Source organism: Pelobates fuscus, chromosome 7 (genome assembly GCF_036172605.1).
Source record: "Pelobates fuscus isolate aPelFus1 chromosome 7, aPelFus1.pri, whole genome shotgun sequence".
Lineage (NCBI taxonomy): Eukaryota > Metazoa > Chordata > Amphibia > Anura > Pelobatidae > Pelobates > Pelobates fuscus.
Window position 1 is genome coordinate 26863964 of NC_086323.1, and position 60948 is coordinate 26924911.

At 44.3% G+C, this 60948-nt stretch overlaps 1 protein-coding gene across 1 annotated transcript; it reads right to left on the reverse strand.

Annotated features, from left to right (window-relative positions):
• Positions 1-24567: 24567 nt before the first annotated feature.
• On the reverse strand, positions 24568-60209 carry NRDC (nardilysin convertase). The gene is made up of 31 exons (XM_063427811.1): positions 59953-60209; positions 56848-57124; positions 55595-55676; positions 54211-54364; positions 53086-53159; positions 52905-53000; positions 52006-52128; positions 51838-51895; positions 50892-50965; positions 50664-50733; positions 50344-50421; positions 49932-50052; positions 48300-48358; positions 48161-48215; positions 45959-46063; positions 45733-45856; positions 45551-45637; positions 38027-38146; positions 37226-37277; positions 36278-36428; positions 35688-35815; positions 35441-35603; positions 34827-34858; positions 32572-32710; positions 30851-30898; positions 30488-30540; positions 29423-29506; positions 28275-28365; positions 27951-28067; positions 27378-27467; positions 24568-26102 (listed from the first exon to the last, which is right to left on the reverse strand). Exons 1-31 carry the CDS (start codon positions 60108-60110, stop codon positions 25905-25907), a joined length of 3261 nt encoding a protein of 1086 aa, XP_063283881.1. The 5' UTR covers positions 60111-60209; the 3' UTR covers positions 24568-25904.
• Positions 60210-60948: the final 739 nt, after the last annotated feature.

Genomic DNA, 60948 nt, shown 5'->3' on the forward strand with positions numbered 1-60948 from the left:
TGCGTTCATCATGGATGGTGGTGAGCATTTGGACATCCTTCTTGTCCCTAAATTTTAGTGCAAGCACCTCAGCTTTCCGAAGTGCTTTACATTCGCCTTTTTTTAATTTTGCATCTATGAGAGATCGTGGAAAATCTTTGGAATTTTTTCTGGCAGTGCCGCAGGCCAGTGTCTGTAAAGCATAAAGGGTTTTAAATAGACGGACACTACTATAAAAATTATCCACATAAAGGTGGTAACCTTTATTAAACAAGGGGTTTAGTAGGTCCCATACAAGTTTCCCACTTGTCCCCAGGGAGTCAGGACAGTCAGGAGGGTCCAGTTGACCATCTTTCCCCTCATATACACGAAAGGCAAATGTGTATCCGCTTTCGCTCTCACACAGTTTGTACAGTTTAATGCCATACCTAGAGCGCTTTGAGGGGATGTATTGTCTGAACCCTAATCTCCCTTTGTATTTCATTAGAGATTCATCTATGGATAAATTTTGTTGGGGGGTATAAACATCCGAAAATTTGTCCTGAAAATGGTCTAGCAGTGGGCGTATTTTATAAAGCCTATCGTATTGGGGGTGATCTCTAGGGTGACAGAGGGTATTGTCACTGAAATGTAAAAATCTCAGCAGTAACTCGTATCTGGCTCTAGGCATGGTTTGGGAGAATACTGGACTCGACATTATTGGGTTGGTGCTCCAGTATGAGCGAATCGATGGCTTTTTTATAATCCCCATGAGCGATGTGAGAGCCCAGAATTTTTTAAGCTCTGGGACATCTGTGGGATGCCAGTCATGCTCCCTGGCTGTATAGCTACCTGGATTGTTGTCAATAAATTGGGTAGCATACAAGTTAGTCTGGGAAGCAATCTCCTCCCAGATGGTATCCCCTAAAAATAGTTCTACATACTGCATTGGGGAGAAGCCATCCACATTAACATTAATGCCTGCGTTGGCACTAAAAGGGGGGACGTTGGGCTCGGCTAACTGTGGAGGTACCCAGTCCTCCTCCACATTTGGCATAGCAGAGGAAGCACAGCTTCTTTCTTCAGCCGGCTCACACACAGATGACATGTCGTCTTGACTAGACATGTCAGAAAACTGACCTGGGTCAAAATCTGACGCAGTGTCAGTGGCGTCAGAGTCTGACGCCAAGAAGGCATATGCCTCCTGCAAGTTATACATACGCTGCATGTTTTACACACGACTAAAACAAATTACAAACACACAAATTTTTTTTTATACTTTTTTTTTTTTTTTTTTTTTTACTAAAACAGACTAAACAGCAATCCCTAAACTAACTCCTGTCACAAAAATCTAATGGAGATTTGGGGGAAGGAAACTTACTGACTACGACAGACTACGACAGACTACGACAGACTACGACAGACTAAGACAAATATTTTTAAAACAAATTTAACCCTGTAAGGGCAAAAAAAAAAAAGACAGACAGTACAAATGCACTGCTGAAACAGATCTGGCAGGGAAGGGGTTAAAATGGATTTTGAATTCACTGCTGATACTTTTTACAACTCTCTGGAACACTCTGCTGCAACAAACTATCACGATCTCTGTCTCTCTCGCCTCACAAAACGCTACAGAGGAGAGAGGGGCAGAGATCACTGTCAAAGTGAGTGTTTGTAACACCCACTTTGACAGCAGCCAATTGTGAGCGATCGCGGATCGCTCACACACCGTAATTGGATGTTACTATCTGCCTGGGATGTCTGGCAGATAGTTACATCATAGTACGGGCAAGAGCGATCTTTGATCGCTTCCTGCAGCCCGTTTTCCGCTATGATGGTTCAGGACCGTCAGCGGTCCAAACGCACGTTTTACCGCTGACGGTCCTGAACCGTCCGCGGTCGTGAAAGGGTTAATACTAAATGGAGGGATGCAGCAGGAGACTACACTATAGCCAATTCAACGAGTTAAAAAAGTTACAATGGGGGGCAGAGCCTGGCAGCCATGCCGAGCAGTCGCATGCAACATGGGCTCCGAGGCAAAAATCAAAAAACTGACAAAATATGCGAGACAAAGCCCTCAATTCTGCTCTCACGACAGCCCCAGCCTAAAGGGCACACCAAAGCGACGATACCAGCCACAAATTTTCACTGCCAGCGGCGGTCTCTTACCGGAGATCGACCTGAGGCCTACGGGAGGCAAAAGCAGGCGACGCGAGGGAAGCGGCCGATCCCTCTGCAGCAGCAGCCTCCTTGGACGAAGGTCTCCCCGGAGGACTCTGCCTCTCCCCCCCCCCCCCATGCCGGTGGGGGATATCCCGGCAAGCGCAAACGACGACCCAGCACCAGAGAATCACCTAGCGACACCCGAGGTGGCCGCCACGTGTGAGACCCGACCCAAAATGGCGCCTATCACACAGCCAGCAACGACGACGAACGAACGGCAAGAACCTGTCCTGCGCTCTGTAGATCGCTTGTTGCAGAATCTAAACGATCACTTCCACCAGCTATGGGTCGCACTGGAAACTTACGTACCCTATATGGCGCCGGCCCCTCGAGATGGCGGACGGGGTGGCAAGAACCGGAGGGTGAGGAGGACTCTCTCGGACCTAAAGCACTCAGACAAGCCTGCATCACACACTACTGGCCCACCTGGGCCGAGGGCCACCAAGGGTAAAACCCGGAAGCATCACCCACATGGACGGAGGGACGGCCGCCACAGAGGGCGGCAAAACATCAGCTCCCCCCGTTACTCCCTACAAGGGAAGGACCCAGCCCGAAGTGCAGGGGTCCGTGGAGTAAGGATGTTGGCCTTCATCCCGGCCCGGGGCTGGAGAGAGGACGCACCTCGCCCCCAACAACCTGCCACCTATGTACCCACACCTACTGCACGAGCAACCTGTACCGCTCAAGGGATAGTGCGGGACAGCAGCTCATATGGAACCCGCTACCAGCTCACCTTCTGGACTCTCCACGGCAGCAAAGGTGTCTCACGCCATTCCCTCCACGCCACTGCTGCAAAGCGAGAAGCCACTAAACTGCTCACTTCACGGCATGCAGAGGGAGCCGACTCCCGGTCTAGAAGCGCACCTGTGATGGACACCACGGACAAGACACAATTAGCAGCAAAGGGCATCGGCTAAAATAGGACTACCTTGGTTCCTCATGAGCGGGCACACCTCTATGGGGACAGTATGCATCCATCAGTGTGACCTGCCAGTTTCCGATCTGAGGGACACTTCGGTACTTTTACTTTTCTGACCATGCCTTTATGCCTATTTTACTGTCGTATCTAGCTACTCTCATTTCTCACATGCACACACTACTAGTTATAATACATACATCGACTTTTCAAACGGAAGTAAGTTACCAAATACACCTATATATTCACACAAATTCCACTACCGTGGATATCGGCAAAAGCAATAAGTAACCGTGCCATGCCTTGTTATAATGACAGGCTTACTGAATACACACGTGACAACAAATGAAGCGATTACAGTCGCGCACAAGCTAGCATATATCTAAACAAGATTTAATTGTTTACCATAACCAGTCAAGCAATGACAAGCATAGCTGGAGGTTGGTTTTTCGTATGTTTTAATTCTGTTCTGCTCCCGTCTACTCAATTTTACAATTGCTATTTTATACGTGTTAGTACCTTCTTGAAGACAGCTTGTTTAACATAAAATTAGGCTACCATTCTTAGGTGATGTACTGCTGTGTTAACGTCTATTGTGAATCCTGTGTTTTACCCGACCATGCGTCACCTGACGCCTGACTAACTTGACTTAGCGAGTTATCAATCCGGATCTTTTGATCCTTAGCTTGTAATTTCAAACTGAAGTTTAACTACAATATATATAAAAAATGAGGCATAGAAAATCTGGAAATGTAATCTAACTTTGCGTATTGATGTGCAAACCCTATACTGTAAATCGTTTAAACGTTTCCTCCAATTTCTCTTCTGTATCCCATACTATATGCCTTTAATAAAAGAAAGATTGACAAAAAAAAAAAAAAAAGTTACAATGTGTACTGTGTCAGTTAAAAGGAACACTCGAACGGTAGAAATACAAACATGTATTCCTATCGTTAGAGCATTTTCCTAAAGATTTAGATTATCAAGCCCTCCTAAATAGAAATAAAATATACTTACCTTATATCCCCAGTGTGCAGATCTCGCTGCGACTGCCACGCCTACGATGATTAATATCAGTAGTCATAGCTAATAGTGATGTTGCGAACATAAAATTTTCGGGCAAACCGCCATAGACTTCAATGGGCAGGCGAATTTTAAAACCCACAGGGACACTTTCTGGCCACAATAGTGATGGAAAAGTTGTTTCAAGGGGACTAACACCTAGACTGTGGCATGCCGGAGGGGGATCCATGGCAAAACTCCCATGGAAAATTACATAGTTGATGCAGAGTCTGGTTTTAATCCATAAAGGGCATAAATCACCTAACATTCCTAAATTATTTGGAATAACGTGCTTTAAAACATCACGTATGATGTTGTATCGATCAGGTAGTGTAAGGGTTACGCCCGCTTCACAGTGACAGACCAAACTCCCCGTTTAACGCACCGCAACAACTGCAAACAGTCCATTTGCACAACCGCAAACTCCCCATTTGCACAAGGTTGGATACCAAGCTAGCCATGTCCCGTTCCTTGTCCTCACTGATGTCATTGAAGGTCTCTCTTCCTCCACCCAGGAAGCGGGAGATGGAAAAAGATGCTTGGTCGGTGTAACGGTATGCGGTATAACCGTCCACGACATCCGTTGGTATCTTCAGGAAATCCACAGTCAGAGTAGGAAGCAAGGCAATATTCCCAATCCTCCCAATAACCGGACGAAACACAGTTTGGGAGTCAACTAACTCGGTTTATTCACAAGCAGCGTATTTATACAGTTCCCCATGCAAGGGGTTTCCACACAGATCATCTAGGGGATTTCTCCCAACATGCATTGTGACTTTCCCAACAGGCATTGCGACACGAGAGGGATACTCCCACTAAAATGGACGATTAAGTGGATTATCCCCTCGTGTAGCAAAACCGACAATTGACTCTAAAATCCATAATTCACATAATATTCGGTACTTTGGAATAATCGAACGTTCGGTAGATAGCTGGGGTCGGAGCGCACACTTTGTGAGAATACCGCTCTGATCCCAGCTGAATTGACCGAACGCCGCACATAATACATTTAAACATGAAAGTTGGTTTAAAAGTACCGAATAAGTACGGGACATATAATGTACCGAACGCGGAACTCCCGAACGCTCTGGAAACCCAGCGGGACTCGGATCATCGAGTAGCCGTTTTCAAGTCCAGGCTCTCGACGACCGAACACCGCTGCAGAGACAAAGGATCCAAGATGGCCGACCGCCGCATGGTCGGTAGTGGATCGACGGCCACCTAGGAGAGCCCTTAATTACCGATTGCAACAATGTTGCAATCGGTTACTTGGTACCACACGACTTGGGAGTGTGTGGTCGACCTGGGGAGCCCGTATTCGTACGGCGAATGGCCAGGATAGCCGTGTTTTCGTCGTATGAATGCTGGTACGCTGGCAGCGTACGGCTGCCAGCGTGCGAACGGCCATAGCACAATACATACACATTTAACGGAACACATCATACAGTCAGCCTACGGACAACCTATACTGCATATAGTCCAGAAGTGGCTAGATTTGCCACAATGCTCCCCCAGAACCAAGCCGGCATACACAGTCTGATCCCAACGGATCGGCTTGGGGATGTCCGGGAGAGTACTCACAGATCACTTTTCGAGTTCAGTCTGTCTGGATAACCCGTCAGCGTTACCGTTTTGTTTTCCGGGCCGATAGTGAATGGTAAAGTCAAAGGGCTGCAGCGCCAAACTCCAGCGCAGCAGCCGGGCATTGTCCCCAGATACACGGTTCAGCCACACTAACGGGTTGTGATCTGTGAGTAAGGAAAAAGGTTGTCCGTACAAATATGGCTGTAACTTTTTGAGGGCCCACACCACGGCCAGGCATTCTTTCTCGATGGCAGCATAGCTCACTTCACGCGGTAGTAACTTGCGGCTTAGGTAAGCTACGGGGTGTTCTCCGCCATCGGCTCCCACTTGGCTCAGTACTGCTCCCAATCCAAACATTGAAGCGTCTGTGTGAACAAGAAATCTTTTAGTTGGATCAGGAGCAGTCAACACAGGGGCATTAGTTAGAGCCGTTTTGAGTTGCTGGAATGCCTGCTCACACTCTGGGGCCCAGACAACCTGTCGGGGAAGGTTCTTTTTAGTCAAGTCCGTCAGGGGTTTGGCCAGGGTGCTATAGTCTGGAACAAACTTCCGGTAGTAGCCGGCCGTCCCTAAAAACGCCAGCACCTGAGTCTTAGTCCTGGGGGTAGGCCACTTTGCTACGGCCTCAATCTTGGCTGGCTCGGGTCTCTGCTGCCCACACCCTACTCGGTGTCCCAGATACTGCACCTCGGCCATACCTATGTGGCACTTGCTAGGCTTTAACGTTAACCCAGCCTCCCCAATACGATCTAGGATCGCCCCTATGTGGTGTAGGTGGTCCTCCCAGGTCTGGCTAAAGATGGCTATGTCATCTAGATAGGCACAGGCATACTCTTGGAACCCGTCCAGTAACCGATCTACCATCCGCTGAAAGGTAGCCGGAGCGTTTTTCATTCCGAAGGGCATGACCTTGAAATGGTACAGGCCAAACGGAGTGACAAACGCCGACTTGGGGACGGCGTCATCGGCTAGTGGAATTTGCCAGTATCCCTTACACAAATCAATGGTAGTGAGATACTGGCCCCGTGCCATCTTATCTAACAGCTCGTCTATCCGGGGCATCGGGTAGGCATCAGACACCGTTTTGTCATTTAGCCTCCGGTAGTCGACACAGAACCGAGTGGTGCCATCCTTTTTCGGTACTAGGACTACCGGCGATGCCCAGGGGCTATCGGAGGGTTCGATAACCCCTAGCTGTAACATCTCATCTAGCTCGGCTTTCATATGGGTACGGACGGATTCCGGAACCCTATATGGAGCCTGTCTCATAGGTAGCTGTCCCAGGGTGTCTACTCGGTGAGTGGCTAGCGGAGTGTAACCAGGTAAATTGGAGAAGGTAGCCCCTTTGGCTTCGATCAGCGCTTGTACCTGGGCACGCTCATGGGCGCTTAGCCGCTCCCCCAGCTGAACTCCCTGGGAGGGCTCTATCGGTGCCTCGGGTTCTAGTAGGTCAGGTAAGGGCAGGTTCTCCTGATCCTCTAAGGAGGAGGCGCAGATGGCCGCCACATCCTCGATCCTCTCGTGGTAGGGTTTGAGCAGGTTCACGTGGAGCATGCGTCTCTTCCCTACCCCTGAGCAGGGGCCGATCACATAGGTAGTGTCGCATCGCTGCTCCACTACCTGGTATGGGCCTTGCCAGATGGCCTGCAGCTTGTCTGTGCGGACAGGTTTTAAAATTAAAACCTTCTGTCCCACCTGAAAGCTGCGGTCTCGGGCTCCTCTATCGTACCAGCGTCGCTGTCGTTGCTGGGCCGCCTGGAGGTTGGTGTGTACAGCCTGAGTGAGCGCCTCCAGACGGTCCCTGAATTCCAGGACGTATGATATGATAGGGGTCTCGTTGGTAGTACTCTCTCCCTCCCAATGTTCCCTAATTAAGTTCAAGGGTCCCCGCACTCTCCTCCCAAATAGTAATTCAAACGGGGAGAATCCGGTCGACTCCTGGGGAACCTCTCTATAAGCAAAGAGTAGGTGAGGTAGAAACCTCTCCCAGTCTTTGTGGGTCTCCCCGAACGTCCGAAGCATCTGCTTCAGTGTCCCGTTGAACCTCTCACATAACCCATTGGACTGGGGGTGGTAGGCGGAATTAACTATTGGCTTAATGCCACATACCTTCCACATATGTTGAGTAACTTCGGCCGTAAACTGGGTACCTCGGTCCGAGATTATCTCTTGGGGGAACCCTACCCGGGAAAACACTTTCATTAATGCCTCCGCTACGGTCTCGGCATGTATATTAGTGAGGGCCACAGCTTCGGGGTACCTGGTGGCGTAATCCACTACAGTCAGAATGTACCTTTTGCCAGAGGGACTGGGTTTTGGCAGGGGCCCTACGATATCTACCGCTACGCGGCTGAAGGGCTCTGCGATAATGGGTAGGGGACATAGCTTGGCCTTGTGGCGATCCCCTCGTTTACCTACTCTCTGACATACGTCGCAAGAGGTGCAATACTGGCGCACATCCTGCGAGATGCCGGGCCAGAAGAAGGCATGCGTTAAGCGGTACCGGGTACGGGTCATCCCTAGGTGTCCTGACAAGGGAATGTCATGAGCAATTCTAAGCAGCTCCTGTCTATACTTTTGCGGTACCACTAGCTGCTTGTTAGTCAGGGTGACAGACCCCCCCACATCTTTAGTCGTGACACGGTATAACAACTCCTTCTCCCAGATGTACCGCTCCCCCTCTAGCCCGGTTTGGTCTGTTTGTGCCCGGTCCCTATATACTTGGAGGGTGGGATCGGTCTGGACTTCGGTCGCAAAGGTAGTCGGGGTATCCCAGGACATGGGGGTCGGTTGGGGAGCATGGTCTCTTACCTGAGCCTCAGAGTGTATCGGTGTAGCCGTGGTGCGAGCCTGTTGCCGGGTGGTTACGGGGTGTGCCTCCTGATAGGGAGTCTGGGGAATAAAAGCGGAAGTCATTTGGCCTAAGTCATTCCCCAGCACAACATCTGCAGGTAAATTTTGCATAAGTCCTACTTCCACAGTCCCCTCTCCCACACCCCAATCCAAGTGTACTTTGGCAGTCGGTAGCCGGTATACTGCTCCCCCGGCCACCCGTACTGCCACTGACCCGCCAGTGTGGGTTGCGCCCGGGACCAAATGTGGTGCAACCAAAGTCAAAGTGGCTCCCGAATCTCTGAGCCCTTGTACCTCCTTGCCCTCTAGGGTTACTAGCTGCCGATGATGTTGTCGGTTGTCGGTGGCTCGGACCGACATTACTTCGTGGAGCACCCCTAGCGGCTCCTCAACTTGAGCGCTCAGCAATTCTTGGGTGACGGGGGCTACCTGGTAATGGTGTGCAGCAGCCCTGGGTGCCAAATTTTGTCGCACCTGATTCCAAGCCTGCCGGCTCCGGTTTTGGGTGCACTCCCGAGAAATGTGTCCCCACTGCTTGCAGGTGTGACACTGAATGTTAGCCCGGCCGTTGTATCGGGAGGGGGGCGGTGGAGTATTCAGTGCTGGCCTGTGCAGGGGTACGGTGGGGCCGGCAGGAGTAAAATTATGGGGTGGCCCGGTAATCCGAGGGAGGGCCTTATTCTGTGATCCGTGATGCCTCCGGGCATCAAAATGCTGATCCGCCAATCTAGCGGCTTCGGGTAGGGTGAGGGGTTTACGGTCTCTCACCCATTCTTGTGCGTCTGGGGACAAGCCATTAAAAAACTGCTCCAGTAGCATAAGCTGTCGTAACTCCTCCATATTAGTGGCGTTGCTGGCCTGTATCCATCCTTGCGATGCTTGATCCAGCTTGTGCGCCCACTCTGCGTGAGAATCTTTCTCCGGTTTGCGCAAGCCCCTGAACTTGCGCCGGTATGCTTCTGGGGTAATAGCATACCTCTCCAAGATCGCCCTCTTTACTTTAGGGTAATCTTTGCTGTCCTCTCGAGGTACAGCACGGTAGGCTTCAGCTGCCCTACCCGATAATTTACCGGCCAGCAGCGGTACCCATACTGCGGGTTCCAGATCGTGCAAATCGCACAGCCGCTCAAAATCCTGTAAGTACCCATCGATTTCGTCCTTTTCTTCACAAAACGCTTTAAAGGCGTGATGTGGGACTTTGGGCTTTATTTGTCCATAGGTGGAGGCAGTAACAGACTCTGCCCTAGGTGGGGTTGCTGGTGGGTTGGTTGCCAGCAGATAGTCCTGTACATCCGATATCATCACGGTCAGCATTTCCAACGATACTGGTTGCGGCAGAAACTCCAACCTGGTTCGTAGCTCTTTTTGGAATGGGGTCTCTTCCTTGGCTGGTGGAGGTGTAGCGCTGCGGGCTCTGTCTCCCTCCATTAGTTCAGCGATCAGCACAGCCTTAGATTTGTTGCTGGCTATCTTGCCCCTGGCTTCCAGTAGCTCTTTTAAAGTCTGTCGTTTCAGTATGGTGTAGTCAATCTCCATACGAATTGCCCTTGCTTTCCTTGTTCGGTAGTTCCAGTTTACACGAACGCTGCTTTTTCGGCTGTAAGGTTCGGATCCCGTCGCTTGCCACCAATTGTAACGGTATGCGGTATAACCGTCCACGACATCCGTTGGTATCTTCAGGAAATCCACAGTCAGAGTAGGAAGCAAGGCAATATTCCCAATCCTCCCAATAACCGGACGAAACACAGTTTGGGAGTCAACTAACTCGGTTTATTCACAAGCAGCGTATTTATACAGTTCCCCATGCAAGGGGTTTCCACACAGATCATCTAGGGGATTTCTCCCAACATGCATTGTGACTTTCCCAACAGGCATTGCGACACGAGAGGGATACTCCCACTAAAATGGACGATTAAGTGGATTAGCCCCTCGTGTAGCAAAACCGACAATTGACTCTAAAATCCATAATTCACATAATATTCGGTACTTTGGAATAATCGAACGTTCGGTAGATAGCTGGGGTCGGAGCGCACACTTTGTGAGAATACCGCTCTGATCCCAGCTGAATTGACCGAACGCCGCACATAATACATTTAAACATGAAAGTTGGTTTAAAAGTACCGAATAAGTACGGGACATATAATGTACCGAACGCGGAACTCCCGAACGCTCTGGAAACCCAGCGGGACTCGGATCATCGAGTAGCCGTTTTCAAGTCCAGGCTCTCGACGACCGAACACCGCTGCAGAGACAAAGGATCCAAGATGGCCGACCGCCGCATGGTCGGTAGTGGATCGACGGCCACCTAGGAGAGCCCTTAATTACCGATTGCAACAATGTTGCAATCGGTTACTTGGTACCACACGACTTGGGAGTGTGTGGTCGACCTGGGGAGCCCGTATTCGTACGGCGAATGGCCAGGATAGCCGTGTTTTCGTCGTATGAATGCTGGTACGCTGGCAGCGTACGGCTGCCAGCGTGCGAACGGCCATAGCACAATACATACACATTTAACGGAACACATCATACAGTCAGCCTACGGACAACCTATACTGCATATAGTCCAGAAGTGGCTAGATTTGCCACAGTCGGTCCTCCTACTTCAAATTTGGGGCACTGCGCGTGCAATCTAATGTGCAACCAGATAGGAGTGGTGTGTTAAGTAGTACTATTCCTATCAGTTTAATCCCTGTTACATCCCCTATCAGGGGACGTGTATATAAGGCATCGATTCTAGGAAGCGGGAGATGGAAAAAGATGCTTGGTCGGTCCTCCTACTTAAAATTTGGGGCACTACGCGTGCAATCTAATGTGCCACCAGATAGGAATAGTACTACTTAACACACCACTCCTATCTGGTGGCACATTAGATTGCACGTGCAGTGCCCCAAATTTGAAGTAGGAGGACCAACCAAGCATCTTTTTCCATCTCCCGCTTCCTAAAATCGATGCCTTATATACACGTCCCCTGATAGGGGACGTAACAGGGATTAAACTGATAGGAATAGTACTATTTAACACACCACTCCTATCAGTTTAATCCCTGTTACGTCCCCTATCAGGGGACGTGTATATAAGGCATCGATTTTAGGAAGCAGGAGATGGAAAAAGATGCTTGGTCGGTCCTCCTACTTCAAATTTGGGGCACTGCGCGTGCAATCTAATGTGCCACCAGATAGGAGTGGTGTGTTAAGTAGTCCCCCTCATCAGGCCTTTTTTAGTCGAATGTATCGCCCACTGTCAGTCCCTTCGGGATCCATCCCTCATTCATCTTAATAAAGGTGAGGTAATCTAGACTTTTTTGACCTAGGTGACTTCTCTTCTCAGTGACAATACCTCATGCTGCACTGAAGGCCCTTTCTGACAGGACACTTGAAGCGGGGCAGGCCAGAAGTTCTATCGCAAATTGGGATAGCTCAGGCCACAGGTCAAGCCTGCACACCCAGTAGTCAAGGGGTTCATCGCTCCTCAGAGTGTCGATATCTGCAGTTAAGGCGAGGTAGTCTGCTACCTGTCGGTCGAGTCGTTCTCTGAGGGTGGACCCCGAAGGGCTGTGGCGATGCGTAGGACTTAAAAAGCTCTGCATGTCCTCCATCAACAACACGTCTGTAAAGCGTCCTGTCCTTGCCGGCGTGGTCGTGGGAGGAGGAGGATTACTTTCACCTCTTCCCCTGTTAGATTCCCGTTGTGCTGTGACATCACCCTTATACGCTGTGTAAAGCATACTTTTTAATTGATTTTGGAACTGCTGCATCCTTTCCGACTTGCCGTAATTCGGTAATATTTCAGGCACTTTCTGCTTATACCGGGGGTCTAGTAGCGTGGACACCCAGTACAGGTCGTTCTCCTTCAGCCTTTTAATACGAGGGTCCCTCAACAGGCACGACATCATGAAAGACCCCATTTGCACAAGGTTGGATGCCGAGCTACTCATGTCCTGTTCCTCGTCCTCAGTGATCTCTCTGAAGGTATGTTCTTCCCCCCAGCCACGTACAACACCACAGGTACCAGATAGGTGACAACGAGCACCCTGAGATGCCTGTTGTGGTTGGTCTTCCTCCTCCTCTGACTCCTCTTCCTTACAATCCTCTTCCAGCGTTGCCGCAGGTCCAGCAAGCGATGCTGATAAGGCTGTTTCTGGTGGTGATGGTGACCACAACTCTTCACGCTCATCTACGGCCTGATCCAGCACTCTTTGCAGGGCACGCTCCAGAAAGAAAACAAATGGTATGATGTCGCTGATGGTGCCTTCAGTGCGACTGACTAGGTTTGTCACCTCCTCAAAAGGACGCATGAGCCTACAGGCATTGCGCATGAGCGTCCAGTAACGTGGCAAAAAAATTCCCAGCTCCGCAGAGGCTGTCCTAGCACCCCGGTCATACAAATACTCGTTAATGGCTTTTTCTTGTTGGAGCAGGCGTACGAACATTAGAAGTGGTGAATTCCAACGTGTCGGGCTGTCACAAATCAAGCGCCTCACTGGCATGTTGTTTCGCCACTGGATATCGGAAAAGTGCGTCATGGCCGTTTAGGAACGCCTGAAATGGCCACACACCTTCCTGGCCTGCTTAAGGATGTCCTGTAAGCCTGGGTACTTATGCACAAAGCGTTGTACGATCAGATTACACACATGTGCCATGCACGGCACATGTGTCAACTGCCGAACTTCAATGCCGCCAACAAATTTGTTCCGTTGTCACAAACCACTTTGCCGATATCCAGTTGGTGCGGAGTCAGCCACTGATCCACCTGTGCGTTCAGGGTGGACAGGCGTGCTGGTCCGGTGTGACTCTCTGCTTTCAGGCAAGTCAACCCCAAGACTGCCGTATCCGGGATGTGGAACAGTACCTGGGGAGCTGAGGGGTTGCCGTTGATGTGGAGCAAGACGCAGCAGCAGAAGAGGACTCAGCCGAGGAGGTTATGGAAGAGGATGGAGTAGGAGGAGTAGAGGAGGTGGCAGCAGGCCTGCCTGCAAGTCGTGGCAGTGTCACCAACTCCTCTGCAGAGCCACGCATTCCATGCTTGGCAGCCGTTAGCAGGTTTACCCAATGCGCAGTGTAGGTGATATACCTGCCCTGACCATGCTTTGCAGACCAGGTATCAGTGGTCAGATGGACCCTTGCCCCAACACTGTGTGCCAGACATGCCATTACTTCCTTTTGCACAATCGGGTACAGGTTGGGGATTGCCTTTTGTGCAAAGAAATTTCGTCCGGGTACCTTCCACTGCGGTGTCCCAATAGCTACAAATTTTTTGAACGCCTCAGACTCCACCAGCTTGTATGGTAAAAGCTGGCGGACTAAGAGTTCAGTCAAGCCAGCTGTCAGACGCTGGGCAAGGTAGTGACTTTGTGACATTGGCTTCCTACGCTCAAACATGTCCTTGACAGACACCTGACTGTGGGCAGATGAGCAGGAACTGCTCAAGGCGAGAGACGGAGGGGCGGATGGTTGAGAGGGGGCAAGGAGGACAGCAGGGGTTAACGTGGCTGAAGATGCTGGACCAGGAGGAGGATGGCGGCTTTGAGTTTGTGTGCTGCTTGTACTAATGTGTTGATCCCATAGGCGTTTGTGATGTGCGATCATATGCCTTCGCAAAGCAGTTGTACCTAGGTGGGTGTTGGACTTCCCACGACTCAGTTTCTTTTGGCACAGGTTGCAAATGGCATCGCTGTTGTCAGAGGCAGACACACAAAAAAAAATGCCACACTGCTGAGCTCTGCAATGATGGCATTCTGGTGGTGGCAACAGCATGCGTTGATTGGCGTGCTGTCTGGCTGACCCCGGGTGCCGATGCATGCTGTCTGACTGTGCCACTAGCTCCTTGCGACGACCTCCCCCTGCTTCCAACTCGTCTCCTCCTCCTCCTCTCTGTCTCCCCATCTGAACTTTCCCCCTGTTCTTCTTCTCTTCTAGCGGGCACCCACGTGACATCCACGGATGCATCGTCATCATCAACCGCTTCACTTGTATCTGACAACTCAGCAAAGGAAGCAGCAGTGGGTACAACATCATCATCATCACACCGTACGTGTGTAATGCTGCCTGACTGAGACATATCCCTGTTATCTACATCCTCTGGCAATAATGGTTGCGCATCACTCATTTCTTCCAACTGATGTGTAAATAACTCCTCTGACATACCAAGTGAAGCGGCTGTGGTGCTAGTGTTGGTGGTGGCGGCAGGCGGGCGAGTGGTAACTTGAGAGGTGCCCGAAGCTAAGCTGGAGGAGGATGGTGCGTCGAGGTTCCGAGCGGAAGTTGTAGAAGATTGGGTGTCCTGTGTTAGCCAGTCAACTATGTCCTCAGAACTTTTCAAGTTCAGGGTATGTAGCCTCTGAACACTGGGCATTATTCTAGGGCCAAAGGGAATCACAGCACCACGACCACGACGGCCCCTGCGGGGTGGCCTGCCTCTGCCTGTCATTTTTTTTTCGATTAGTGGTACTATGCGTGCAAGCTACTGTGACAACAGATATGAGTGGCACTGGTGTGACACGGTGCCCTGGCAGGCCCTGAAACGCACACTAGTGAAGGAAACTGACTGCTATTATATTACAGTCCAAAAAGTTTTTTTTTGTTAAATGCAAGCTATTGTGACACCAGATATGAGTGGTGGCACTGGGCAAGTGGGCACAGTATACGCTGTGAGCCTGACACACACGTTGGCAGACAACTAACTGCTATTCAATCTATTACAGTCAAAATTCCTTCTTTTTTTTTTTTTAAATGTACACTACTGTTACGCCAGATATGAGTTGCACTGGTGTGACTCTGTGCCCTGGCAGGCCCTGAAACGCACACACGTGAAGGAAACTGACTGCTATTATATTACAGTCAAAAAAGTTTTTTGTTTTTTTTAAATGCAAGCTATTGTGACACCAGTGAGTGAGTGGTGGCACTGGGCAGCCCCTGAAACGGACACTAGTGAAGGAAACTGACTGCTATTATATTACAGTCAAAAAAGTTTAGTTTTTTTAAATGCAAGCTATTGGGACACCAGTGAGTGAGTGGTGGCACTGGGCAAGTGGGCACAGTATACGCTGTGAGCCTGACACACACGCTGGCAGACAGCTAACTGCTATTCAATCTATTACAGTCAAAAAAAATAGCAGTCAGTTTCCGTCACTAGTGTGCCTTTTTTAGGGCCTGCCCAGTGCCACCACTCACTCATATCTGGTGTCACAATAGCTTGCATTTAAAACCAACAAAACTTTTTGGACTGTAATATAATAGCAGTCAGTTTCCTTCACTAGTGTGCATTAGTATTCATCATCATTGAGTAAACTTTGACCCTGCCTGTGCCTCACAGTCAGCACACACATTCCAGCCAATCAGCAGCAGACCCTCCCTCCCAGACCCTCCCACCTCCTGGACAGCATCCATTTTACATTCATTGTGAAGCTGCATTCTTAGTGTATAAGAACAGTGTATGTAGCGTCGACGAGTATGACAGCGCCTAGATGCGGATTTAGGCAAAATGCAAAAACTGCAATTTCTCAAACTTTTTTTACATTGCCGGACAAACGGTGTGGCATCTGTGCACCCAGACCACTGCATTAAAGGGACATGCATCACTTGCCAATATTTTTACACTTAAAAAAAATATACAAAGCGGGCAACCTGACTAGACGCACTGTACCAGAGCTCCTGCCATGATGGCCCAAACTCGACGGATAACCCGAGGAAAAATGCTGAGACACCTCCACAAATCAGCCTATCGGCTAGAGGAGGCACTCTGGAACGCGCCGATATCAGACTCGGCACCAACCCTGACCGGGAACCGCGGCAATAGAATGAGGCCTAGCGGACGCACGGGGGAAGGACGGCCGCCTTCCAACCTGATGCGGAACGCAACAAGCGAGTGCAAATCGTGCACCCCCCCCCCCCCCCTATGGACCGGTGGGGGATATCCCGGTCCCCGCCGGACGGAGTGTCCCGAACCCAGCACCAAGCAACAGGCACAAACACCTCTAAAAGACGCGCGGTGACGGGAACACCCAAGATGGCGGCGCATTATCAGCCATCAACATCAGACACGCTACAAACACAACCAGAAGCGATGCACACCTGGGAACAAGCAGGTGACTCCATTACGCTTATTTTTGAACGCTTCTGGGCTAAGCTAGAGGCACGCTTAGGGACTGAAGTGCCACGCCGAATCTCCTCTGCTACGTTCGGAGCCGACGGCAGTCGGGTGAGTGAGGGTCCGCTTCAGGGCAACACCACAACCCAAGAGTCCGATCCCCACGTTTTAAGCCCTCCCGGGCTGAGAGCAACAAGGGGCAAGCCCCTGAGGTGCCGGCCACACAAGCGGGGAACAGCTAAGCGAAGCCCCAAGCGACCTGCCATGATTCCTCGCACCATCCCGAAAGGGTTGAACCTGGCCCACAATGGTCTCCAGGCTCGTGGCCTACAAGCACCAGCCCTCATGCAACCCCGGGGCAGAAGGGGACTCCCGCCTCCGAAGCGACGCGGCTCCACGCAGACGAAACAGCACCCAGGCGTGTGACCCACATCAGTGAGACCACGGACGACCGGCAAGCGCAAGGCCCACAGCGATAGAGTCTACATCCCGGCTCACACTGCGAACGAGAAGTCCCCAGTCTCCCAGGTCGGTACAGGCAGCTACCAGCACAGACCTAATCAGCGGGGATGCCCAGGAGCCACCACACCGTACCTGACAGCAATCACCCACGGGCTGACACCGAAGCCCGGCATGCCAAGAACCGGCATGGGTTGAAGGGGACTGGTTTGTGGACTCACGGTACTCTCTAATTTTACCTTTTTTCAGTTTTAAGATATTGACGCACAGATATGCTTATCGTTATGCATTGCATTGATAGGACTCTCTCAGATTCAAGCTACTGTTTAGCATCATACCTTCATAGTCTAACAGTACTCTTTATTTGGTATACTTAGATTTGTTATATCCACTTAACCAACCTACTGAAACCCTAGACATATCACCTTTTACTATGTTCATGTAGATGTATGTTAATGTCTTAGATTCTATGCCTAGACAATTAGTTTAACCTGCCTACAACGCATAAATTAAAGTGCATAGGCCTCATAAGACCGACACACTAACGAAGAATTGTACATGCCTATAGCCTAGTTCAGTCATATGTCTTAACCTCTTGTACCCACAACGCTGTTTATTGCGACCTACATTTGCCAATACCATGTCCTAATCATTACTAATATCTCGTTTACAAAATGTGTGCTGATAATCCTAATGTCCCTATTGTTTTGCCTGAAAATGTGCTCGAGGAATGCTATTGGGGCACCAAGAGCTTATTTGTTATGTTACCCAAAGCACAACAAAAATAAAGAATTAAAAAATATATATATATATATATATATACACAAACTAAAATATAGCAAGAAAGACTTTAAAATGTAATAAACAATTATAGATGTACTATAAACATGGTCAGATTGCATTATTGGCCACGCCTCTTAGCTAGAAGAGTTTCTTCAGCCTCACCCACCTCCCTCTTACACAACCCATCTCAATTTCAGGCCAGTCCACTGACAGAAACCAAGCATTACTGTGCAGCAGCAGGAGACAGAAATCAGCCACCGGAACCTGTTCTGCATGAATTTCACTGAGCAGACTCTCTCTCTCCCCACTGTCAGGATGTAGCAAGGTAAGAAGATCTTCCAACTGTACATGTGTAAATCTGTCAGGCATGCCCAATGCACTTTTACAGCATTCCTAGGGATAGGACACTAATTGGTTAGATTAGTCTCCCTGCTGTAGTCGTGTGGAAGCCATGAGAAGGAACTAGCATGTAAATATGAAAACAAAATCTTTCAATTCTTTAAAAATATTTACCTGCTTTTATCATCCCGCAGAGTGTGGCAGCTGTCTCTTTCAATGCAATTGTTTTTTAATGAAACAACTTTTGCAAAGTGATGCATGTCCCTTTAAGTGTTTAGAATGTCCCTGTTACAGTTGCCTCCAGGCTGGCTGGAAGTTGGACCGTAGAAAGGAGAGGATGCTCCTAGCGCTCACCAAAGGACCATCAGCACCGCAGCCACCATAAGCACTGCAGACTCCACGAACCACCGCTGCTGGGCTGGTATCTCGCCGTCTGCTCTGCACCCTGGACCTACGACCAGGCTCCAGTAGGTGAACCTCTCCCTTCTGTAGAGCGAAGCAGGATCAGGAACAAGAGCTCTTACAAGAGCTCAGTAGCTAAGGGAGTATGAAGAGCATAGCAATCCCTGTAGTGATTATAGCTGTCCCCTACAAACATGAGTCACGGCTACAAGTTAGAGGGTCAGAAGAGGTCTCAGGTGCTGGAACACCCAGCCTGGCTTTTATTGAGGTACATGCAAACAGGACACTCCCAGGGGGAGGCATAAAATCACCAATCACACATCTGGTGCAGCCCACACATTCCCTCCCCTCAGATAAACAGTTAAACCAATTATTACATACAATAAAAATACAGTTTTCACACACACACACTGTAACTTTAAAACCATACATTCAATTTCCATAAAAGTTACATATTCAGACTCCGCATACATCAAACATAAACACTTCCAAAAATCAGGCAAATCCCTCCAGTAAATAAAAAGTTACACAGAAGTCCTTTTATGACCGACCACAAGCACATTTTCTTGCCCAAAACAGTTCCATAGATTTGGGCTGTGCGGTCGGTCAATTCCTGGCATAAAAATGGCTAAGTCCCATTCGAAGTGTGCCTGTACTTCGACTTTGGTCGAAGTGTCGAAGTGGAGTTGATGTTAAGGGTCGGCGGTGTTTGAAGTTAAAATGGCCGCCGCCACGTGGTCCTTTGTCCGATACCGGCCACTTCGACAACTTCGGTAACTTCGACAGCTTTGGTAACTTCGACAGCTTCGACAGCTTCGACAGCGTCCGAAGTGTCATATACAAAAGTACCAATCCTTCCCCAAAGTATTTAAAGAGCTAGGGACAGTATAATACAATCCACCTGCCCAAAAGTAGTTCTTAAAGGGTCAGTACATTATGGTAGCAGTCCATAAGCCCCAATTCAGTCCCTTAAAGGGCAATATCTCCCAGGGGCCATAGTCATAAGGAAGGAGCCTGGCAAATAGGCTTCTCCACAATCCAGGGAAGCAGGGCAATTTTCAATTTAAAGGGCCAGTTACAAATAGCAGTTTGTAACAGTCCCTTTTTCTTACAGCAACCAATATAATTATATATAAGGCGTTATTCTTTGATCCAAGATTTGTAATTTATGTGATGTGTCACAGGTGGTAATACTATAATCATCAAGAATAATAGCTCGGATCGAATGCCCCCACCTATGTTTGGATCCACTATTCTGTGGGATTATTATTGAGTCTCTGTCTCCATCTTTCGATTCAGGAGGGGGGGGGGGGGGGGGGAGGGGGAAATGTTCTAGAGAAGATCTTGATTTGTACACATAGAAATATCTCATGCGGCTTTAGTAGTTTGATATTTAAAAGATCACTATAGTGTCAGGAAAACAAACTCGTTTTCCTGACACTATATAATCCTTAGGGTCCCCCCACCCTCAGGGCCCCCCTAGCGCTGGGCTGAAGGGGCCACTTACCTTTATCCAGCACTGAGCTCCCTCGGCACTGGTGACCTCTCCTCCCCCTCCGACGTCAGCTCCCGAGTGACGCCGAATGCGCATGCGCGGCCAAAGCCACACACACATTAAAAACGCCCATAGGAAAGCATTTCTCAATGCTTTCCTATGGACATTCTGTGTGCTCAATGCGCTTTTTGCATTGAGCGTCGCAGAAGAGCCTCTAGCAGCTGTCAGGAAGAGAGCCACTAGAGGCTGGATTAACCCTGCAATGTAAAAATAGCAGTTTCTCTGATTGTACTTTGGGTGCCAACTAGGTGATTAGGATAAAGCATGGGCTCCGTACCCTATTTGCAGTGTATGTTCTAGTGGTTTACGTGATTGGCTTTCCAGACAGAAGACTTCACTTCCATTTACAATACCCATGGAGAGAGCCAAAGGATCACCATAGTGATTGTTACTTTTGCAGCGTTAATACAACTTTTTTTTTGTTTGTTTGTTTTTTAAATTAAAAATAAAATTGTTTATCCAAATTTGGATTCGGCCAGTTCCTCAAAGAAGTGAATATGAGACAGGAAGGAACAGTGTCCAAAACATTCCTTTGGTTGATCCACGAAAAATTTTCTTGCCACCTCTCCATGTTAAGCTTGGCTTAGTGAAAGCGATGAGGAAAGCTAATTCTGCAGGATTTCAGTACTTGGTAAAGAAATATCCAAAGATCAGTGCAGCAACATGGAAGGAAGGAATCTTTGTTGGGCCCCAAATCCTGGACGTTTTGCAAGACACAAACTTAAAATTTCTCTCAACGTTCAAGAAAAAGAAGCTTGGCAGGCTTACACGTGGGTTTGTGAAACTTTGTGGCCAGCCATAAGTCTTCCATGTATGAAGCTGGCATTCAAAAGTTGTGCGATGCATTTAAAAAAATGGGATGTCGTATGTCTTTGAAATTGCATTTTTAACATTCGCACCTCAACTTTTTTCCTGAAAATCTCGGAGCAGTGAGTGATGAGCAAGGCGAACGATTTCATCAAGACAGTCAACTAATTGATTGAAAGCATGATGGCAGATTACTGTTGGATGCTGTATCGTGATGAACCAGATAAAGTGTACAAAAAAAAAAATCATTCACAACGATTTTGATGTTTAATTGTAACAGTAGTGTAATATTGATGAAATTGATGATAAATGTTTATGACATATGTAAGTTACAACAATAATTGACTTTGGTACGACTCTATTCCCTGCAAATATACATAAAATCTATCAAACCCAAAAAGATGGTCATATTTCACCAACCAGACGTGAAGGGGGGACCTATTGCCCTCCCCCCCCCCCTCCCTGAACGGCGGGTGGGGGCCCTAAAGTAAAATAAGGGGGGGGACCTATTGTCCTCCTCCCCGGCCCCCACTCATGAGGGTGGGTGGGGGTCCTAAATTAGAATGAGGGGGGGAGGACCTAATGTCCCCCCCCCCGAGCGGTGGGTGGAGGCCCTAAATACTAATTGGGGGGGGAACCTAATGTTAAAAAAAAAAAAATCCATCTTTCACAACCGAACAGAAAACGTTTCCCATGCACATGCCTATGACTTACCTTTCCTGCAGCTCCCCACTGTAAGTCTCGCGAGAGCCGACCCGTGGCAACACTCCGCGCAACACTCAGACCGCGAGACTTACAGTGGGGAGCTGACCGGAATGGAGAAGGGAGCAGACAGGAGCTGCAGGAAAGGTAAGTAACAGCTTCCTGCCAGCCCCCCTCCTGCACAGCCCATCCACTGGACCACCAGGGAATTATATAGCCCCCCCCCTCCCTGGCCATGTATCAAGCAGGGAGGGGGGACGAAAAAAATAAATACAAATTTAATATTACCGGTAAAAAAAAATATATTTTTTTAAATGTAATATTATAATATTAAAAATGCCCACCCCCCACCAAGGTTACACACAGTGCATTCATACACAAACACAAAACACACTGCATTCATTATATACACACACACACGGTAAATAAATGTTCAATTAATATAATTTTGGGGGGGATCTAGTTTTATTTAGAAATTTACCAGTAGCTGCTGCATTTCCCAGTCTTATACTAGAGTCAATAAGTTTTACCAGTTTTTTGGGGTAAAATTTGGGGCCTCGACTTATACTCTAGTATATACGGTATATTAAACGTATCTGTATTTTCAGCTTTATGCTCCTTTTGAATATGGAGGTCTACTACCCCTTTTGCTGGGTGTCTTTTTTCGCAGCACAAAATAGTGTGTGGTGCTGTGAGGCTTTAGCACCCATTATGGGCGCCTGTGTCCACTTTTTTGTTCCCCAGGCACAGCTCCCCTCTCTTTTCCTACCTCACTCCTCGTTTTCCGTCCTAAGTTCCTCCTTCCTCCCGAACAGCGGTCCATTCAGGCTGCATTTAGCATGGACTCCTTCGCGCCCTCCGCCACGAGCGTAGACAGGTGCTACTTCATTACTCCATCCCCCCACCCAGAGTCTGTACATATTGTCATTCAGGATGTGGCTAGAATGTCATCCCATAATTTAGGGGGGGGAAATGAGCAAATGTTACAAACAAATGTAGGCAGTTAGCGTACATGTTCCTTCTGTTCAATGTGTGAGGAATGTCTAGGGAAAACACACAGCAGGTGAAAGAGTGGCACTATACTACATGGTCTAGTACAGGTCTGGCATTATCGGACAAAATGCTAAACAAAAAATAGCCAATTAATCGCGGACTTAGTGTGGCATTAAATATGCTGACTTCCGTACTAGAAGATTGAATAAATATTTTGGTTTGTCCTCCCCCCTCTTTCAATATGTGTCAGCTTTAAAACTGAAATTCTAAACAGCCAATTAATAAAAATAATAGTTTGACTTTAAAGGGAAACTCCAGTGCCAGGAAAACAATCCGTTTTCCTGGCACTGGAGGGTCTCTCTCCCTCCCACCCCCCAATTCCCAGTTGCTGAAGGGGTGAAAACCCCTTCAGTGACTTACCAGAGGCAGCGACAGGTCCCACGTCGCCGCTTCCTCCTCCCCCGCCACTCCTCCTTCTGCTTACGTCAGCCAGTGGGCGAGACTGATCTCGCCCGCCGGCCGAGGAGACCTAATGCGCATGCGCGGCAATGCCGCGCATGCGCATTAGCGCACCCCATAGGAAAGCATTGAAAATGAATTTCAATGCTTCCCTATGGGGAATAGAGCGACGCTGGAGGTCCTCACACAGCGTGAGGACGTCCAGCGACGCTCTAGCACAGAAAACCTGTGCTATAGAGCAGGAAGTTTCCTCTAGTGGCTGTCTAATAGACAGCCACTAGGGGAGGACTTAACCCTGCAAGGTAAGTATTGCAGTTTTAAAAAAAACTGCAATAATTACAGTTGAAAGGTTAAGGGTAGTGTGAGTTGGCACCCAGACCACTCCAATGAGCAGAAGTGGTCTAGGTGCCTGGAGTGTCCCTTTAAGTATAGGCTGCAATAGATGTGACGTCCACTTTGGACATTTCTCTCTCTGAAATCTGCATTGGTTCAGAAAAGGGTAAGGAAGCACGCACTAGGGTGTGTTTTTTTTTTTTCTCTATAGGACTACCCAAGCTGCTGTGTTTTCCTTTTTGCTCAAAAAGGAGAAAATTATTTTAAAAATTTAAAAATCATGACCACTGTAAAAAAAAAAAAAAATCATTAAAAACCCATACAGAACCAAAACTTCCAAACTCATCACCATAAACCACTGCTTTTTATGATAAGCTCAGCAGTGCTATATAAAGTTAACCCCTTAAGGACACATGACATGTGTGACATGTCATGATTCCCTTTTATTCCAGAATGTTTGGTCCTTAAGGGGTTTTTAAATGAGCATCATGATTGGCTGAGTCATTACCTGGGCTGGGCAGTGTGCAATGCAGAAGCTGCTTAAAACCTGTGGAGTTTAAGCTTAAGGAACAAATGTATTTAAAAAAAATTGGTCAACTCCAATCCTAGAGGGTTTTCATTAATGTTGATAGAAATTAGGGTGCAACATTTTACGCTGAGGACACAGTATGCAAAAAGAAGGACTGCCCACAACATGCCAAACTTTACTAAAACCTGTATTGAAAACTGGCGTGGGTGTAACGTCAAAATAGATTGATATATCTGATCAAGGTTTGGTCACTGTTGCAGTTATGAGGAACTACAAAATATACATTTTATACTTACATTTTTCTCAGTATTGCACAATCAAATAAATGCACATCAATGTTTGTCCAACATACCAACTTTAAAACCTTTAATGATAACATCCATTCCAAAATTCAAATCCTAAAACCAGACAGGCAATCATGTGACATGCATTTCTGCCTCTGAAAGCAAAATCTGCAGCTACTGAGAGTTAGGAAGTGATCACTCCATAGCAAGAATGTTAAGAGAGGGATTAGAATAAGAGAGGGATTAGAATAAAGCTAGGCAACCTGTTACTATGCAAGGCTCAAACTGCATTATATCAATCTGATTCAGAGATATTCATGGAGTCTAGTGCAGCATAAGTCAAGAACAATATAAGCACTGCAGCTTGATGTAGTGGGTATGGGCCTAGTGTCTTCAGGTTTGGAGGACCACTCTCATCTGATCAGTAGTTCCCCAATGAGAAAAGAGTGAAAAAAGGTATCGGTCTCCAGCTTGAGGACTTTGGCGTTAAACCGTTCATTAACAGTTTAACGGGACACTCCAGGAACCATAACAACTTAAGCAGAATCAAATGGTTATGGAGTGAGGAGGTCACGGGTGTCTTCTGACCTGAAAAGGTTAATCTCATACTAGTGAGGAACGGTTTGACAGAAACAAAAGGGTTTTACCAGCTCCCGAGGGATTATCCCACCCAAGCCCAAATGACCGTGGAGAATTATCACTTTTGTACTAGCAATGTCAATTTGTCAAACCTGGATGGCATCGATTAGATGAGAGTATTGGGCTAACCTGCCTCGAGCACTCACAGCCAACCAATGTCCTCCAGACTGGCCAAAATTTCTTAAACTGGATAAATCTCCTACATTAACATTATTGAAGTGGTGACGACTGCACCCCTTTACAATTACAGTAGATGCGGTCTCCTTTCTAAATATATGGTAAAGGCTTCTATTATTGCTGCAACATACTGCAAAAACTTGTCAGAGTAACATCAATCTCAGAACTTCTGTTAATTCCCATTTCAAGAGGGATTTTGCATAAAAAACCTCAGATATCTGCTCGCCGGAATTCTAAAGCCTGTATATTTCAAAGTGCTTTGCAAATTCTATATTTTTACGATGGCACTTTAACAGATGTATAAATAATCACCTAATTTAAATATCAATTTGCCAGCCTTTTGTCTTCTTTTCTTTCAAGAGCTATGAACTTAGGGATTGGCTGTCCTAAAAGTTACTTTACCCCCAAGTGGAGCGAGAAAATCTGAGGTCAAAGTCAAAAGGTAATTGTTGGTTTTCCAGTTCATGTTAAAATCCAGGCCCTGCAGTGAGATACAGAGCTAAATAGATTTGATAAAAAGCCTCAGCACCGGTAAAATGACAAACTCGCAAAGAGCTGTGTTACTTCCTGCATCGCCCAGCAATTGACTTGTCTTGTCACTTCAGGAGGACTACTGTTGCCACTTTTAGGGATTTCTTTAGCTTGCAGCAAAAACAACAAACTGTCCTTTAAAAAGCACCCAGAAAAGCAAACGAATACAGTCTGTGATAAGTTATGAAGCTGTACTGTGATAGCCTAACAGTGCATTCCCCGCCGGCTGACTTATTCGATGATTTTATGCAAAGGAAGCAGTGTCAAGGTGGAGGTGAAGCGGTGAATGTCTGTAATTTGTACAGTGTCCGCCATAAGTGGGGACACCGGAAGGAAAGTCAGATGGCTGATGTTACTGAAGGAAGATTCGGGTTCTCCTGCGTTAGCTGCCGTCACAGTATCTGGCTCTTTTTTACCAAATCCAACCACCTGGTAAAGGAAAAATAAATATCTTAAGATTGTTAGATCATGATTTTTTTCCCTTATTCTCTGCGTTACCTACCCATTATCTAAGATTCTATATACCATGGGCAACAATGTTATTCTGAGCACATTTCAGTCTAAAATAACATCTAGTTGCTGAAATTTCATCTCTAGATAGATAATCTGAGATCTCAAACCACTCTGCTACTGAAATGTAATCTGTAGTTAGACAATCTGAGATATCAAATTATAGAATCTGTACATGTGACAATTAGCCCTTATTATATGAGATTTCAAAAACTCAGTATTAATAGCCTTTAACCGTGGCATTTATTAAATGGAGGTTGTGTGTTTCAGATTGAAACAGTGTGTAACATATTTGGAGTTACACTGTTAGTTTCAGTAGATTTACTTTACAGGAATTAAAGGACCACTATAGTGCCAGGAAAACACACTCGTTTTCCTGGTCTCTAGGTGTCCCCCACCCTCTGGGCCCCCCTCCCACCGGGCTCTAGGGGATGGAAGGGGTTAAATCTTACCCGGTTTCCCCCGCTGGGCTCCCTCAGCACTGGGGAAGTCTCCTCCTCCTTTTCGCCATCATCGGCTGAATGTGCATGCACGGCAAGAGCCGCGCGTGCATTCAGCCAGTCCATAGGAAAGCATTCTTAAGGCTTTCCTATGGACGCTGGCGTCTTCTCACTGAAAATCACAGTGAGAAGCGCCTCTAGCGGCTGTCAATGAGACAGCCACTAGAGGCTGGATTAACTCATAAAAACATAGCAGGCAGGGTTAACCCTAGATGGACCTGGCACCCAGACCACTTCATTAAGCTGAAGTGGTCTGGGTGCCTATAGTGGTCCTTTAAACTCTAGCAACACATTTCTGTGTGCACTATTCTCTTCCCCTCGTCCCAATTATGTGATTTTCACTTAGAACACTTTTCACATTTACAGTCTAACACTTGTGTATTTGTTCTGTTGTGTTTGTCTTTCTTTAATCAGAATTTCAAAAGTGTCACTCAGTAACGTGATATTTTACTAAAGGTAATTAGTGATGCCGAGCCCTCTAGTGGAGTTTATTTCAAATTTATTTCCCTGTCCACCAATCTATTTCCTATAGAAGTTATGTTTAACCATGTGATTCGTATGCGTTTTCTTTTGTAAATCTACAGTAGATTAGGGTTTAACTTGCAGTCATTCCTGCTGTAGAATACTCAGAATATATCAGTTGTCAGTGGAATGCATCTTTGAACCTACTGCAGAATATCCTAAATAAACTTACATGAACACTCAGAACCCGTCGGTTAGCGCCACGGTGGTCCTCAAACCACCTGATCATGTCTGCTTTACTGAAAGTCTTCAGGGCGTCAATCTGGAACACAAGAATGTAGCAAACACGTTATATGCATGTCAGCTGGAGAGGTCTGGGTGTGGTGGAAGAGATGTCTGGGGATAGTGCCACGGAACAAGCAAAACAAGGAAACCTCTGGATCAAATCTGCACTTTTCAGTATTATATGGATGATTCAAACCTGATGTTTATGGCCTCTAGGATTGTCCACCTCTGATAAATGATATTTACTTTCCAACAGGTCATTAACAGCCAGCACTTATCAACTTGATGAATAAAAACGAATTTGGGTGAGTAGAGAGTTAAAGCTTGTTCATTGGCGAAACAGTAGAGGAAAACCGGTTTGGATCTATGAACCCAATAAAACATTGAGAGTTCTACCCCCAGGAGAAACTCACCAATGAGAGGGTGTAGCAGAACATCCAGGACAAATTCTGACATTGTTTCAGAAGCAGCGATGTGACAACATGAAGCCACTCTAGAAAGGATTTGTTTTATGCCATACCTCATGTTCCAAACGATCAAAAAGATACTGCTGGGTCAGGACCTCGCTCCAGTTCCTGTCCACTTCTTCTCCCAGGTGAGTGTCCTCACACTCCTTTAGCTTTATCAATGCCTTGACCTACAACAAAGGAGCAAGAAAATGCTGACACAGACTGAAAGGTATCCGATACTGAAGAATGTATTCTGGCATTCTTGTGCATTACATCTCTACATCTGGCTTTGATGCTGAGCATCAATTCAAACTTATACACAAGCAGGAATCCAGGAAAAGCCAATTCAGAATCAGTTCTAGTAACAGGTTAATCCATTGTGAACATTTTATTACCTGCGTTTTAAAAGCTTCATCCGTCAAGTTGCTAATTTTTTCACCAAAACAGGTAAGAAATTCTTCAATTTTCTTATCAACCACTTCCGAGCTGGGAATGGAGAAGGAAACAATTTATCTTTCGAGTCAAGTGGACAAGTGAGAAAACCAAACTTAAAAAACCTGACTAACATATGACTAACATATGACATTTATACAGTTTTATCTTCCGGACATAGTAGACCAAAACCTTATTGCATCCCCACATTGCCCTGCCTCTATGTGGGCTTTCCTGCTGATTCAACACCCCTACACTAGATTCAGAGCATTTTTGTAACCCAATCATTAACTATAGTGTGAGTTTGAACGATAACTAAAGCTAGACTTTCCACTGGACAACCCAGAACCTTCAGCACCAAGCATCACTAGAGTTTTTTGCAGTAGTTATGGTGCTAGACTGATATAGGTGAGGTGCTTCATTATTATTTTTTTGTCAACCTGTTTTTAAGTTGTATGAACAGGGAATGGCATCTTATCCTAGCTCCAACTACCTCCAAAGTCAAAATTTGGACTTTCACTTCCTCTCTATCCTTCCAAACTGAATGCTCACAAATATAACTTGTCAAACCAGCACTAATGAAAACGGTGATTAGAACTCGCCAAATGGGCTTTAGGGATTACATCAGTGCTAATAACCTCTCAACGGGCAATTTGAATTGACGATGAATAAGTTAACTTCTCCAATTAAGACATTTCAGGAGTAGGCTTAGGGTGTCTGGGAATCAGTATACTCAAACAGCGTGATAATGGTTTGGCAAAAACTGGGGGAACTTCATCCTTATCCTTCCTAGTACCATAACCACTATATTAAGCTGCAGTTATGGAGCTGGGAGTATCCCTTTACAACAAGTCTAGGGCTCTAGTGAAACAACACTTTCACGATTCATTGCAGAAGCCCCCATCTTTCAATGTCCAGAGCCAGAGTTTTTATCTTGACTCCATTTCCCAATGCAATAACCAACAGCTGACATAAAGGAGCACGTCTGTTATGAGGATAATAGACACGTCCTGCACTTCACATTTCATTGTCGTTACTGCAAATCCTGAATGCTTTTTAACCGTACGTTCACCTCGAATGCATTTGTGAATGGTGTATTCAGATCACTTACTTGAATTTAGTTGCCTGCGTTTCTACAGTGACTGAGAATCCCAAAATCCCAGAGGTATTTCTGCAGATCGGGTACACATGATACCTGCAAAATGAGCGAGCAAAGAAAACAAGTTCTTGAAATTCAGTCCGCTACATTACACAGAATATATACGGTATGCACATTTTCTTAAAAAGGCTGTCATCTTAGTCCCCTTCCCGCACACCTAAAAATGTCCCAACAATTCCTGAAGAAAAAAAAACAAAAAAAAAAACCTTGCATTGACCACGTTGGAATTTTACTGGAATTCCAACAGTCAAAAAGGTATGATCAAAGTCTTAAATATTTTCTGATTGGATGGGGGGGGGACAAAGCTTGGCCTATAGAGGATACTGCAGACTTGCGGGATCCTCCATGGACATCAGTGATGTACTCTCACACATGATCAAGGGTACAGTGCTGATGTCTGCTCCTGGCACAAGACGCTCCAGGAACTGAAGAGGATCCTATGGAAGAAGATGAGGGCTGCTGCAAGGGACAGCTTCAGGTAACCATAACACCTGCATTCCGCAGCCATCGCGCACAGCAAGAGGCAAACAAACATTAGGGGTGTTTGCAAAATATGGAAAGACCCCGAAAAGGTGACAGAGATGCTTGAAATTAGAATGCATGTTTCATGAAAACACATTGAATTTACAATTGATTTTATAATGCTATCTGGATTCAGAGTAACATAAAAAAGTGCAGTTTCTTTATTACATCTGATGGGGTTAGTCCAGGTTTTATTATTTAACCCCTTAAGGACACATGACATGTGTGACATATCATGATTCCCTTTTTATTCCAGAAGTTTGGTCCTTAAGGGGTTAATGGGTACTGTAATGATGTGGTGTTTTTCATTACTTTTTACTGAAACCTTGGGGCCCGAAAATGTTAAGTTAGCATAATAGGTGTTGACGCCTTCAAAGCCTATTCTATGCACACATCTGGCCAGGAAGCTGTGGCCCAGCTAAGTAGTAAACGATAGATTATAAAAGAAGACCATACACAGTATTACCCCTAATCAAACCACGTCTCATCACTTACCCCAATGTTTGCTTAGTCCTCAAAAAGTCAAAGCAAGGCTCCTCCATGTGCATCTGAAAATAAAATCTCATTAGAAACTGTGTCAGGTAATTAATATCCATGAACAACACTAAAACCCACCGACTGTAGAGAACGGCAGTGCTGGAGTAATGGGGAGCAGCTGAATATTGATATAAATCTCTCGCAAACTATAGCAATATATTATTTATCACTTTGACAACCATATTTACTGCCTTAAAAGCGGTAACATGACCGGCTCACATTAAAAATTACAAAAGGCCATGAAGTGGATGTCTACAAGTTCCATAGATCTTGCTTTTTGGATGAAGTTTGGGGACAGATGCTATGTTTAAGAACACTTACCACAAGCAGCTCCATCAGGGTGTAATCTCGCAAATTCTTAGCTCCAGACTAAAAAGAGAGAAAGACACCAATAAGGCAACGTTTCCTATAAATAAAATAGTGTAGACAACCAAGCTCTGATAAAGACAGCTGAAATCAGAAGAATTTTCAGGGTCATCTTCTTGGAACTTTAACATTAAGTCTAAGTCATCACAGAGAGTTATTCAAAAAAAGAAGAAAAAAAAGCAAGCCTTCAATATAAATCTGAGTAGATTATCTTCAATATTTCAGCATTCCGCCGGACAGATTAAATGTAATGCAGCATTGAAGCCATCTGTTGTGAAGAATGCCCACAAAAAAAGTCAAACCATTTCAAAATCTTGCTCTATGAAGTAAACGTTTTTGCAGATTTAAATCTTACGCAATGTAGGTCGTTTTTGTAATAGTTAAGGAACTCCTATTTTCAGATGACTTTAATGTTTCTGGATATGTTAATGTCGCTCTCCAAATGTGGTAAGGCATGACCGCTGATCTTGGTCCAGCTTCTACCCTTCAAAGACTTAATTTAAATAAAGGATGACAGAATGTGCAATGCAGAAAGTGTGATGTGGGAAGGTTTATGGCCTGGCTGGTTAAAGTGGACGATTTTGGTGTGTCTGTCCAGGTGTAGATCCATAATTGTCGACCTGAAGCTCTTCTTGTTCAACTATGAAAAGGCTGTGGGCTCTAATATAGTATTGATATCCTCCTTAGCAGCTGGGTGCCGTCATCATTGGACTTTGGAAAGAAACACCAGAGCACACTAACAGGGTTGTTCACTTAAGTGAGAATTCAATGTGAATTTCAAATTTAAGGTTAAAATAGCCAAACTTGAAACATAGTCTTAGTCAGTTTCAGTTTTAAATTCTCACTTTGGTAAATAGCCCTATGAGTTTCTTTTCTCAGAGCTTGAAATATGGATGGACCCATGGAAGTAGGTTAAAAAGTAGGCTTTGGAGAAAAAGAGATTAGTTCCAGAATACCTGCCAGAACTTTCCAACTAGCAAAGTGTGATATCAAGGCGTCAGGTGAACAGGTAGTAAAAAAACATCTATCCTCATGGAGCAAGAGTCAACACTGAACAACATCAAAATCAGCACGCAAGCTTCTAGGTTGGTGATTCGTTCCACCCTTTTGTGGGACACAATTGGTCACTGCTCAATTTTAACCTTCTTTGCATCAACATCAGGAACAGATGTGTGAAATAAAGACCATATTGGGTCTTTTTTTTAACCATACCACCACTGGTATAGTGTATTTTATAGTTAATACAATTAACAGCATTTTCCCAAATTATAGGCACAAACAGTGCATGTTTTCACTTAATACTGGCTTATGGACATAGGACAGAGTCCGTGTGTGGCTGCTGTTTTCGCTGCTGAATTTGAGAACACCAAAAAATGGTTCCGTAAAGGTGTCTGTAAATGATGTTAAGATTTTTTCAGTTGTGATCCGGACGTGTATAAAGGACATTAACGTTGGGGAAGCAATGTTTCTTTTAATCTTTTAATGGAAGTGGTATGGAAGCCCCCGAATCATTAAGCACAGCTGAGCAATAACAAGTACAGCACTTAAATATGAGCATCACTGCAAAATATGTTAGTGCTATAAAAATGCAGTAATACTTATAACAAAAATAAAGAGTACAATCACCAGCACAGTATTTACATTCAACACAGAGCTGTGGCCATTTTTGGCCTTACCTGATAATATACTGTGACCTCTGAGTTAGGGTCCTCTTTATTCAGCGCTTGCACTTTGCATAGGTGGAGAGCGTTTGGCAATTCCACCACTTGGAATTGCACCGGAACCGGATACTCCAAAGGCTGAAACTGAAGCATCCTGGAAAGATGAGACCAAGGAAAGGGGAATTTATCAATCAGAAAATCACACAAACTGAACTCAATTATTCTATTCATTATTTTTTTTTTAAGTGCAAGAATAACCTGGTATTGGTATATAGAGAAGGATATTTACAATTTGGATATGTTATCTCTATACTTTAAAATGAAAAACAAAATGACCTACACAGTGTTCTAGAAATAGAGGAAGATGTACAAATGAAGACTTATACAAATCAGCAGGAAAAGCCTAAGAGAATTCTTATGCACTCACAATCTAAAATAATCGCAATTTACCAGGATGAACACTTGCTTTGTGGACAAGGGAAAACAACCAAAACGCAACCCTGTCCTATGACAGTATGTAAAACACTAGAAATATGCAACTTGTACATAAAAGAACTAGCACCCCACCAAGATTGCCCAGCAGTCGGATTCCCGCTCGTTAAATGCAAAATGGCGGCCTTGCTGCCCATCCTCGGTACAGCATAAAATGCGGCTGGCAAGAAGAACCGTGGGCTGAGGCCACTGCTGACCTAGGCCCCCACCCCCGGAAGCCGGCCATTCCAGCAATCACAACACAACCATGGCTCCCGCATGTCCCACAAGCTCAACTACAACTACCTTCCTGGGCTACGAGCCCTCAGAAGACAATCCTCGAACCATGGCCCTACTCCCGGACATAACACTTCGCCGGGCCCACGTTGCTGGCCTCTACCGTAGCAGGAACTGAGGGCAAGGGTTGTAGGCTGGACTTACCATCATTTCGGGACTCGGCTGGGACAACACTTTGGCTGGAGGCTGGAACTGACCGGGTCCAGAGGAAGCAGCAGGCTTGCATGCTCACAATAACCCCTAAGAGCCTCCCAGTGGTTCACACAGCATTGTTCGCCCCTTGTTGCTTAAATCTTCTTATTTATCTCCTATATGGCTTATCAACTACAAGTCACTGCTTAATGTCTTGATAGGCATGTTTAACGCTATAGCACTATATCTCTCCAGCATGACTGCTTTACTTACCTATAAGCCTGTTCTAGTATCTTATATGGCAGTCACAGTTACACTACTTTTTATCCTTTTGGTAGCTCTTTAGCAAGACTGCTTAACCTACCTATAAGCCAGTTCTATTATTTTCACAACCTTTTACAATAATGCATTGTCAGTTCGTGCCACCTGTCTTATTCATTGCTGTGTATTGCCCCCTGGCTGACATGCCTATTGTTTTAACTCTTCTCTGACTAGCCTGACTTTTAGCATGATTACTCTACAAACACACAAAATGAAGCAATCACTCATCAGAGAATGTATTGATATTATTTACTGCACATGTGTGCATTTTTGCTATATATATATATATATATATATATATATATATATATATATATATATACACACACACACACACACACACTTTCTTCCTTTCTGTAAAGTACTCACATTGCTTCAATAAAACAAAGATTGACAAAAAAAAACCCACAAAAAAAAAACAAAAAACAAACACACACAAACTAATTTAGATTGTGTTGAACCTTCATTTAAACGCTAATATTATCAAATGCTACAAAAGACAAAATGGTGGGAGCTTCACGCAGTTTCCATCATCACATGCTGCCATTTCGTATGCAACAGGCAATGAGACCAGATGACTAGGACGTCTCACAGAATCTTCCACAGATCAGCAATTTCAACCCTCGTGCTGTCATTTGCCCGAATATACAGACTTGGGACACAACTGGTAATTGCTGGTGATGAAAATAATGGCTCATGGGATACAGCAACATGTGACAATGGAAGCTGCGTGAACCCCCACTACCACCATTTTGTCTTTTTATATAACCTGATAATGGTGGCGTTCAAAAGGAAATTCCAACACAATTCACCTTGAGCTAAAGATAAAAAGAACTGAGGAACAAGAGCATTAACCAAGTATATCATCCTTCTCACTCACTCCACTGTGAACATGTCACATTGGGGAGGTCTTTGCAACAAAAAAAAAATCCCACAAGTGACCGTACTTCTTTATGTTACTTGGGAATTTTGTCACTTAAGTTAATTGCAATAACAGATAAAACATGTAAAAGAACTTAATAGACAACAAGAATAAAAGGTTCACTCACATAGTGACATATTGGAAGAATTTGGCAGACTCCTAAAAGGGGAGAAGACAGAAAACCAGACTCATTAAAACAAACTCAGCAATATTCCTTCTATACTGTAAAAACTGCCAAATGAGCGATTATTAACGTCATTTATATAGCGCCAAAATATTCAGCAGCGCTTTACAATATAATAAAGAGGGGAAATTTAACAATACAAAATGTTGCAGGAACAACAGGTTGATAAGGACCCTGCTCAAAAGAGCTTGCAATCTAGAAGAATGCAAATTTACAGCGTGGATGGCATTATAACGGTCATGGATATAGGTCCTGTGTAAAGAGAGTATTATAAAAAATATTTAGAAATATTCATGCAGCAGAAAATCCTAAAGCTGCAGCAATCTCCAGGGGCAGAGCGTTAAACGTGGAGCAATCGCCATGAAAACCAAGAGAATGCTCCTGCTGTCTGTACACATTTGGAACTATGCTCCAGAGTAAGCGTGAACGCGGTACGAATTTATATTTCTGCTTTAAATATAATTCAAAAGAAAGAGACACCCTTTGTGTTTTATCTATTCTCAAAAATAATTATGCACCTTACCACACGTCCCCAACTGCAAGCACTACAGGCTCACCTTGCTGGTGAAGTTTCCCTGCACCAGGCCCTCAACATACAGCTGAGACTTTAACTGTTGGACAAAGGACAGTAGCTTATCCAAGCTCTGTCCCTGGAGCAGCGCCTGGTACTTCTCCATCATGGACCATCGGTTGTGCTCAAGGATCAGGAGCCGAACGTCTCTGAAAAGGAACAGTATTAGAAAAACAAGCTCAGAAGGAAGCTCTTCTCGAGCTGCAAAATTTGCTGATTGTTGACAAACTCACTTTCCCAATTTTTCTGGTTTGATGAGAATATTGAAGTAAGTTTTTTTGAGCTGTTCTGTGATCATATCGAACACGTCAGGAGAGGCTGTGAAGTTGGCCAGGTGGTCAATGATCAACTCAAAGAGGAGCTTAAAAAGACAGGAAAATGGGCACTTTAATTTTTTATGCATTAAAATACTAAAAAAAAAAAAAAACACCACCAAAAAACACAAGATCTGCAGAAACAAGAACATGGTGGAGCCCTCTCAACCAATCCAGGTCTGCCCACAGCATCCATAATATATCACACGTAGGCACCATAACAGCAGATAACGCCACGGAACCCAGTATAAATCTATATAGCATCGTCTCATCCATAAAGAATTCTGAATGAAAATAATTGTCTAAACTGACCAAAGTTAAAATGTTTGTTTTGCAAAGGATTAAACCCATAATAAATAGACAAAAATGTGTCCCTGGCATTAGATGAACACTATTCAGGCTGATGCTTGGCACGTTTCATAACAAGTGAAAGCAAATTATAAAACTTAACATCTACACAAACATACGTGTCAAGTGTCACATTCTGCACAGCGCATTATTATACTTACTGGTAGTTTGTGGTTAAATCCCTTCACTCGGATAACCAATCCATGTTCTCCAGCGACCAGTTTATATTCCAGCTGAGCTACATCCGCCTCGTAGGCCGGTTCAGCCAGTGTGTGAGCCAGGATATTCACAAAGATATCAAAAAGAACCAGGCTAAAAAAAAAGGCAAAATGAATCCAATAAGTCAAGAGACAGAATTAGTTTAAAAAAAACAACAAAAAAAAACAAAAAACAAAAACAGAATACACACATATGGCGACAAATCAACTTCTATTACTACCATCAAACCATGGGCAAATCATAACACTATATTGCTAAGTTCTGTCTGCCCAATATATATATTGTCAATGCAAGCATTGATCACGGTTCTGCCAGTTAATGTGCAAAGCAAGAGTCAATGAAACTTTAAAATGTATATTTTTTCCGATTTATTTTGAAAGATTCTCCCCTGATATTTTCTGTTTAATCTCTTAAAATGTGCTACACACTCGGCTGCCCTGTGGCTGAGAACAGATCCCTGGAAGTACTTTCTCCTGGTCACCGACCATAAGGGGGCATTTCAAGGGGTCTGCTCTCAGCCAGAGGAGCAGAATCTACAGGCAGCCCACTGGACCACCAGGGAATAAAATACAGCATCCCCACCTACAACCTAGCCAACCACACACTCCTATAGTGTCAACCGCCAACACACGCAGTCACCCTGTCCCCTCACTCTCCCACACACATACTAAGTCACTGTCACATCCTTCCCTCACCACACGCAGTCACCATGTCACATCACCTCTCACCTACCGTTACCATGTCACAGTCACTCTACACACTACCTCCTGTTACGTTTAAACAACACTTTTCAGGATACCCAAAATACTCTGATTCTGGGGGTGGTTTTGCTGCAAACCACTTGGTAGTGAAGAGGTTAGCTCGCAAGTGCATATGTCTCCAATACTCACTTTTCAGGACTCTGCTGTATTAAAGGAGAGATCAGATGGAACCGAATATATGCTGCAAATAAACATTGAACATTTAATAAAATTCTTATAAAAAAAAAAAACAAAAAAAAACACAGACAACCAAAGCTTTAGATAATACTGTTACATATTTAATATTTCCCGTGTTGAATTATGCGATATATAGATAGGTTAGCTATAGATATATAGATATACCCCCAATGAAAACATTCATGCATTTAATTATGCATTTTTTACATTGGTGGTACTTTGCTGCCTCTTGAGTTTATCTCTACTAAGCTACCAAACCAGGAAGTAACAGGACCTGTTGTCTGGTTGTCAGCCAGAGGGTGTAACCAGGTTAAGTTATAAAAGTGCTAATTTCTAATGAAATCTGCTTGGTTTGTAAAATGGGGGGGGGGGGGGGGGGGATGGAAGGGGCACAATCTTCACACCAAGTACTACAGCAAGCTAAAGTGTTTTCAGTTTTAAAAGTATTTAAGAAAAGTAAAATACATTATATGTAATAATCCACACATCGATCATGTAACTGGGTGCCTTCATCTTTGCTCCCTGTAAATCCCCGTTCTAAGCACCTGGATGTCCACTCTGAGAGAGAATAGTTGAGAAGTAAAACAACGTGAACTAAACTAAATTGTGATGTCATTTAATAAACCTTCAATAAAGATTTAAAAGCGAAAGGAGCATCACATGAATAATAATTAACCCAAGTTATAGGTGATTTCAAAATTATCCTTTAAATGCAATCAGAGTATACAGTGTACTGATCAGACCCTCGCTCACCTTTTGGAATTTTGAACTTGGTATCTTTCTTGTACCATAAGCAGCCATGATCATTGTCCATGATCTTGTTTGGATACTCTGTGTCAGCAATATCGGAGGTCTTCAAAGCAAAGTCAGTGGCTATGAGAGAGAACAGGTAAGACAGGCATCAATAACTGAATGGTGGACATTTAGACAGAAAAACTGAACATGATAAGCAAGGTGAAAGAATGGTAATACACAGAATGTTAATATGCCCTCCTGATGGTCTAGGGGATACAAAAGGAAAGATAAGAAATATATTGCATAGTACGTCTTTATGAATTAAATAATATGATCGAATATGAACAATGAATATTTGTTTTTGTTTGAATAAATATCTGAATCCAGTTATAAACTTGGTATATTTCACTCTTTTGGGGGACTATGTCATTTTAACTCAAGATATTTAAGGGTCGATATTTAAGGGCTCAAGAAAATGTGAGTGTACATACATTTGGAAAATAAGATCATATTGTTTAATTCATATATAATTTCTTAGCTTTGCCTTTGTAGCACCCCTACACCATCAGGAGGTTATATATAGCATGCTCTGTGTATTACAATGCTGTAAAACCCTGTTTTTATTGTTTTTTTATTAGGTGGAATCTTTTGCTTGTTTCATGGGTGATCTTCTCATACAATTTATGTGTCACTTTGCTATAAGCAAAATGGCACAAACCAGCTAGCAGCCAACTGAAGCAGACGTGCATCACTGGAGATCCGTATCCAAAAGCTTGAAAATCGCTAATTACCAGCCCAAAACTTAATAATCTTAGCCCACAACACACCACCAAGAGATGGGAAAGAAGTCCAGGCACCAGGGGGTCGTAAAACCGGCGAGGGTCCGGGATATTGGAGACCTTCTCCTTCGCCCAGCAAAGGCCGCAGAAGTTCCCGCGCCTAACTATAATGGTGACGCGACTTCGGCCTCCTCTGGGGAACAGACGCTAAATGAACTGGACGACTTCCCCGGCACAGGAGGACTACACAGCGTATCCTCAGATGAGGACAACGAACTACCCTCCACAAAGGGTGACATTAAAGCCCTACTATGTAACATCCGCACCCTGTTCGCGGCAGACATAGCAGTACTGCGGGAGGAGATCCACACAGTAGAAGGCCACATCAAATAAACAGAGGCAGACTCACAAGGCCTCACCGGACGCTGTACCAAACTCGAGGCCCAAAACGCAGAAATGCAACTCAACCAGACCCTGCTTGCTAATCGCATAGACGCGATGGAGGACCGGCTTAGGAGCCGCAATATTAAGATAAGAGGTGTCCCGGAGACAGTATCTCAAGATGACTTACCAAGCTACCTCAATAGACTCCTCGCCTTCTTGCTCACACCACAGAAGGCGGTCTCAATGGACGGAGCCTACCGCATCCCGAGAGCCAGCAGAGCTCCAGCGGACACCCCGAGAGACGTCATCCTCCAACTCCAGACAAGGTCAGCACAATTGACTCTCATGGCGGCGGTTAGAGGGAAGCCTACTCACCTTTTCGAGACAGCTACTTTATCTTTCTTCCAAGATCTGTCTAGGCCCACGCTGACATGGAGAGGCCTCCTCAGACCCCTGACCAACACACTTCGCCAAAGCGCAATCCCGTACCGCTGGGCATTCCCCAGAAGCTTAATTATCACGCATGGGGGGGCAACAACTCGAGTAACCTGCCCATCAGAAATAGATTCGGTGCTGGCAGCGCTGAACCTACCACCACAACGGGCACAAACCCTTCCAGCTCCAGGACTGAAGAACCCTCACACCAGGGACGTGGCGAACACCAGACCATTCCAGCCAGCGGGCCCCAGGACCCCGACTGCTACTCTCTTCAAAGCACAACGGGCAAACCGACAACACACAGACACTTGAACACCACAGGTGCCCGATCCACGCAGATCCCCAGGCAGGACTTCAGCTAAGCTGCACCACTGAGGATTTACTCCCCACTCCTAGTTATTTTGATACCTGGACAGGCTCCAAAGCGGTCACCTCACAAACGCCAGTCCTGTTCACAAGCCGCAGGAGGGGACAAGAACTCCTTTTATTATACTTTGCCTTGATTTGTATTTCTATTCTGATCATCATATTTTATATTTTATGTAATTTACTTTTTTTTTTCCCTCTAGCTCTTGTTACGTGTTTGCTACACATATAGCCAGTTACAGCCCAACAAGGGTTAAAATCAGTAGATGGTGGCAAACACCACATGCAATGTCTACTGCAGAGTATCGCTTAGTGTGCAGCCTACACTTAATCATCTACTGATATAGAGCCTTTTTAATTCAGGCAGTAGAGCATACTATCGTCGAGCAAATTTTTTCTCTTTATAGTTCCTCCACAGTAAACCCAATCTTATGTTTAAGATGAATAGCGATGTTATTCTACGTCCAGATAGCACAGCAATGTTATCCATCCTGATAGGCGAGATTCTGCAATGTTAATCGACATCTCATGCCTCCTAGCCTATATACAGGTAGCGCAACTTTCCTACACATTATATATTAAGCAACTACTATTACACTATCAACCTGAATCACATATAGAAGCCTAATCTACCAGACATAGCGACGACCCATAACATATAAAACAACATATTACTACATGCTTTAGCCTGCTTACCTAAGTTCTGGTATTTACCTTGGTCAGAAATACGACACAGTTAAACCTAGCTTGTGTCATTACTTTCACCTAAAGACAATTGTATCTACCGGACTTACTCTATTAACCCCTTAACGACGAGTGACGGACGAGGTCCGTCACTCTGGGGATTGCCTTAACGACGAGTGACGGACCTCGTCCGTCACCCGTTAAAATTAACCCCAGATCGCCGCAATCGCGGCGATCGTGGGGTTAATGGTGCTCCGGTCTGCCTCTGCATTAGAGGCAGACCGGGAGCACCGGATCGGGCTGTCAGAGTACATGTGCCCGCTCTGACAGCATGCCAGAGCGGGCACATGTGCTCTCTATACTCACCTCCGCCTCCCTGCACTTCCTGGTTCTGTGTGAAGTGCAGGGAGCCGGATCTTCAGTGATCCTGCCCCCTGGTGACAAAACAATAAAGTTAAATTAAAATCCCACCCCCCTTTACCCATTTTAATATAAAATTAACCCCTTCCCTGCCAATTGATCACTGACTACAGTGATCAATTGGCAGGGATTACATTTTACTATGATCTGATTTTTTTTTTAACCCCTGAGGGTTAATTATTATTTTTTTTTAACCCTCAGGGGTTAAATTTATTTTATTAATTAATTAAAAAAAATTAAAATTATAAATTTAGCTAGCTGGGGAGGGTGGAAGTTAGTGGGGAATTGGGGGATTTAGTATTAGGCTAACTAGGGGTTAACGTTAAAAAAGTTTAAAAATAAGCTTTAAAAAGTTAAAAAATTAAGTTAAAAAAAAGTTTTAATAACGTTTAAGTAAAAAATGTAAAAAAATAAACCCTTTACCCAGTCCAAATAAAAATTAACCCCTTCCCTGCCAGTCGATCACGGCCTACAGTGATCAAAATACAGATCACAGTATTATACTGTGATCTAATTTTTTTTTAACCCCTGACGATTAACTTATTTATTTTTTAACCCTCAGGGGTTAAATGTATTTAATTAACTAATTTAAATATTGTATAATTAAATATTTTGCTAGCTGGGGTGGGTGGGAGTTATGGGAAAATGGAGAATTTACTGTTAGTGCTGCTTACTGCTAGTTAGGGGTTAACGTAAAAAAAAAACTTAGACAAATGTTAAATCTGTAAAAAAAAGTTTTACGAAAGTTTAGGAAACTTTAAAAAAATTAATAAGCAAAACAAAAGTTTAAAAAATAGTTTTAAAAAGTAAAAAAAGTTTTAAAAAGTAAAAAAATACATTTAATAACGCTCATTACCACTACACCTGGTACAAGCTAGCGGAAAAATGATCCCACGCTAAGGTTCAAAATATGCCTTTTAAAATACCCTGGGATGTCTTCTTTAAGAAATGGTATGGCTTTATGGGGTATTTGGTTTATATAGCCTGGTAAAATACTCTAAAATGGGACATGGGCACAGCGTAAAAATGTAAAGTTTGAAAACAACTGGAATGGCTGTGTCCCAAATGTGCCCCTCCGATGTCCACATATACCTGGCAAAGGTACATACGGGGGTATTTTTGTACTCAGCAGACATAGCTGAGCAACATATGAAGTATTATACAGTGGTAGTACACATAAGGTTTGCAAAATATACTGTGCAAACTCACTTTGTGTGTCAAAAAGGCAGAAAAAACGCTTATTACCACTACACCTGGTACAAGCTAGCGGAAAAATGATCCCACGCTAAGGTTCAAAATATGCCTTTTGAAATACCCTGGGATGTCTTCTTTAAGAAATGGTATGGCTTTATGGGGTATTTGGATTATATAGCCTGGTAAAATACTCTAAAATGGGACATGGGCACAGCGTAAAAATTGAAAGTTGGAAAAAAAAATGGAATGGCTGTGTCCCAAATGTGCCCCTCCGATGTCCACATATACCTGGCAAAGGTACATACGGGGGTATTTTTGTACTCAGCAGACATAGCTGAGCAACATATGAAGTATTATACAGTGGTAGTACACATATGGTTTGCAAAATATACTGTGCAAACTCACTTTGTGTGTCAAAAAGGCAGAAAAAAAACGCTTATTACCACTACACCTGGTACACGCTAGCGGAAAAATGATCCCACGCTAAGGTTCAAAATATGCCTTTTGAAATACCCTGGGGTGTCTACTTTAAGAAATGGTAGGCCTTTGTGGGGTAGTTTGAATTTAAAACCTGCGAAGATGCTTGGAAATTGCACTTAGGCCCGGCGTCAAAATTCAAAGTTCGGTAAAAACTGATATGGCTTGGTCTCCTATATGGCACTGTAGCTTCAAGAAATAGTGCCATAGACATACAATGGGGGTGTCCTTTTACTCAGAAGACTTAGCTGAGCATAATTTGTGGGGTTTGAACTTAGTGGCACATATGAAATATACAAAATGCCCAGCAAAAATGCAATCCGTATGTAAAAAATGCACAAAATTATTTTTTACCACATACTTTGGCATGTAATGGTAAAAAAATGGGGGCATGTTAAGGCACAATATGCACCTTATGACATACCCTGGGGTGTCTACTTTTACAAATGGTAGGCCTTTGTGGGGTTTTTTTGAACAGTCAAACTGTTATAATACCCCAAATGGAAGCATAGGCTCATTAAATCCGTCTCTCAAAATTCTACTGTGAATACTGAAAAGGACAGGTCTCCTATATGGCACTGTAGCTTCACGAAATAGTGCCAAAGACATACAATGGGGGTACCGTTGTACTCAGCAGAAGTAACTGAACACATAATAAAACTTTGTACAGGAATAGCACACACCAAATTTACAAAATACACATGAGAAGTTCTTTGTTATAAGTTTGTGTGTGAAAACCCCCAAAAAACACAATTTTACTCCAATATTTAGCAGAGGTTGGCGGTAAAATGGCTACGTAGAAAGTGTCAAAACAACCTTAGGTAAATAGCCTGTGGTGTCTACTTTATATAAATATATACTTTTGTGTGGCAATTTTGTTTTCTTTTATGGCTATTAGGCTTACAAGACAAACATACCAAATTCTAAAATCGCTCCACATAAAAAGTGTATTTTACTCCTTGTGCTTTGTGACCTGTAACTACCAAAAAAAACTGAAAATCCCAGACACATTATATATTCTGTAATTCAGAACAACTAAATGAATTTATTTTTAATTACTTTCCTTAACCTGCACTAATTATGTACACATTATTATTGCAAAAACTGTAAAAAAAAAAACACACAAAAATTCATTTTTTTGCATATTTCTGTATTTTTTTAATAATAAATAAGCATTTATATATATATGTGTTACATCAAATTAAAGCCCTTTCTGTCCTTTAAAAAACGGTATATAATATGTGTCGGTGCAATGAATAAGTAAAAAGCAAATTGCAGTTGAACGCAAATAGCAAAAAATGCAAAAAATGCCGTTGTCATTAAGTGAAAGACAAGCTTCTGAAGCTCTGTCCTTAAGGGGTTAATGTATGTTACCTACCTTGACTCTACTTACTTAAAAAATAATTTGATGTGTAACACTTAGCATGATTAATTTGCTATAATTTTCTCATGAAAAGCACCGTTTGAGTAATCTTTATAATTAATCTTTGAACATATTTTCTATCCTTCGCTTGCGTTATTATGCTTACTTATTGTATAATTTTAATTGCCTGGAAAATGCTATAGGAGCGGGGCTATTTCAGCCTGTTCACTCACAATCGTTGAACGCATCATCGATTGTAATACAAACGCCAAAAACAACGCTTGTTTCTTCTAAAATGTGGTGTATCTCCACTGTCTGACCCTCATACCATTACAACAAAAAATTTGTGCTGTCTATTCAAATGCCATACCAAGCTTATTATACCTGTTATCATTTTGCCTACGACAGCTAATGTGGCTGAGTAGGATTACTGTTATTGCATGCACAACAAATTAATATTTATTCAGTTAAGCCAACAGGGTAAAATATACACGGTTATCAGCTTCTATAAAATGGTCAAGTAGCTTAATTTAAGTTTTTTCCCATGGAACCTCCGTTCTAGTGCTGCCATCTTCTGAGCCTCATGGGTGTTACTCTTTGTAACATCCTCCCCTTCTCCTGCGGTTTTCTGTGATTTGCACTGCTTGGGGACGCTTGCACAAGCCGGGCAGACTTCCTCTGTGAGGCCGACAAGCTGACTTCATTGCCAGTATACCAGAGTCTAAACTGGTGTTGCTCCCTTCCTATACTCCCTAGCCAGCACTGGCAGCGTTGGTAGGGAGTTTCTATAGCAACCATTGCACATGTAGTGGTTGCTATGCTTGGGAGAGCAGAAGGAACGTCTTTGTGTGTTCAATATTGCTCTCCCTTGTCAGCCATTACATCTGCATAGAGTCTATCCCAAAAAATTGACTGCGAAGTGGAAGAAAGACCTATTTTTAAATAGTTGGCAGTTTGTTTGTTTTTCTAATCTATAACTGCGAGCACAATGTATAAATGAAATATTGTGCACGATAGGGCCCTTTTAAGAGGTTAGGATCTTGAAGGAGAGTCTATTATAGCACTCTCACTTTAACTGAAATCCAACTCACCACAGGTAATGAATATATAATTACACATGTAACCGAGCGCTGCCCCTCTGCTGGACCTGCTTCCAGCACTCAGAGCCGCTCATTGCCATCCAAAGTTGACTCGTTTGAATGAATGCTAAAGAAGTGAAACATCTGCAATTTCAGAGCAGTAGGCATGGGGTGGGCTTGTGTTCTGGCCATGCCCTAGGCTTAATGAAGACTGTTAAGGATGTGATGATGATGGGTTAAAAATGTTAATTTGTTTGCTTGAGCTCTATTTTTGCCATCCAGCTCAAAACCTGTGTATGGGGTCTTTGGGATGTCACTACATTTGTATATACAGACCCCTACTTTTCAGGTTACTCACCAATGAACTTGTTTTCTGCTGGAAGATGAAGGTCTGGGTTTAAAGCAAAGTCGGAGGCCCAAATATCTTTCCATTTTGCATCAATATCTGTAGAAAAAAAAAAAGGAAAAAGAATTAGTGGACAGACACATGGGGTAGCTGGGTCTTGCAGATGCTATATTTGGTTGATGGCTGTTGCGAACCTTCTGTGCTGTACTGGGTACCAAACCACTTCTCTCTCTGTTCACATCTGCCTTCATTAAAGGGGGACAGGAGGAGCAAATTTGACTTCTGGGGAGTAAGAGTATTTAGAGCCTCTGAGATGACCTAGAGGAAGGGGAAGAAAATCTTAATTATCTTTAGTTCTCCAAATTCTATGGCATTTGCTTGGGGCAGATATTCATTGTTGAAAAGTTAAGTATCACTTACATCGGGATGGTACTCAAAGAGCAGCTGGTCTCCAGTCAGAAAATCTTCCTTCGGGAAGAGCTGCATGTTTTCACAGACATTTTCTACATATTCTATGGGGTCAGTCTTCAAGAGAAAACAAAATAAGAAAAAAAAAAAAATTCTAAAAATATGTGCCTTTTTAATGCAATATAAATTATTATTATTATTGCCATTTATATAGCGCCAACAGATTCCGTAGCGCTTTACAATATTATGAGAGTAGATTTAACTATAAAATAGGACAATTACAAATAAACTTACAGGAACAATAGGTTGTTCAATCGAGCTTACATTCTATAGGAGGTGGGGTGTAAAACACATTAGGACAGGAATTTGCAATCAAATAAGGCGGGCTGCCCTTTAGGAGAGGGCAAGAGACAGGTATGTGAGGTAAGGGTTAGTCTTGGAGGCCATAAGCTTTCCTAAAGAGATGGGTTTTAAGGCACTTAAAGAAGACTAGGGGAGAGTCTGATGGCGGTAGGCAGGCTATTCCATAGGAAGGGAGCCGCCCGCGAGAAGTCCTGCAAGCGCGAGTTGGCCGTACGGGTGCGGACAACGGACAGGAGGTGGTCACGGGCAGAGCGGAGAGACCGAGAAGGGACATACCTATGGATCTGTGAGGAGATATAAGAGGGGCTAGAGTTGTTCAGTGCTTTATAGGTGAGAGTTAGTACCTTAAATTGTCAGCAGGGAAGATGCCAGAAGAGAGCGAGCAGTTGAAGATGTGTGTTAAGGAAGGCACGAGACAAGTGGAGAGAGATCTGATAAGGTGAGATGGGACAGGATCGAGTGGGCAAGTGGTGGGGCGAGAGGAGCAAAGAAGAGCAGCCACCTCTTGGTCAGTAGCTGGGGACAATGTCTGAAGGGTAGGAAAGGCATGATCTATGTGTGGTTGAGAAACAGAAAGGCAAGGAGGGGAGAATTATTTCCTTAGCTGTTCAATCTTGTCAGTGAAGTAACATACAAAGTTATCAGCAGTAAGGTTAGTTTGGGGGGTGGCCACAGCAGGGCAAAGAAGAGAATTAAAGGTGTCAAAGAGACGCCTGGGGTTGCGGGAACATGAACTAATGAGAGTGGATAAATAGGACTGTTTGGCAAGGGCAAGGGCTGCACTGTATGAACACAATATGAATCTATAATGGAGAAAGTCTGATTGTGTACGAGACTTCCTCCAGGAGCGTTCAGCACAACAGGAGCATCTTTGCAGGTAGCGCGTTGATTTAGTATGCCATGGTTGGGGGCGGGTCCTCCGCGAGGTGCTTGTTTGGAGTGGCGCTGCAGTGTTCAAGGCAGATGTAAGAGTAGAGTTATAGGTGGAGATGGCCAGTGAAGGACAGGAGAGGGAAGGGATGGACAGCAGTCGTGAATCAATGTCAGCTGACAATTGCTGGAGATCAAGAGAATTAAGGTCCCTCCTGAGTTGAGGGGGGTTAGGCTGAGGTTGTTGGGTGAGGGGGTACGCGAGAGCAAATGATAAGAGGTGGTGGTCAGAGAGTGGATATGGAGTGTTGCAGATATTGGTTACTGTACATGCATAAGTGAAGATTAGGTCAAGGGTATTGCCAGCTACATGGGTGGGAGAATTTGCCCACTGCAATAGCCCGAGGGAGGAAGTAATTGAAAGTAGTTTAGTGGCTGCAGAGGTAATTATAAAAGACAATCAATCAATCTCAGGTTTAAACATCGCACATTTAAATCTTTAGGTTTTGCAGCATCTGCAGTGACCAGGAAGTGACTCAGCTTGTCATGATGCTCACTTAACTTTCTATAGAACTGAGCTTTTCCTATAAAGCAATGCATGCATTGTTTGTGTGAGTTGCAGTCCAATTGCCAACGCTCTACTATAGAAAGCTGAATTACAACTCCCAGAAACCAAAGTCACAACATCAAGTGCAACATTATTTCTGCAGCAAAAAAAGGGAACACTTCAGTTTATTAAGAAGCAGAAGAAAGTAGAGATTTATGGAACGTAGCTAAAGGAGAAGGAAAAAACAAAAAACAAAACCAGCACTCTGGGTGCTTTCAGTGACCCTTTAAGCATGCCTCGGAATGAGAAAGGCAGTAGCAACATTAACTCAATCTTTTCCCCAACAGAATGCATCCAAATGTGGGAATATTCATTAATGGCATGCAAATACACATCTCATCTGCCAAAATATACAGATTAAATGATACACATACCTGTTCCTGATAATGGAACTCATTTGCCTCAATTTTCTGTATTTCACGAAAGATCCTAAAATAGAAGGTTGGAAACTTAAGAGCTAATTTTGTCACAACAAAAACTTAAATGTGATTTGGGAACAAACCAAAGTCTCACCTTTCTTGAGGTCCCTGCTGCTGTAACATCTTTAAATACTGGAACACAATGTGTGTAACCTGTGCAGAAGTAAAACGACAAGTGTACAGCTGGACTTCATACAGGGTTTGATTTTGCGAAACCATAGCAAGCAAGTCTTATGAACAGGTCAAATATAAAGTGTCAGTTTAAGGATAATAGCATTCCATGCGTACAATGTCTTCTACAATGTGCTGGAAAATATCATAAAATGTGAACAGAGAAGATCTGAATCCATTTAAGTATATTACACCTAACTGTAAAAGTGATTACGTGCTAGGATGCAGCCGCTATAAACCAGCTTAGTTTCCCCTTGGAGCCTTCCAGCTGTGGTGTGAACACAACTCTCTGCCCAGGACACTGCACGGCGTGATCACGCAGTGTTCCTAGGCAGCAAGTCATGAAAACAGCAAGGGCTTTGAAGTTAAAGAACACTCAACTGCCCCCAGATTTTTTTTTTTTTTTTTAAATCACTATTTAGCTATATCCCAATAAAAAAAAAACAAAGGCTTTTCTTTAAGCATTTTTCATTCTAGTTATATGTAAAAACAGCTTCAGCAAGCGTAAATGCTTTAGCAGTGTTCATTTACATTTTTAGAGAGAACTTCCTAGCACCATGACCTCTATTAAAAAAAAAACAAGCAAAAAAAACCAAAAAACCCACATGTAGTGTTTATAGCCCAGGAGCTTCCATTAAAACCTCAAGTGATATGCATGAGTCTGTTGTATTCTATGTTTAAGCAGATAATCGCTCTTTGGATACGTCTTCAAGTAAAAATTTAAGGTTTTATAATTTGCATATTTGTCAATGACAAGTCAGCTTGAAGGTTTAATAAATAATGTGGGGCATTGCGAACTGATTCAAACATTTCTTGAGATGTGTGCCTCGTGTTACCTTATGGAAAACACCTTTGCAATGTGAAGACTTCCATATTTAATGTTCAGAATTAAGAGTTTTGATCTAAATGAAAGATTTTAGAGTTCATTTGGGTGTTTTTTTTTGTTTTTTTTTTTAAACTGTGGAGAACTGACAAGATAATATAAAACTTAAAGGACCACTCTAGGCACCCAGACCACTTCAGCTTAATGAAGTGGTCTGGGTGCCAGGTCCAGCTAGGGTTAACTAATTGTTTTATTAACATAGTAGTTTCAGAGAAACTGCTATGTTTATCAATTAGTTAAGCCTTCCCCTATTTCCTCTAGTGGCTGTCTCACTGACAGCCGCTAGAGGCGCTTGCGTGATTCTCACTGTGAAAATCACAGTGAGAGCACGCAAGCGTCCATAGGAAAGCATTATGAATGCTTTCCTATGTGACCGGCTGAATGCGCGCGCAGCTCTTGCCGCGCGTGCGCATTCAGCCGACGGGGAGGAACGGCGGCGGAGAGGAGGAGGAGAGCTCCCCACCCAGTGCTGGAAAAAGGTAAGTTTTTACCCCTTTCCCCTTTCCAGAGCCGGGCGGGAGGGGGTCCCTGAGGGTGGGGGCACCCTCAGGGCACTCTAGTGCCAGGAAAACGAGTATGCTTTCCTGGCACTAGAGTGGTCCTTTAAGGCCAAAAAAAAAAAAATCTCTTTATGCCTTCTTAAAACCATCCATGTTATCGTTTCACCCATACCTCATAGAAGTGTTCATACCCGGCGTCTGTGAGCGTGATGGAAATGCTGAATACGGAGTAAGTCGAGTTCTGTTCAAAGCCAGTCTCGCTGTTACCGCCAAACAGAGCCAGAGCCCAGCACCTGGAAAGTGAGGGAAGAGAAAGAATGAAGCCAAGATTCAAACATGGGGCCTGAATGAGTTCAATACACTCACAGTGAAACCCAGACAGAATGCCTTCACATAACTAACCCGGACCTGGACCAGGACAGTGGGTTTAATATAAAAAAAAAAAAAAAAAAAAAACAACGGGGCAAAAATAAATCCACCTTACTGGATCCATTGAAGTTCCGTTACATGTGTTTCAATGCCTGCGTATTGGCAGCTATAATAAGAACATTAAGGGGCAAGTACATTTAATGCACCACACATACCTCTTTCGCAGAAGGGAGAGAATGCTGCCTTTACCCTCGTGCCCAATTAACCATGAAATGTAATGAAGAGGTTTCACCCTAGAACACAGAAAAAGATGGAATATTGTTAATTTAATTTGGTAAACTGTAGCAAAAACGAAACTAAAATGTGAAATAAAGAAGAAAAATGATCTAAACCCACAACTGTATTCAATGGATTAGTAGAATAATTTAATAGTCTCAATAAGGCTTATCTGATCCTCCACCAGCCCTATGCGCCATGAGTGGCTACATACACCTATAGGAAGGTAGCCGTATTAATGTATAGAGCAGATACTCACTTGTAATGTTTCTCTTGAGGAGGGAGGGACCAAGTTATGGTCAGAGAGTGAACCTTCTTAATAGGGACAACTGAAACACATGAGAAATGACAAACAGTAAATTGCAGTGTCCAGACCTCACACCATACAGAACTTCGTTCATTGTACAATATTAATCGATTCCATAAAAGCAATGCAATTCACTGATTACTCTACAGAGATCAGCATCGGGATGGAAAGCATTCATACCTCTGTACAGAGAATTAAACCCAGGGGTGTTGAAAGGTTCACTCAAGTGGCTGAAGTCAGGTTTTTGCAAAGAACTAGCACAAAGAGAAAAGATGGACATTAAACAGGTTAGAACGTCCGGTTTAGTATTATGCAGAGCAGGTGATTTCTTGAGAAGTCAATAGTAGATAGTGCAAAATCAATAGACTAGCAAAAACACTATAAATAAATAAATCATGAATATAGTAGTTTTCAGCCGTCCAGCCTGATTTAGAATGGTAAATGGCCTTTACACTAGAACAGAATTGGGATTAACCATCTGTTACGAATTGAAATGCAAGTACCAAAGCTCCTTTCCTTTAATGGTTAGGATTGATACAGCAAATACTGACCACGATGGTTAGCCAGTCTTAAAGGGATATTCCAAGCACCATAACCACTATAGCTTGCTGTAGTAATGATACCAGGAGTACCATGGCCCGGATCCTAGTAATTGGACAAACCGTTTTCTAACTGTATGCCCTTTTACCTGGGCTCCAAGGCAGCGTGATGCGCTTCTGCAGAAATTAATGCAGTAGTCATACATTGGAGTAGAGAGTGTGAGATGACTGCTCTCAGCCAATGAATGTCACAGCATTAGCATTAGCCAGCCCAAAACTCTAATTTCTGGCAGGCTGATGACACCCTATTATTGCAGCCAAGGGGTTAAACTTTATATGCGCAACGTTTCAGAGCAAAACGCTGCACATACAGACTCCAGGGACCATGACCACTTCATATAACTGAAGTGATCTATTTAAAGCTACAACTTCTCTTGCTGCAAATCTCTGCTTGAGATTTGATCCCAAATATGATTTCAGAGACAGCGACACCCATTTCAAAAATGAATTTTTCAGTTTCCACTTGCATTAGCCCTTCCAATAAAGCAGCAATTTGAGTGACAAGCTCACTTTCAGGACAGACTCACTTATTTGGGACATTGCAGAAGATCTCCCTCACCCACTCCTCCAACTTATCCAGAGACTCTGCAGAAAAATCAAATGAAAGACTAGTTCATTAGACATTCTTCCCATTAATAATAATAATAAACATGTGGAATAGTGATAGGAAAGAGAAGGTATATACCGGTTCTTACCTTTTGATTGGACAGCAAGGGTCATGTAATGGGCAGAATAGTACGTCCTGTAAAAGTCTCTCAGCCGGCTATGGGTATCGATATTCTTCTCCTTGGGATCGTGTTTCAGAGTCTGGGCATTTCCTGCAATGGTGGAAGTGGAGGATTAATACAATGCATCTCATAAAGTACTGAGCCGCTAGAACACACAAACAGCTTGTCTACAGCCAGCACAGGGAAAATAGCAAATGACACAGCCTTAAATCTTAATGATATTTCATACCATCATGCCAATCTGGTTCATAGCGGTTTCTACAGCAATATGGACTATCTTGCTTTTACTCCATAATCCCATAAATTTCTGTCTCTTTTTTGCTTTAAAAATAATTCTGTAAGTAATTGCCCGATCGGTTTAGTTCAATTGACAGCTTTCTCAGAAGAAAACTGACAAATTAACTACAATTCCCAGAAACACCTGTTGCATCCATAAAGCACTGCTAACAGGATAGTATAGCTATAAAAATGTAAGTGAACAGAGGTTTCTTCCTGGTATGCAGAAAGATCCCATATTGGAGATTTGCAGCAAATCCGTGAACTTTAAAAGTTAGCATCTTTATTTTTACATACGATTGCAGACACAATATGCATAGAGATTTATGTATAAAGATTGAGTCTCATCCACCTGGAGGGAACAACAAGGCTGACTAGGCCTTAACCAAGGAGATAACAATGTACACCATTTCCTAAAGAGACTGAGTAACCTGGTGCTTCCCTGCAGTGAACAAACAGGCAGACACAAGAGGCTTTACGTGCTTAGGGGGAGGGGAGGCCTACTGCCCTACTGAAGAGGGTAGCCTACTGCTGCTAATGAAAAAATGTGTGTAAACTGTACACTTTTATATATGCTTACAGACACTCACCCCAAAAAAACTTGCCCATTGGGTGTCCAGCCTTAGCCAGACTTCCAAACAGCATCTCCTTGCGATTTGAGTCGGATGGCTTGGCGAGTTGATATTCTGAAACGTTTCAAGAGACAGATTACACTCTGTAGACAAGACATCGGACAAACAATCCACAGAAAGCCATGAGACTCATTCTTACCACTGTCCACAGCTTCCACTTCTCTATCGATGGCATCACTGACCATAAGCGGAGAGATGAAAAACTGAGCCCACCTACAGAGACCAGCACAATAAATCATTTAGCGTTTGTAACAACGAAAACATACACAGACTACGTATTGGCAAGTTTTATAAATGTATTTAAAGCGGATCTGTCACTTTTCAGTATTTCATAAAAAAATGTATCTTTATAAAATATTGACCAAGACTGCAAGATTAAGAGTACAGCACTGACGTCGCTCTTGACAACTGAACTGCCAGGAGCGGAGAAGATGAAAATAGTGGCAATCGCAAGGGACAGATTGAGGGGAGTAAAACTAACCAGCCCTGCACCCCGTGGCCACCAGATCCACACCGGACCGGTCATTATATTGATCTGCCAATATTGGTGGTCTTTACATATTTCGCAAAGAACCCCGAAATTGATAGATCTGCTTTAATATAATAAAAAATAGATTATCTACATGCCAATATATAGGACAAGATTTTCAGTAACTAAACATGGCATATCAACTTAAGGGAAGGGGGGAGTCATATCCCATTCTGGTAATATGTTGAATGTTAGCAAAACCTACATTTACAGTTTAGTATCAACATTTAGGGTTTAGTTATTGGGCGGCGGGCAGGCTTGTTTTGTTTCTTTAGAGAGTGGTTAGTGGAGAATTGATAAACTTAAGATATTTCCAGTGTGATGAAAAAAGCTTGAAGCACAAAGGAAGAAGCTGAATTTCTCAAGCACTTCAGAAAGTTTCATAATGGAAGTTCCAAGTGGAAGAAATGTTCCTTCCCAATAGAGACAGGAATGGAGCCCCTGCTATCGCTAGGTATCTGTTACCTTGACAGGCAGTTGCATTTATGTCTTTCCATGGTTCCATCAGTCAGTCCTACCAGAACGGGAGGAACACAGATCGCCGGCAGGGGAAAGGCGGCGATCGGGTAAGTAAGAAGGACTGCGAGGACGTACTAGGTACATCCGTGTCATTAAGGACAGTTTATCCTCGGTCCTTAAAGGGTTAATGCATTCTATATAAAACCATACAATTCCCTCCCTTTTCAAATACTGAAATGGAGAATTAAGGCAGTGTGTGCAGTAGAAAACAAATACCTGTCTAAAGCCTCCTTGAAATACTTCCTCTGGACATCGAACTGGAAGATGGTACGCTCACAGTCTGTCGAGGCATTGTCACTGCCACCATGTTTCTTGAGAAACACGTCAAAGCCATTCTCATCTGGGTATTTCTCACTGCCCATGAATACCACTGTAACCAAAACAAAATATAAAATTATGTTGAATTAATTCCAAACAAAAATGTGTTGGTTGTGAATCCTCTCAGCCAATAAGCTGACCCCGCTTGGCAGGACTTGGCCCAGAACAGCTAACAGGAGCTTCCAGCTTTCAATAGAGGAAGTCACCTGCACCAAATTTATCTACTTACTCTGGGGGGTAGGGGGGGGGAGAAAGGGAGAGAAACAGGGCACTTCTGGCACCATAACCACTGCAGCATGCTGTAGTGTTTAAATTACTTGGAGTGTTAATTCGAATGAGGTTTTCCTCAAAATTCAAACGATATCACAAGAAAAGCTCCCCTGCTCGCATACATTCTGCCCATAGTATTGCTAATTAAGGAAGTGGCTTCAGCACTGGGATCAACCAGTCCTTATAAGTGGCATGTAGGCAGATGCACACTCAAGTAGAGGTTATATACAGAACGTCTATAAAGTTTAGAATGATGTATATGGAGTTTTGAGAAAATACATAAAAGAAGATGCTTGTCCTCAACGTTCATGAAATGTATGTAAAAAGAAAAGGACATCTTTGGGGTGGATGGGCTATCCATTTTTGGTCATATAGAGAGGAAAGGGGGGAAAAGGAGCTGTTAAACGCATTTCACAAATGAGAAAAAAAAAAATGGGAATGAGTGGTGAGGCAAAAAGAGGGAGGTCTTTTTTTAAACTGCTTGCAATGGAGGGATGCAGGAGAATGTGTTGTGCTCTGCCTGAAAGGGGAAGATTTTTATGTCCGTTGCCAGCGAGCAGTGAGCGCTGACAGGCGTAAAATATGCACAGAATTAACTTTGACAGCCCAGAACTCTGTTCCAGGTTGCTTAATGTGAAGTGTGCTGGAGGTGCAACTAGCCACTGACAATAAAAATACTCTGGCTGTGCAGTGTTTCTTGAAGAAACACAGCACATACACACTCCTATTACCATGCCCACTTCAAATCACTGAAGTGGTTGGAGTAACTTTAAAATTCACACTTTAGTAAGTGACCCCGTGTGAATGAGAAAGCACAGCTGGAGCACTATCCACTGAGTTTTCCCAACAGCTTATCTGCAAATGAAAGTCGTCCTCCATAAGATACCAATTCATTAATTATGTTTAAAAATATACAATATACAGTCAATATTCTGTTTATACGAGAACTAGGTTTTCTGCTACACAGATTAAATATTGCAAGCTATCAGGATAAACCTGATCGTTTTCTTACTGTGCTCTAAGAAGTGAGCCAGTCCTGGCAGGTCCTCTGGATCACTGAAACTTCCAATCCCGATGCACAGGGCAGCGGCGGACTGCAGAGAGGGGCACAAAGGGCATTTCACTCAGAAAGGTAGGCATGTTTATAGAAGGAGACTTGCACAATGAACAGACAATTAAGAAACGGAGGAGGAAAGAAAAAGTAACATAATACAGATATTTCCAACACAATACCTTTATTCTAATATATGCCTAGTCTCAAAGATCGCATGAAAATTAGGAGTTGCAGTAATAGAAGTATCTTTCAAGATACTAATCCTAGTGGTGATTTCCTAACAATCCATTTATTACGCCTATACACTGAACACACTATTAGGGTGTGAAAAGACGAGGTAGTCAAAAGCTACAACATTAGCCAATTATGTAACTAGAAGAGACTAGAGGACACAAACTTTCTGAATAATAGTGTAGCACTGTATACAAGGGGATGGAAAGAAGAACAAGGTATCAGTGTGTAAGATAAACATTGCTAAAGAGGAATAGCAAACATAGGAAGAATTCCCCTGGTAAGGATAGCAACAGGGGAGTCCACAGATGAATAAATGTTACCCTCCTAAATGTTGATGACTAGGCTGTACTGCAGACCGCATTTCCTTCGAACTAGGTTACCTGGACACTGCTGAAACACAGCCTACAATACCACCCTAAATTCCCAACACCAATTAAAAATTGGCAATGTCTAACTCCTAAGTGAAAGCATTCGCTAGGATTATCTGGGATTTGACCCACTGGTCTCACCAGTCAATAAATATGGTAAACTCCTCCGAGCGCACTCGTATCTTTCTATGAGTGAGCCTGCAGCCTGTACATCAGCTCCGAGTAGTGTCATCCAATACACAGAAGACAGCGTCTATTAGTATGACAAATGCTTTAATTTGCGTCTTTCTCATATCAAAGAATCTATGCACATCTGCTGAACTGCACAGGCGTTTATAGCATAAGCACATCATTTTGGGTAAAATTATGGGAGAGCTGGATTGGCTAGGAAACATTAAACTTCTTGGTTCCTGTAGATGCAAGTACTTTTTTTTTCTTTTTCAATATTTTACCAATCACCTCCATATTGCGTTAATATGGGTCAAAAATTGTCACTGGTTTCCCCAGAGATGACGAGATTAATTGAACAATGTAGATTTGATGTTGTGATTCCCCATGACTGGGTTTAGTATTTCACCCCGATTATACAAGTTCCCCCCCATCTCATACCAGTTTTTCTGTGCAGTTCTTTGCATTCCTGGGGTACATGCTGTCAGTTTCTTTATCTGTGTTTTCATCTTCCTCCTCCTCCTCCTCCTCATCATCCTCATCATCTTCACCGTCTTCAGAATCCTCTTCACTTTCATCCTCCGATTCCCAATTCTCATCATCATCATCATCATCATCCGCCTCTTCCTCTTCATCAGAAGAATCAGAATGACACTGGCCTGTCAAAGCCAGATCTGAGATCAGAAGAGCTCTTAGACCATTCTCGAGTTGGATAAACCTACAGTAGAATAAAAATACAAAATAAATCTAAATCATAACCTGGGTATGAATCAATGCAAAAGTATACTTGGGTAAAGTAAAAATAAATCCCCTATATCACTCCATTCTCTTTCATATTTGCATTAATTCTGTGTCACACGCACCATTTTTCTCATACATAAAACACCTCTTACACATTGGTGCCCCTCACCCTCACATTTCCCATCATGTAATGCGGCAAAATAATTCATCTTTCCACCACGTTTTATTCCTCTTTCAGAGTTTTTACTTTGATTTTCCTCAGATTTTATAATTAATTACATTCATCAAAGAGGACAAAAATAACACTATAGACAAAAACAAAGTTAACAAAATAAATAAATGCGTTCAGTGTCCAAAAAGTTAAACAGAGCATTACAGTAACAGCCTTGAATGTCACATTTAAAGGCTAGAATTGCCTAACTATGAGCAGAGCTGACTTGGAGAATGCTACCAGTTTGGCTATTTTGGCCTTGGAAATTAATTCTTAATGCTCAACAATTCTCACGTCAGTGAATAACACTGCTTACTATGCAAAAGTCTGAAAGCCATAGAGGTTATCAATAGGTATCTATATGTTAAAGAAAAAAAAAGTTATAGTATAGAGAAATATTTATATATTGAAAAGTAACAAATGTATAGAATTTAGAAATAAATGTCTCGCGCAGGGATATCACAGGGAGAAGTGGTGTGCCAGGCACTGATTTCACAGTGATTTGAAGGGTGTCCCAGGTAGTGATGTCACAAGGAGGGGGGTGTCTCTGGTAGTGATGCTACAGGGAGAGAGAGAGGTGGGTGTCTCAGGTATTAGTGATGCAATGGGGAGGGAGGGGTATTCAAGGCAGTAGTGATGTCACTAGGAGGGGTTGTCCACAGGCATTGATGACATGGGGGAGGAGGAGATATCACAGGCAGTGATGTTGTCACGGGACAGGGAGAGGTCCCAAACAGTGATGAGGTCACAGGGAGAGGGTGTCTCAGGCAGTCATGATGTCACTCAGAATATAATTTATTATAAGTGTTAGCTAGGTCAGGCTCCGAGTTGTAGGTTTGCATTGAAGCATGGAAAGCTTCTCTATCCGAGCTCAACAGCAAAAACATATGTGAGGAATGCTGAACTTGATCGACGCAAGTCTCTTTTCAGCTATGTAACCCCGTGTCTCTGTCAGGGCTCGCTCTCTGTCTGTGTGGCTCGCTCTCTGTCTGTGTGGCTCGCTCTCTGTCTGTCTGTCTGTCTGTGTGGCTCGCTCTCTGTCTGTCTGTCTGTCTCTGTCTGTCTGTGTGGCTCGCTCTCTGTCTGTCTGTCTGTCTCTGTCTGTCTGTGTGGTCTCGCTCTCTGTCTGTCTGTCTGTCTGTGTGTGTGGTCTCGCTGTCTGTCTGTCTGTCTGTCTGTCTGTCTGTGTGGTCTCGCTCTCTGTCTGTCTGTCTGTCTGTGTGTCTGTCTGTGTGGTCTCGCTCTCTGTCTGTCTGTCTGTGTGGTCTCGCTCTCTGTCTGTCTGTCTGTGTGTCTGTCTGTGTGGTCTCGCTGTCTGTCTGTCTGTGTGGTCTCGCTGTCTGTCTGTCTGTGTGGTCTCGCTGTCTGTCTGTCTGTGTGGTCTCGCTGTCTGTCTGTCTGTGTGTCTGTCTGTCTGTGTGTCTGTCTGTCTGTGGCTCGCTCGCTCTCTGTCTGTCTGTCTGTCTGGCTCGCTCTCTGTCTGTCTGTCTGTGTGGTCTCGCTCTCTGTCTGTCTGTCTGTGTGGTCTCGCTCTCTGTCTGTCTGTCTGTCTGTGTGGTCTCGCTCTCTGTCTGTCTGTCTGTCTGTGTGGTCTCGCTCTCTGTCTGTCTGTCTGTCTGTGTGGTCTCGCTCTCTGTCTGTCTGTCTGTCTGTGTGGTCTCGCTCTCTGTCTGTCTGTCTGTGTGGTCTCGCTCTCTGTCTGTGTGGTCTCGCTCTCTGTCTGTGTGGTCTCGCTCTCTGTCTGTGTGTCCCGCTCTCTGTCTGTGTGTCCCGCTCTCTGTCTGTGTGTCCCGCTCTCTGTCTGTGTGTCCCGCTCTCTGTCTGTGTGTCCCGCTCTCTGTCTGTGTGTCCCGCTCTCTGTCTGTGTGTCCCGCTCTCTGTCTGTGTGTCCCGCTCTCTGTCTGTGTGGCTCGCTCTCTGTCTGTGTGTCTCTCTGTCTGTGTGTCTCTCTGTCTGTGTGTCTCTCTGTCTGTGTGTCTCTCTGTCTGTGTGTCTCTCTGTCTGTGTGTCTCTCTGTCTGTGTGTCTCTCTGTCTGTGTGTCTCTCTGTCTGTGTGTCTCTCTGTCTGTGTGTCTCTCTGTCTGTGTGTCTCTCTGTCAGGGCTCGCTCTCTGTCAGGGCTCGCTCTCTGTCAGGGCTCGCTCTCTGTCAGGGCTCGCTCTCTGTGTCTCTCTGTCTGTGTGTGTCTCTGTGTGTCTCTCTGTCTGTGTGTCTCTCTGTCTGTGTGTCTCTCTGTCTGTGTGTCTGTCTGTGTGTGTCTCTCTGTCTGTGTGTGTCTCTCTGTCTGTGTGTGTCTCTCTGTCTGTGTGTGTCTCTCTGTCTGTGTGTGTCTCTCTGTCTGTGTGTGTCTCTCTGTCTGTGTGTGTCTCTCTGTCTGTGTGTGTCTCTCTGTCTGTGTGTGTCTCTCTGTCTGTGTGTGTCTCTCTGTCTGTGTGTGTCTCTCTGTCTGTGTGTGTCTCTCTGTCTGTCTCTGGTATTTCCGGTGTTTACTGACTGGTATTCCCGGTGTTTACTGACCGGTATTTCCGGTGTTTACTGACCGGTATTTCCGGTGTTTACTGACCGGTGTCCCCGGTATTCCCGGTGTTTACTGACCGGTATTTCTTGGGGTCGCTCGGGGATTTGTTGATGTCCGGGTCCTCCATGCAGTCCGCGCGCTCCGGCTCCTCCCGGGTCCCGGCGCTCTCTCCGCCGCGGTCTCCGCGGGCGGCAGGACAGGGGCAGGCGGCTTTGTGCGGGTTCCTGTTCGGCATGGCTCCGTGTCAGTCGGTGTGCGGCACCCGGGCCTCTCTCGGACACCGACTCAGCGCTCAGCCAATGGGGCGGTGTCACCGGGCCACGTGGCTCCTCGGGAGCCAATCAGGACGGGCACAGCGCTGCGGAGGCGGGGCCGAGCGCCACTATCCAATCACAGGGGGCTTTGTTGCGGTGCTTTTACGTCAATCCAGGAAGTGAGAGCACGTGGGTGCATGGGACTGGGAGAGCAGCGCTGAGGGTGCACTGACCGAGTCAGCACCCCGCCTGCCACTGCCGGCCGCTCAGCGCGCGGTGTGACCAGGGCTCCGGGCGGACTGCCTGCCGGCTCTCCAGATGTTGCTGAACTACAACTCCCAAGATTCTATGAATGATCTAGATAGGCTGAGAATCATGGGAGTTGTAGTTCAGCAAGATCTGGAGGGCCGGAGTATGGGGAAGCCTGTGGGAGGAATGTGTCTATTTATTTTATTTTTTTACATCTACTTCACTTAACACAGAATCCATTTCCTTTCATGACTCTATAAAAGGGTCGTTATACCATAGAATACCGTTGAGCTGACGGTTTTCCTTTTAAGGGCATAATCGTAAAACTACAAAACGTATGGAAGCAGCATGCTCTTTCACTAACTGGTGATTTTATAACAAGACAGGAGGCGAGTATTATGCATTAACTTTCTTTACTTAACTCCAGCAGCAAAGACGTTTTTACAATAAAGTTTAGTGAATAAAAAAGGTAAAACAGCAGAGTAACTGAAATGGAACGTTGGTAGCCACTCCGCATCCAGCATAGTCCATATAGTGAATGATCCCCAATATTCTTTTCTTTTTTTTTTC

Excerpts from the sequence above, each read along its gene's own strand:
- NRDC (XM_063427811.1), bottom strand. The coding sequence starts at position 60,110 with ATGCCGAACAGGAACCCGCACAAAGCCGCCTGCCCCTGTCCTGCCGCC. Across the intron at positions 38,147-45,550 it reads AGCAGAAAACAAGTTCATTG|CCACTGACTTTGCTTTGAAG; the intron begins GTGAGTAACCTG and ends TCTCTCTCATAG. Across the intron at positions 36,429-37,225 it reads ATACAGCAGAGTCCTGAAAA|CCTGGTTCTTTTTGATATCT; the intron begins GTGAGTATTGGA and ends CTTTTTTTTTAG.